The 72,089-nt window shown below is 31.4% G+C and overlaps 1 protein-coding gene and 2 pseudogenes across 1 annotated transcript; 1 reads left to right on the top strand and 2 right to left on the bottom strand.

The window, feature by feature from the left end:
* Positions 1–19,291: 19,291 nt before the first annotated feature.
* LOC123192542 (protein DMP3-like) lies at positions 19,292–20,221 on the bottom strand. The gene has a single exon (XM_044605126.1). It carries the CDS (start codon positions 20,134–20,136, stop codon positions 19,474–19,476), a length of 663 nt encoding a protein of 220 aa, XP_044461061.1. The 5' UTR covers positions 20,137–20,221; the 3' UTR covers positions 19,292–19,473.
* A 5,228-nt stretch (positions 20,222–25,449) lies between these two features.
* Positions 25,450–58,603, bottom strand: LOC123193104 (annotated as a pseudogene).
* A 1,533-nt stretch (positions 58,604–60,136) lies between these two features.
* Positions 60,137–61,496, top strand: LOC123193102 (annotated as a pseudogene).
* The last annotated feature ends 10,593 nt before the right edge of the window (positions 61,497–72,089 follow it).

Raw genomic sequence — 72,089 nt, 5'->3', positions numbered from 1 at the left:
AATGATTATTTTGAGAGATGTAATTTTAATTTCATCTAATAGAGCTTAGCATTCAAAATTTACTTCTTATACTCTTTAAGCACAACATCAATATATTAAATAATAAAATTAAAACCAACACATTATTTCAAATATCATATATTAACCATTTTAATATGCACAATAAAAATTTAAATAAATTTGAAAATTATAAATAATCTAAAATTATAAAAAAATATGTTAGTATTTTAAGTAAATATATTAATATAAATGAACGGGGGCTTCAGGGGGTAAGGAGGGGACATATGTATCCTTGACTCTGATTGCAGAGATTTTTTTCTCCCCATTTCTATTCTCATCCTCATTCCCATTTCTATTAGGGAATCCCCTCTCAGTTAGGGTTGGAGCACCTAAATTTGGATTGAAATTGCTATCTTTACCCATAATGATTAGTTGGGGGGAAAATATAATTTTGTCCACTAAAGCTTAACACTTAATTTTATGGACTAAAATATTTATGGATAATTTAAATTTTGTCCCAAATTGATCATTTTAGGGGAAAGACTTTAAAATCATCTAGCAAAACTCAGCATTTATAGCATTTATTTTTAGGGATGAATTCAATTTCGTCTTAGTATGAGCATTTTAGGGACAAAATGCTAATTTCATTCACAAAAACTTAGCACTCAAATTTAGGAACAAAATACTATAGGACAATTTCCGCTTCATACTAAAATGATTATTTTAGGGTACAAAAATTTAAATTTCATCTACCAAAGGTTATTACTCAAATTTGACAAATTTTATATTTTCTGGAGGTAAAAATTTATAACCATACAAATTTTATTTTGTAAAAAATTTCTTATCTTCAATTGAACATATTTTGGAAAAATTGTTAGTGATAAAATATTATTGTCTTCAATTTATATTTTCTAATAGTGAAATTTATAAAATATTAAGAATATATTGTAAAATGTGGAAATATAACATTGGGATGTATGTAGGACTGGATTCATGTATGAGTGGATTCAAGTAGAGTTAAGTTAGAACATGGGTTAGTTTAAGTTCAGTTCGAATCTATTATACAAAATTCAAAATAAATTGGAGATGAATTTAAGTTTATTGGAAATATTTTTAAAAGGCCATTGTTGAGATAAATAGTACTATCAATGGGATGAGTAATGCTACTGATGAAACGAATAATATCATTAGCTAGATCAATAGTATTGCCATAGGAGGATTTGAGATAAATTCAAGCCAAGTTGTTAAACTAAAACTTTTAAATGAATTCAACTCAAATGAAGCCGAACACTAATTCAAGCTAAGTTAGCTCAGTTCAAGTCTGATCCTATAGGTATATATAGACATTATTGAATATTAAATTATAATTTTAAGATATCAAGGACTCATTTAAATTTGTCTAAAAGGAAGATTTTCGACTACATTAATTAATAAAAACTCGGTTTTCTAAATGCAAAAAAATCTCGAATAAGTTAAAATTGAATATGCTACTCTTCCTCTTTAATGTGTTTGAGCTTTGGCTTCGACTGGACATATTTAAAAGGCTAAGCCTAGCAGAAATTTGCGTGGTCCACTGTGATATGGGCCACTATTTTGGCATCAAATTAACAAAGAAAATACAATTATTTTACTATTAATGAGTGACACATTCTATGTTTTTTGTTTATAAGTTTTCAGCCTATGATCGAATTGGGTAAATTATGCTGGGTCATGATTCATTCGAGATTGATTTGATCAAATCATCATGTTGACATATTAGGATGATATAAGCCAAATTATTTTGTAAAATTCTGTAATTGTTGAAATTCAAACTGAGTCTCTTTGGTAAGGAATATCTTCTAAGGATTTTGCGATATTTGGCATTGAAATAACAAATTAAAAATTTAATTTTATATTGAACAATCTGCAAAACCCCTTTTTAGATCATCCCCATAGTAAGATTAATTTATAGACATACAAAACAAACATAGGGTGTTTGTTAGATATACTTACGTGGGTGGTTCTTTCGTCTTTTGTTGATGGAGAAAGGTTACAAAAAAGTTGCTCTCAGAACCAAGGATAGACTCGTTTCTTGATATCCATATAAAACAGTAACTATGAAGACTCGACTATAGTCGTGGCTTGCTAGAACCAGACAACAACTTTAGGTGAGAGGGAAGGATATCTCTATGCTTGTGGCTAAGGTTGAAAAATATTATAAAATAATAATCATTCCTTTAAAGTGAGGAGGCACACACACACACATATAAGTACACATAATCATATGTGACACCTAGGACTTGAACATGTCCCATGCAACATCTTCATGCATGCTTAGGACAAAACAATGTCCCAAGTATGCACAACTTGGGTAGAAGTTGTCCCACTTATGTGCATAAATGAATAGCTCACAAGAGCTATACATTTAGTCGACGTCTCTTAAATGCATGTATACATTTTATTTAATTCCCATGATTCATGAGAATATTTAGTTAATAAAATTAAGATAAAATCACACATTATCCTAATTTGAATTTCAAATTAGATGATATGAATTTGAGTCAATCTAACTCAATTCTATCAATTCTCACATACACCCTAGTAACTTAAGATTATTACACTAAGGTCCTAAAATGTATTAAAAAAACTTTTTACTAAGTTAGTATATTGGATTCATGTTGGGCTTTTGACTTAATATCTGTTTAGACACAAACTAAAATTGGCCTCTAGCAAGACATTATAGCGACCTGATTAGTAGAGATCAACACATGACTTCTTTTAACCTATTAGTGATACGATTACTCATACAATTCGATCTTTTTGTCATATGATATCTCTTTGAGGCTGAGGTATAAATTAAATCTCCCTCAGATCACCTCAAATTACATAGATTAACTTTTGTCAATGACCAGATAATATTGAATTGAGAATCAACTCAATTCCACTGTGGCCACAGATTTAATTAGTCATTGACATCCATTAGTATACTGTAACTGAGATATCAATTCTTGTACTTAAGAGTGATAAATCCTTTATTGATCTACCATAACCTTCATATAGATCTCGATATGATCAATCACCACTATTTTGACAATCCTCTGATAAGACTACGTTGTGTTAGTGTCAAACAATACTAATCCTTGTACAAAATGGTGTAGTGATCTCAAGTCTAAAGATCACATGTACTTTCGTTCACTAAAAGGATATTTTTCATAGACACTAGAATAATCATTTATATGAAATCCTTTTAGCCAATCAGTTCAATAGACATGTCTATAATGTACACCAATGTGTTGCACCATCGTCAACAAATAACTTGACACATGAGAATCGTCATCATCTTTCAATAAAGTTGTTAAAAATTATGATAACTCTTTCACCATTACAGGTGCTTTTTATTATGGTAATATTAGAGTTACGAATATTTTAAAAACAACCACTTAATGTGCACATAAGGTTTTCATGATCAGATATTGAGCATTGATATCCTTATTATGGTTCAACTATTCTTAGGATAATTATCTATTTAATAACATATAAATAATACAAATGTCATTTTTATCAATTAAATACCAAAGATTACATTAACATTAATTGTGATGATTGGCTTTAGGATACTATCTTAACAATCTCCCACTTACACTATAGTCAATTAGACATATATCTAATATTATATGAGACTACATGCCTATCATTCTTCTGTTATCGATAGAGGCTTTATCAATGGGTTAACCAAATTGTCATTAGTATCTATTCTCCCTATTTACACATCTTCATGTTGAATGATTTCTCTAATAAGGTAGTATCTTTTGAGTATGTGTTTGGATTGTTGGTGAGACTGTGGCTCATTTTCTTACATTATCATTTCATTGTTATTGCAACAGAGTCTTATGTGATTTTCTATAGATAGAACCATGCCAAGTTTGTTGGAAAACTTATTAATCCATATTGCTTCTTTTATCGTATCTAACTAAACAATATACTTAGACTCGATTGTAGAACCAGTTACAGTGTTTTACTTGGAGCTTTTCTAACTGATTGCCTTACTACAAATCCTGATTAGTATTTGAAATCATCTTAATCTATTTGAAAACTGAAATCATTGTATTCGTGTACGATGAGCTTAGACTCTCCTCCATAAACTAAGAACATATCTTTAGTCCATAAACTACAAACACTTAGAGCATATGAGACATCAACCCTCATACATAACATGACATACATGATCGATCTAATCGTAGAAGTGCAAGAGATCAGTTTCATTTTATCTCTCTCTTTTTGTGTTTTAAGACACATATCACTAGAGAGATATATGTATAACTCATTAGAAGATAACCTCTCTTGGATTTTTCTGTGCTCAATCTTTTCAACACTTTGTCAATATATGTGCTTTGACTTAGTCTAAACTGTCTCCGTGATCTATCTCTGTAGATCTTTATTTCAAGGATGTAAACTATTTCTCCTAAGTCCTTCATGGAGAAACACTTGGATAAGCAAGTTCAGTATATCATTCTTAATAATTAATATGTCATCGACATATAATATCAAAAATATTATCTTGCTCCCATTAACTTTCTTGTACACACATGACTTATCTTCATTTTTTATGAATTTGAATCCTCTCATGACTTTGTCAAAACAAATGTTCCAACTCCTGGAAGCTTGTTTGAGTTCATAAATAGATATTTGCAATTTACATACCGTATTCACTTGTCCATAAAGAACCAAACCATCGAGTTACGCCATATACATATTTTCTCCTAGGTTTTGACATCTATTTGTCAAATTTCATAATTATGGTATGCAACCATTATGAGTATAATCTGAATAAACTTTAGCATCATAACTAGTGAAAAAGTTTCATCATAGTTTATGTTATGCTTTTACGTGAAACCTTTTGTAACCAGCCATGCCTTATAGGTATGCATACTACCTTCTATGTCAACCTTCTTTTTAAAGACCTATTTACAACTTATAGGTTTTACCCTTTAGGTGGATCTACTAGAGTCTATACTTGATTTTGATACATAGAGTTTGTTTCAAATTTCATGGCTTCAAGCCATTTAATAGAGTTGGGATCTAAGATAACGTCTTGGTAAGTCCTAGATTCATAATCTTGAATGACCAATATATCATCTTGCTAAGTCAAGAGATAACCAAACCTCTTTGACTTATGATGTACTCAACTAGACCTACACGACTCATGTGTATGTTGAGTTGGTTATGCAACAACCTTGCCACAACTTTTAACCTCTTAAGGTGGCATATCTTTTTGTCTTATGTCTGTGGTATCTTGTGGTTTTTGAACTTTATCAAGTTCGATCTTCCTTTTACTCATTCTTTTGAAAATGAGTTTTTTTTCTAGGAAAATTCCAATCCGAGTAATGAAGACCTCTTTCTTGTCTGGATGGTAAAAATAGTATCCCTTAATTTTCTTAGGATACTTCAAAAAGGTATATCTTTCAAATTTGGAACTTAGCTTGTTCAAAATCAACTTCTTGACATAAACTTCACTACCCCAAACTTTACATATTCTAAATTGGGCTTTCACCCAATCCATAACTTAAAGGGAGTTTTATCCATAGACTTGGGCGAACTCAATTCAATGTATATATAAGTATTTCTAGAGCATATCCCCAAAATGACATGGGTAAATTAGTAAAACTTATTATGGATCTAACCATGTCTATCAGAGTCATATCCCTTCATTTAGATACACCATTATATTATGGTGTACTACGAGGAGTGAGTTGTGACAATTTCCCATGTTCATTTGGGTAATCTCTAAACTCAATAGGCAAGTATTCAACTCTTCAATCACTTCGAAGGATTTTTATACTATTTCTAATCTGTTTTTCTACTTTGTTTTCGAATTCTTTGAATTTTTCAAAGTATTTAGACTTGTGTTCCATTAAATACACATAACCATATCTATTAAGATCATTAGTAAATCTGAGAAAGTAAGAATACCCATTCTTGGCTCACACTATTAGGGGTCCAAATACATTGCTATGAATTATGCCTAATAGTTTAGTTACTTTTTCATTATGTCTGCTGAAAGGCAACTTGGTCATCTTGTCTAAAAGGCATGATCCACATTCATCATAAGACTCTAGGTCAAATGATCGTAAAACCTTATCTTTGTAAAGTTTTGAAATATGTTTTGATCTTATATAACCAAGCCTGTAATGCCACAGATATGTGGTGTTCAGATCATAACATTTAGTTATCTTATTTTTAATACTATATATTTTATCATTTGAATCAAGAACATAAATACCATTTATTAAACAAGCAGTTTCATAATAAATATTATTCAAACTAATAGTTATAATATCACTAGTGATCAAAAAAGAATATCCAAGCTTGTCTAAGGCGGACATAGAAATTAAATTCCTAGAAATGCTAGAAACATAAAAACAATCTTTAAGTTCTAATCAAGCCCGAAGGGAAAATTAATAAAACAATTTCGTACGACTAATACAGTTATTTTGGCTCTATTTCCAATGTGTAGGTCTACTTCTCCTTTGATGAGTAGTTTACTTTTCCTTAGTTTTTGCGTATTAGAACATATGTGAGAACACATCTAGTATCCATAACCCAAGATATAGATGTTGAGAAGTTTATCTCAATAACAAATATATCTAAAGTTAAAGCAATTGACTTTTTCTTTTTACTTTCAAGGTATATCTTGTAATGTTTCCTCTAAGGTTCGACTTTGCCACAATGGAAGAAAACAACCTTACCCTTTCTAATGTCACTTATAGGCTGCACAGGGGTATAAGCCTATTTTTGGGCTTTGGGCTTGGGTTTGGACTTGAACTTGGCCTTGGCCTTACCTTTACCTTTGCCTTTTCATGTCTTGGCATCTACCAAAAGCATATTAGTAGACTTTTTCACCTCCTACTCAACAGTCCTAAGCAAACCTAAAAGCTTAGGGAGATTCTTTTCCTTTTCACTCATAAGATAGTTCGTACCGAATATCCCATATGAGTCAGTAAGGGACTATAAGACAAGGTCAATAGCTAAGTCATTGCCCACAATCATCCCTAGTGAAGCAATTACTCTATATAATCAATCATCTTGACTAAATAATGGCTTACTGGTTCTCTCTTAGACATCTTACACCTATAGAGTGCTCTTGATATCTTATAAATCTCATACCTTGTATAAGTTGCAAACATCTCGCGAAGGTGTCATAATAGCCAATATTAAACATTGGACATCATTGGAGTCATCCATATACTTATTATAAATATCTTTCTACTCTTAGGTGGCATCAGGATTAGGCTTAAGAGGCATTGCTCCTTCAAGAATGTATAGTTTCTTCTCTTGACGTAGTATGATCTGAAGGCTTTTATACAGTTATTGAAGTTACTGTCTTTAAGCTTGTTTTCTTTTTCCAAAATTGACCAAAGATTCATATTGTTTAATATGGTGGGTTTTTTATCTACATGTATAGAAAAGTAAATATCAGTAATCTTGATTTTAATTAATTATTTATTCAACATGGTCAATTATTGAATAAATCCTCCTACTATTTTATTTAAACCAATAACCTTCTCTATTAGACTTGGGAACTCCTGATGGACTTCTTAGTAGGTTGAGATCCTATTGCATTAACTCTCCCATTTTCCTTGGCAAACAAGTTTGAATTAATAAACAAGTAGGTTAATCAAACCAATCACAAAAATCCATAGTTTCTAATTCAACAATTAGAATGAATCAATTATGTGGTATCAATTATGACTCTCAGTTTGCAGTAGGGTGGATACTATATATTGCCTATGCAATGACAATTGCATGTCCATAACTTTGCCTCTAATGCACTTTCACCTTTGCTTTAACAAACAAGCTAGGTGTATTAGTTAAATTGGATTCAATATGAATAATCGTTCGCTTTTTTGCCTAGTAAAATTATACCCTTTACTTTGAAGAACAAATTCTAATAAACAAAGGCTTGTCTCGAAGTATTGTATTGGACAATATTAGTTATTTTCTACTTAATATGTTTAAGAGATTTATTACAGTCTCACCAATTTTAATTGTTTAACATGTCAGATGATTATTTTGAAAATTTGAATATGTTGCTATACAATTTCAACTAATGTCAACTCCTTGAGCCATGAGGAATTGACTGGTCAACCTAGTTCTTACTCTTCGAGTCTTTAATAGTCCTTCGTCTTTAATCTTCAAAAGTATATTACTTTATTTCCTAATTACAATTTATTTAATAAAGAAAAATAAAGTACATCAAAAATTGAGAGAAGACAGGACACACATATCCTATTTTTTAGTTACAAACCCAATAAAACATTCACAACATAGGTTGTCCAACTATATATTGGGCACCATGCATATTATCAAACATGCATACATACAATTCAGTCTCAGTTCATCAAAACAAGACTGAATTAAATTTTTTCTCAACCTTAGCCAAGCATGCAAGTAAGTTGCCAGCTATGCACGTCATGTTCCTAAAATTTACCAAAATTCCATAAGCGTGCATACCTTGCACAATGACTTGGTGCCCCCACACCAACCATGCACAACCATGCCAGTCTTGGGACAACATGGGCACGACTAGCATAAAGAGTGTCCAACCATATCATCCTTGGGACGGTTGGCACAAAGGGTGTCTAGCTTTACCATTCTTGGCACAACATGGGCATGGCTACCACAAGGAGTGTCTAGCCATGCCTTTCTTGGCATTGGCACAACTAGCACAATAAGTGTCCAACCATGCCATCCATGGCATAACATTGGCATGTCTAGCACAATGAGTGTCCAACAATGCCATACAGGAAAAACTCAATGCCAAGAGAAAGTGTCCCCTATTCCAACGTGTACCCACGCCAGGTGCCACTCGTGCATGGGCATTGTTGGGTGTTTCTCTATAGAGTTTCTGTGAAGTAGTTTAGGAAACAATATCTGAGTTTTGGCAGGCCACAATATCGAGATAAGGCAACATGACATGTAAATCATACTCAGGTAACAACCTTCGAAATGTGCAACAACATGCATCAAAGACGATTTCATACAACAACGTGAAACCAATTTAGCCTTCAACGAAAAATTTAATAACCTTCATATTGAATTCAAAAATATCTAGCCAAATTGAGAGAGAAAAACCTAATAAAATCAACACCAATTTACGTTCTCATTGCATCAATGATATAATATAACAACAATTTACAAATTACAAATTTTCGATGTCAACAAATATTAAGCAATCAAATAAAATAAATTTATAGGTATAATTTTTTGTGAATTTATCTCTCAAAGGTGGCTCTAATACCACTGGAGGGATTTTATGATCTTTGGTAGCAGAATAAAAAGTTAAAAATAAAATTTTATATCAAACAATCCATAAAATCCCTTTTTGGATCATCCCCGTAGTAAAATTAATTCTCAAAATGCAAAACAAACATAGGGTTTTTGTTAGTTATATCTGTATGGGCGACTCCATTATCTTTTTTTGATGGATAAAGGTCACAAAGAAGCCATTCTCAAAACTAAGCGTGGGCCTACACCTTGATATCCGCACGAAGCAATGACTATGAAGACTCGACTATACTTGTGGCTTTCTAAAACAAGAGAATAGCTTTAGGTAAGAAGGAAGGATATCTCTGTGTTGTTGCTAGGGTTAAAAAAAATTATAAAATAATATCAATTTCTTTAAAGCGAGGAGGCATATATATATATATATATATATATATATATAATTGTGTGTGCCTATTGGGACAAAATAATGTCCCACGTGTGCATAAATGTACAACTCACAAGAGTTGTACATTTAGTCAACGTCTCTTAAATGCGTATATATATTTTATTTAATTCCTATGATTCATAGGTTAAAATTGTATGTGTTGCCTAGGACAAAATAATGTCCCAAGTGTGCATGAGTGTACAACTTACAAAAGTTGTACATTTAGTCAACATCTGTTAAATGTGTATATATATTTTATTTAATTCCCATGATTCATGGGATTATTTACTTAATAAAATTAAGATAAACTCCCTCATCATCCTAATTTGAATTTCAAATTAGATGATGTGAATTTGAGTCAATCCTACTCAATCTTTTCAATTCTTGCATACACCTTAGCAATATAAGATTATTACACTAAGGTCTTAAAATATATTTTAGGTCTATAGACCTTTCTAAGTTTCTAGATTCTCAATCTAAAGTCCCAATTGAATCTAACTTGAATAATCCTCATGCTTCTAAAGTTCATCAACTCCGTTTGTGTATGACACATAGGCTCTCCACTAAGTCAATAGTGCTTGAATTCATATCAGGCTTTTCGAATTATACAGATTGACTTTTGTCAATGATCGGATAATATTGAATCGAACATTAACTCAATTCTATTGTGGCTATAAATTTAATTGGTTATTGACATACGTTAGTAGGCCTTAATGGAGATATTAGCACTTATGGTTGGAAATGATGAATCCTTTGTTGTACTAATCGCCACCTTTTTGACAATCTTCTGATCAGATTATATTGTGCTAGTGTTAAACCATACCGATCTTTGTACAAGACGGTCTGATAGCCTTAAGTCTAAGGATTACATAAATCTTCGTTCAATAAGAAGATATTTTCCATAGATACGGGAATAACTATTCATATAGAATCCTCTTGGTAAGTCAATTTGGTGGACACATGTACAACATGTGCCTATGTGTTACACTAAGTTGTTAATAAATAACTTTGATATACGAGAACTATCATAATCTTTTCATGAAGTTGTTAAACACTATGATAAATTTATCACTATTACCCGTGGCCTTTATCATGGTAATATCAAAGTTACAGGCATTTCAAGAATAACCATCTAATGTGTAGATAGGGTTCTTATGATTAGGTGTCAAACACTGATAAACTTGTCACGATTTGACTATTCTCATGGTTAGACTATTCTTAGGATAATTATCTATTTAATAATATACAGATAATATAAATGTCATTTTTATTAATTAAATATCAAAGATTACATTAACATTAATTGTGATGATTGGTTTTAGGGTACTACCCTAACATACGCATCACATATCACTATACCATGATTTTGTTAGTTGAATATTATTCTAATATTTATTTAATCTATCGTGAAGTAGGCCAGATTAGAGAGTGAAAGAGTTTGCATTTGCTGAAACTCAAATTGAATTCATCTAGTAAGGAGTATGCACTATAACACTATACCATAATTCTATTTAGTTGAATAATGTTATAATGTTCATTTAATCAATATGAAGTGGGCCAAGTTGAAGAGTGAAAATAGTTTGTAATTCTTGCCACTTAAACCGAATCTATCAAGTAGTTTGTAATAGTTTGTAATTCTTGCCACAATTCTATTTGGTTGAACATTATTCTAACATTTATATATATTGTTATCATTTCAATCATTGGTTGAATCAATCAAGATCATGATAGACCCTTTTGATCATATCAATATTTGATCTGAATTTAAAAACATTGATATAAATTGATATATGATGGTGAATATTTATCCAACTATTTAGTGTTTTCCTTGGTAATATGATTGGTATTGATATCTTTAATTGTGTCTAAGGGGTTGGGCAATGCTGACTCGACCTTTGAAAAAGCATGACTTACAATTTTGTAGGCTATGTCTAACTCTAAAAAAATATAAAATATATATATAATATTTGCAAGTTGGCCTTCATGCTTTGTAGGCCTACTTTTTAAAGGTTCAAACAGACACAATCCAAACCTTGTCATGTTATAGGTCGGAATGACACGACTTGTACACAACACAATTTGTAGACACTAGGGGCCACACCAAATATGGCCCGACACAACCTCAACAGTGTCTAGATATGTTGATATAAGAAAGGTTACTAGATATTAGATTCAGAGGCTCTTAAAGTTGGTTGGGGAGTTGCATAGGTAGCTAGATGCCACATTGTGTTCTTATAATTTATTGATATTCTTTATGTAATTTGTCTAAATATTCAAAACATGTGTAAAATTTTGTGGAAAATTACAATTGTAGAAATTAATATCAATAGGTCAAGTCAACAAAAAAATTATAATTTTCCAAGAAACAGAAAAATTTAAACTTTAATTTCATGTACCCGAAAAAATTTATGCATGTAAAGTTGTAAACATATACATAAATGTTATGTTGCTTAAATAAAAAGATTTATTTTTGAGAAAAAAATGTTTGAAATTTATTTTGTTTATAAAATTTTTATATAGAAATGAATTAATTTTGGTCAATTAAAGTGTAGTTATGTCTTATGATTACAAATGTAAGGTATAAAATTTAAATTTCACATCGAAAAGTATGCGTTTCTAGAGTAGAGTTTTGAGCTTTATCATCTCAATAGTTACTTTTGAATATAATTATTCCAAAATTCATATAATTTGATATTAGATCATTATCATGTCTCTTAGTTGTAGTCTTACAAAGCGGGTGGTGACATCAAGATTGCAATTTTGCTCGGGGCTATTACAATCTTAATGTAAGGTATGAGATTTGTTTTCCATATTGACAAGTATAAGTTTGTGGCATAGAATTTATATGACTTTGTTGGTGTTTCAGATGTGATTCTCTTAAGATTTGTATTACTATGTTCTTTTTAAACTATAAAAGAATTCTCTATAATTATTTATTAATCCACTTTGCAATTTGTAAACATTGTAAAATTATTAGGAGTGTATTTGAGAGAGTTGAATCTAAGTAAAGGTTAACTTGAATTCGATTTGTTTGTAATAATAGGAAAAAAAAAAGAATTGTTGAATAAGAAGAATAATCATTTGTAATGTGAACTTTGGTTTAAGCTAAATCAAACATCAATTTGAACTTGAGTAGTTTGGTCGAATCCACCCTACATAATTCTTATAGGCTAAAAGACTTGCTCCCACCTAAGGTATAGTGAAATCCAAAGATCTACCATTTAACTTTTAAAAACCCAAACACCCACCCATAAACTAAAATCTATTAAAATTTTTAGTTAGGGTTAAGTTTAAAATCATCATTTAACAATAATATTTTAAAAAAAATAAAAGTTCATATAATTTAACCTCTTAATTTAGAAAACTAACAATTCCCCCTACCTAGAGTTTAAAATTTCACTAGTGAATTTCTGTCTAATCTCTCTCCCTCCTGTTGTTAGTTTTGATTGGTTTTATATGTTGATTACATGTCATCAAATTAATCAAAACTGTTAAAACTGATAAAGATGATTTATAATTGTGTTGTTGCACTATTTATTGAGTATCATGTACAACGTAAACTGTGTTAAATTATTGAGTGATGATTTCTAAATTTTGTTTGAGTTTTGTTGATATTGCAAGTTTAATTTTTGGTCAAAAGCCATAAGTTTCGTGTTGTTGCATGAAATCACCTTCGAATTTTGTTGATTGCATGATTTGAGGGTTTTTGCCAATGTGAGTTTGGTTTACATGTCGTATTCCCTCACCCTGATGATAAACCTGCTAAAAACTGGGAGGTTTTCTAGATTTTCAATCATTAAAAACTTGGAAAACTAAGATCAAAATTTAAAGTATGATGCATGGCTAGACCAATTTTTGGTCCAATTGTGATTGTTTCATGGTGCCTCGGCACCATGAATGTGGCATGGTTAGACAAATTTGTGTCCAACCATGCCAATCTCTTGGTCCCTTGACACCATGTGATTTTATCCACTATACCTCTTTCTTAGTTCTTTGCATGATTAGACCAATTTTTGTCCAACTGTGATGTATCCTTGGTGCCAGCCACCTTAGTTTTTCCAACCGTGTCCAAGCTGTGACTCTAGCCATACACAAGCTATGACTCTAGCCATGCAACATTTTGAAATTTTGGTGAATTTCAAATGCACGACTGGATATCATACTTGCATGCCTGGTAAAGTTGAAAATTACGATTTAGTCTTATTTTGTCAAATTTGGAATGAATTGAGATTTTCTTGAGCTTTGAGGGTTGAATTATAATTTTGCAAAAATTTAGGAACTAAAAAAATTTGACACTTTGGATAATAATAATTAATATTGAAATTTTTAATTGGTATCCATATATATGGATGTATGTATGATGGTGTCCAATATTCAACCAAAAAACCTTGTGGATGTTTTATATTTTATTTTTGAGTTGTAATTCTTAAATAGGGTCTGCACGTCCTGCCTTTATCCCATTTTCTTCTTTTAGAATAGGTTGATTTTATTTTATTAGGATTTTAACCAGGAAACAAAGTCATGTAATAATTAAGGACTAGAAACGAAAGGAAAAACGTGAAGACTCGAAGATAAAGATTCACCTAGGTTGACTAGTCAAACTCCTCTTGGCCTGAGAGGTTTAACATTAGTTATGGTTGTGTTTTAGCATGCTTTTATTTTATATTGTAGAATGTATGTGTAGGTTTTACTTTACAAATATCACCTAACATGCAACTTAAAATTTGATGAGACTAAATAATAAAACTCTCAACTCAAATTTCAAGTTTAAGATTTAATTGGTGTCTTCCAACCTAACATCCTAATTAAGCCTTTATTCATTGTAACCTTGGTCACTAAAGTGAAGGGTACATTTTTACCAGGTGGAAACTTAGGTGATGATCATGTTGGGTTACCTTAACTGATATACTTTGCTTGTTTGCCAAAGCAAATATGAGGTATGTTAGAAGGCATAAGTAGGGAATGCATTTGTTGATGCAAGAGATATGTAATATCCATTTTACTAATATCGAGAGTCACATGATTTGTTGAGGTAACATTTTTTTAAGATCGTGGACTTTTAGTGATTAATTGAAATTTACCTATATTTGCCAAAGTGGAAAGGGAGAATTAATGTGATGGTATCTCAGTATACTAGAAAGTCCATAAAACTTCTTGAGTTCAATAGTAAGGGCTATTGGCTTGAGGAAAATAGTAAGAGTATTTTAATTATAAAATCCATAATTAAAGTAAATATTAATAATTAAATAAAATTACTAATTTTTTTATTTATAAATTATAGATCACATAATCACCATGTCACACCTAACACATTAATCGATTTTCGAAAAAGAAAATAGATCATTTCATGTAAGGATTGGTATGATTTGATGCTATCGAATGTGTCGTTGTAATTGAGATAGCTATAAAGGTAGTAATTAGCCATATCATGAAATGCATGGAAGCTATGATTGATCGATAATAGATTCGTCACTCTTGAGTATAAGAGAAGATATCTCACATAAGAATACTGAAAGACATCTATAACTACTTGAATTTGTAGCCGCAGTGGGATGAGGTTATAGTCTAATCCTTTTTAGTCATTAATGTATGTCAATTTAGATTGAAGAATCACTGAGATAGACACATTTCTATGTCTCAGCCTCGAGAGATATTAGTTAACAAAATGATTAAATTACACGTAACTATAATGTTATAAAAATTTAAAAAATGTCTACTGATACTCTGTCATCCAGCTAGCCGTGATGCTTTGCAAAAGGTTAATCTTGGTCTGTGTTTAGATTCACCTTGAATTCAGATACTACTAGTTCAATAGAGAGCTTATGGGTTACATGCATAAAAAAGTTGAATTAAACTCAAAGAAGTGGATTATTTGTTGATAGTCTTGGTGTTTAAAGTCAAAAGAGAGATTGTGAGAGGACTCAGGTTTGATTATGCCTTGGCCAAATGCATGATGTCAATTGGCACCATGAAATAAAGCTTGTTGATTGGCACACCTAACTGTGCAAGTGTCATAGCTTGTCGATTGGGATACTTAAATGTGTCATCTGTGCAAGTGTTGAAGCTTGTTGACCGACACACTTAAGTGTGCCAATCGTGCAAGCAATTAAGCTTGCCGTTTGACATACTTAAGTGTGCCAACCATGTAAGTGAAACATGCCGACTAGGCATTTTACATGCCAGCCTTGCATGTGTGTTGAGGGTGTCATGCGTGCTTGGAAGTCATGCCCGAACACCTACACATATAAAATAAAAGGCATAAAATCTTCAGAAAACATACCTAATATACACAGAGTGAAACCCAAACACCGTTCCTATGTTTTATCTCTTTCACATAAACACAGAAAGTCCAATCAAAAGCCTTAGCAACCTCTTCGTCTAAATTTCCTTTGCTTATGTTCATGCTCTGCGTGGATACAAAGGCGCCACTTCTCAAGGGTTGGATAATGTTTGATTTCAAACCATATGAACATTCAAGGGAACCATCAACATAGATATAAATCTAAAACACTATATGAGTGTTTTACATATTTATGAATATATGTTTTAAAATAGCTATCTTGATTGATTTTTAAATTTTGCTACACTGCTGCTTATTGGTGCCCTAAAAACCTTAGAATGACTTCATTATGACTAAGGCATGTTTATATTATCTTCAGTCCAATTCAATCTTATTTTTGCATTGCAAATTTCAAACTTTACCCATTTTGTAATCCTTAATACCTTCTTTAGATATGTTAGCATTTTTAACTTATGTTTTTATCATTATCAAAACACTAATGGTCCAACACTTTCAAAGACAGATTACACAAATATGAGTACAAAGATTCTTTCAATGGTTTGAGTTTAGCTTAATGAGAGAAAAAGGATAGAGTAAGCTTTTGAAGAGCACTACTTGAGAATGCATCAATATGATTTCTAACCTTTTTTCATTTCAAAATAACTCAATTTATAGGCTTTATGTGACTAGAAACACAATAGTTCTGTTGGGTTTGAAAAACTAGTTGTTGACTTTTGAAAATGACATTTTACTCTTTAAACTATGTCAAAAAGAGCAACACCTTTAGTTGACATGGTGGATACCGCATTTTATGGTTAAAGGTCAACCTCATCATAGTTTCCAATAATGAACTTTAAATGCTCTTGCCACTTGAAGAATGGTTAACATGGCTATAGAGTGATTAACATCTTTTTCAAGGCTTTAACTGCTGAAAATTCTAGACAAATGCATGACACTACAATCGAGACATTGCATGACTTCTTTAATGCCTGATTTTTGCATTGTGCACTCTCAGCTTGCCCATCAACATGGTCAAAATGATCTTCTTGACTTTTAGTCTCTTTGACTTTTAACTTTGATAAAAAAACGACATGCTTGGTCATGTATCAACCTTGGTACACTTCATAAGACTAAAGACACAAATGGCATAACTCTTTTGGAGTGGTCAATATGATATGGTTGACTTTTCCACACATTGACTAGACTTGAACCCCTTGGATGCTTACTCGGTACAGGGATGCTCTCTTCGTGCTTGTATTAGAAATGCTTTCGTATAAGCGGCTTGCATGAATGGAACATTTGTGCATAACCATATTGAATTTAGTTGAGATTCCAGAAGCTTGCATGACTAGGGAATGATATAAGGCACGACTTCATGAAAGAGTTATTTTTCTTCATGAGCCAGTTGTGCCACTTGATCACTTGATGTGTCGGTTGTTTTTGGGGTTTGTTCCTGCAATTTTCACACTTTGTATATTTCGTAATGATTTATACATTATTTGTACATGTTAGCCACTTTAACTTACGTTTCTATCATCATCAAAAGAGCCAAAAGGCTTATTCCCACCCAAGGTTTGGTCTATTCACAAAGTGATATTCATAACTTTTGAAAACCTAAATACCTAATTATCATCTAACTTTTGTTAAATTTTTTTGTTACTTACAAGGGTAAAAATGTCATTTAATCGGTATTATTAAAATAACTAAAATTTTATTTTATTTTTTTACCTTAGTTTTGAAAATTGACAATTTTTTCCTAGCCTCATATTTTCTAGTTTTGAAAAATGACTTTTTCCCCCCAATTGTATGGTTTTATATCTTTCATTTTTCTGTTTTTGTAGCCGCACCCCCAATTTTTTTCAAAATTTTGTTTTACCCCTAATAGACCACATCCTCTTCTAGTAAAAATATCTTCCGTCTCTGGCCACCTTTTCTATTGAGACTAAGTTAACGTTAGCCTTGCTTTCTTTTTGGCACTTGAGAAACTTTCTAGTGAAGAAAATCAGAGGAAATCATTGAGGAATGAGACGTGCATCACTAAACCATGAAATCACAAATGAAGACATGTATAACTCTTTATGTTGCATTGGACAATGAAGGATGCACGTCAAATGGAGACGTGCACGAACTCCCTATGATGTAACTTTCGTTCATGATTTCATGGTCCAACAACACATTTCTTCTTTCTTTGTAATTTTATTTGATCTTTTTCATTGAAAAGTTTGTTTATTAGAGAAAAAGCAAGGCCAAAGTAGACTCAGTCTTGGTCAAAGAAGTTGGTTAAAGACGGAGGAGTTTGTTTATTGAAAGAGGATGTTGTTTATTGGGGGTGAAATAAAATTTTCAAAAAATTTAAGGGGTGACTACAGGGCTAGATTCGAGCTGAGTCGAGCTCGAGTTCGGCTCAGTTTACATATAGTTGAGCTCGAGTTCAAGCTAAGCTCGAACTCGGTTTGAATTCGGTTCGACTTGTTTTTCGTTATTAAAATGACGTCGTTTTAATACATATTGATTAAAATGACATCATTTTTTATTAAAATTTTTAATTGAAAAATTTGACGAGTAGAGCTTGAGCTCAATCGAACTCATAAAGAGTTGACTAATTTCAGACTCGTTCAAGCTGAACTCAAACGAGCTCGGTTCGAGTCCAACCCTAGTGACTACAAAAATAAAGAACTGAAATTAGCGCTAAAGAAAAAATGTCACTTATCAAAACTGGAAAGTATGAGATAAGAAAGAAATTGTTGTTTTTTAAAACTAAAGTAGGAAAAAAAGATAAAATTTAGTTTTTTTAATATTACTAGTCAAATAACATTTTTACCCTTATAGATAATAGCAAAATTTAAGAGAAGGGATGTTAATGAAAATTTTTAGAAGGTTTTGGAAATTAAAAAAAGAAAGTTTGGAGGAGTTTTTGAACTTTTTGAAATTTAAATATCTCTTAATAATTAAAAAATGACAATTATACATCTAAAGAATAAAATAAAACGCAAAATTTTAAAATTAATTAGAGTCTTAATAAATTTAAAATTTGTAAGGATATATTACTAATTTAAAATTTATATTAAGTATTAATGAAAATCACATCAAATGTTAGTGATAAAAAGGGTGAACCATTCATTTCAAGGAAAGCCAAATATAATTTATTAATAAAATTGAACGCAGGTGGAGATTTAACTTATTTAAGAAAAATAAGAGTGAAAATTTGGCGTGAGAAATAATTATTTGGCCAAATAAATAATAAATCCTCTCCCCCATAGCTAGCCACGTTCTTAGAATACTAGTGGACATAATTAATTGTAATTAACAATAATTAATCAAGATTAAATATTAATATACAGAATAAAATAAATGTATAACCCTTACAAAATTAAACACATTAATTAATTTTCTTGATGACAAAGTCTTCCTTCTTCCGTCTATTAATCAACAAGGTTAAACAATCAACAATAATCACAACTCAAAAGAAAAATTACAGAAACTAAAATTCTAATTAATGAAATTATTATCTGCCTGGCGTAATCGGATACCCGATTCCATGTCTCCTCGTGGGGAAAACCATGAACAACAAGCTGCAAATTAGTCCCACTCCTACCGGAAGAATGTTCAGAACCTCCTGAATTTCACGATCCGGCGTCGGATAAAAGCAGGTCAACACATTCTTGTCCCTCAAAGCGAAGGCACCAAAAACAAGCACAGACAGAACAGCATGAACTCCATCAATGAACCTGATTTTATACTTGCTCAAATCCGGGAGTCCAACTCCTGAGGGGTCTGGATAATCGAACAAGAACAGCCCTTTGGTCGTCGCGAGTCCGTAGTAGACCTGCCCATCTGATGACTTGACACTGTCGGTAAAGGAGGCGAGGAAGCAAGACACGGCGAGGAGGAGGAGGAGGAAGAGCGTCATGGGGCGTGTGGCGTTATCGCAGGCGCCATTGTTGGTGAAAATAGGTGTGAGAAGCTGAAAGGCGAGTAGAGTGCCTGTGGGGAGAAGGTTGGCTAAATTTGCAGTGGTTGTTAGGGTTTGAGAGATTGCTCGTTGGGATAACGACGGCGGTCTTGAAGGCGATTTCGGGGTTTCCGGGGCGTTGTTTGTGGTGCCTCCTGTGGTTGTTAGGGATACGGACGGCTGCTGGGAGATTGAAGGCCTCTGTCTGACGGACATATTGGTTTTCCGGTGGGGTTGCGAACGAAAAGTTTGAATAGAAAGAATTTGATTGATTGATTGATGTAATTGGTGTATGTATATATATATATATATATATATAAATATGTGTGTATGTATGTATGTCTATTGGGTTGCTTGTGTTGAAAGGTGAGATATTTCCACGGAGTTTCATTGTGTTTCGTTGTTTTGACGTCTGTCATTCAATTTGGAGTAGGCATTACGTAGTCAAGGCCTCTTGCATTTCCGTAAAGTTATGAAGCCACCTAATTTTTGTTGTGTGTAAAAATGTCAACGAACACCAAAATTGACTGGAATCTATCCACACAACCAGAAGAGCCACGCATACTATACGTATTATCCTTACTTTAACATGAATAATGCTTGGATTATTAATTAAGACCTAATCCAACCATAATTAATAGCTCATATGAATGATAATGTTAACTAATCCAGCTCCTTGCCGAAATAGCATAATTTTTCTCACAACCCCACATTAGACCTGACATTATTCATGTAAGTCACGCCAAATTCAATACGACCTGTTATTGATACTATTTGCAAGCATGTTAACAACATCTTGTGGGTGTTAACTTGTGTTTGTGGTAAAAGAAACAATGATATTGACTTATTAGCTTGATTTAAGGATAAATTTGAGTTTCATATTTCTAATATTTAACTTGAGTATTAATTTGAATTCATTCAAATTAATATATAACATTATTGACAGACTATTGACAAAATAAATAATGTTATTAATGAGGTAAATAGTATTATCAAAAAAGTAAAAAATGTTATCACAAAGGCAAATAAATTAAACTTGAATCAAACTTAAACTCCAATAGAGTTTAATATCGTTCAAACTGAACATAAAAATGAACCTAAACTAATTTGTCTCGAATCCACCCTTATTTGATTTTATATATATATTAAAAAAAAAACATTATAAAGCCTTATATGTATTTGACAATCAATCGAATAACGTAATCAGGATTGATTGACTATTGAATTTTACATATTAAACCATAGTTTATAGTATTATTGTTTTAATGTTTTGTTAATAATCACATAAATGTTTTACATTTTACATGGAGGAAGAATAATATAGATAACGTGATAAATAAGTTGAAAATAAGACTAGTATTAATTGAAAGACTTTTCTGTTCATCGGGTCAAAACACAAAATCTCCGTTCTCTAGAACTAGGAAACCTGTCGGAAGGAAGTTTCTGCTGGCATGCGAAGAAGCTACAATTTCTTTATACGCCTTGTGGGAAGCAGGTGGGGTAGTTTTATTGCGTGTAACCCTTTATATTTGAAATTTCTCAATTTTATATTGGCCAGAAGACTGTTTTGCACCCAAGATTTGTTCCTTTTTTAAGATTGAAAAAGTCATATTTGTCATTAAATTTTGTTAGTGAATTCCGTGAAATGGAATAGTAAAAAAATTATTTTGCATAAACTTTTTTATTCTTTTCTCTTATTCTTTCTATATTTTTTTCTTTTTATTCTTTTTCCATTTTTTTTTCTATTTACTTTTTTTAAAAGTCTAGAGAGAAAATTAAAATTTGTAAAAATATTAGCGGTACCAATAACATTTTTAATGGTATTTTTAAAAATTTAAAAAAAAAATTAAAGGTACTTTGGAAATTTTTAAAATTTTAATATATAAAAAATATGATAGTCACATCCGCAAATACCCTAACAAAATACAATATTTTGAAATTAGTTAGAGCTTTGATATTTTTTAAAAATTTTGAGAATAAATTTTTAAAATTGATAAGAATATATTAGTAATTTGCTATTTATATTAAATATTCACCATAGTTTTACAATTTTAAAAAAACGGGAAACAATTATTTCCTAGAAAACATGACAGATTCAACAACACTGATGCAGAATAAACCCTTGATTTCATCTGGCAATATAACAAAAGTGTACGTATTTTTGTAGGAATCAATTAGTTTTTACTTCTATTTAAATTTATAACATGCAGCTAAGGTGAAAAAAATACTCTTCTATTGCCATCTCTACTTCTATTTTCTCTCTCATCTTCCTCCTTATTGACGGTGAAAATTCTATCAAACAGTTTTAATTTTATGCAAACAATAGCAAACTTAACAAAATTTGACAGGCGAATAACAGTATAAGATGCAAAATATCTATTGTTCAAAAGTTTACGTTCATTAATATATTTGAAAAAGATTGGCAGCAATGAATTTACAGAATTAGAGGTGTAATTTTATTGCTCAGAAATCTAAGTCCATTATTATATTATTGATGTTTCAAAGCAAAATTGACAGATTAAATTATAGTATGACTAAGGCTGGACTTGAGCCGAGCTAGCTCGAGCTCGGCTTGGTCGAGTCTGAAACGAGCCGGCCTTAGCCGAGTTCGAGCTCGAGCTACTAGTCAGATTTTCTAATTAAAATTTTTAATACAAAATGACATTATTTTGACCAATATATATTAAAAATGATATCGTTTTGATAACAAAAAATGGGCCGAGCCAAGCCAAACCGAATTCGAGCTCGAAACGAGCCGGCCTTAGCCGAGCTCGGTCGAGCTCATCCAGCCTTAAGTATGACATGAATATCATCCTTGATTTTTCACCTTTTGAAAGTGTCAAAACATCAAATATATTTTTCGACAAATAAACCCAATATCTTTTTGCCCACTTCATCAATAAACGCCATGTATTGCTTTGAGCCTTCATTGTATAACATAACAATAGATCCCCACACGTTCGTGTGAACCAACTCTAACTTCTTTGCTTTTGGTTCATTTGCTGCTTCGTAAAAACTCACTTCTTTTATTTGTTTGTTTAAGATGCAACTTTCACAAGACCTGTGATTAAGTGACTTGAACACTAGTAGTGTTTTCTTTATTTGAAGCTTTTACATTCCTTTCACATAAAAGGCACCATTTTAGGATTGCAATGAACTTTGGGTGGGATAAAGTTCTTTGGCCTTTTTTTGTTCATCACATTATTACTAATTTTATGTGAAAACCCTAAAAACAATAATGATTAGTGAAGTGAATAATAAGAATAATGTTCATGAAAAAAATGATATAGTCTGACCAATATGTCAAACAACAAATATTGGTCCTAATAGAAAGATTGGTACTAACAAGAATAGGAGAAGTGATGACAACTTCTCAGAATTGATTGAGGTAATTGGTAAGTTTGGGAAAACTTATAAAGGAGACAAATAAGAGAGATAACAACTTTATAAAAAAGAAAGGTCGAAGTAAAAAACACATTAATGATGTTGTTCAATCCATTAATGGAATTAAATGATTTCGACCAATAAAAGTTGTTTAATTTTTTTTATTATTAGGGAATCCTATCCAATCAATTGGATAGTTAAAGAGTTGTTTGATATTAAAGAACATATCTTTAAGATAAGAGCATAAGATTAATTTCTTTTTTGTTTTGCGTATGAATTTTAGGAGGGACTATATGGTTAAGCAACTTTCTAATTGTAATGTGTATCGTCGCTCATTTTCTCTGTGAAACTAACATGTCTATGGTTTAAAATTACCTAACAATTTTTTTATGTGTTATTAATTGAAATTGTAGTGTCATTGGGTTATTTCTTTGCATTTTTAGTTTTGTTGGCTGTTTTGCCTTGTACTTAATTACATAGGATTCCTTTATATGAAATATTATCATGTCTTTTGATTTCTCTGGATTATTTTAACTTGTTCAGAAATGATGAAAAAGTAGTGACTTATACACCCATCCTAATATTTGAATAAGTTTATTTTATTTCTACATTATTATGAAAAATGCTTTGATGTGGATTTTTCACATGTTTATCTGATTTTGGTAGAAAAACAAGTTTCTCTATCGTTTTGTTTTTAATTTTTGCATTGGAGTCTAAGGAGATATAATACATGAAACACTTCTATATTACTTTTTATTTATTTATTTATTTTTGCTTTTAAAACATAAATACGACAACAATATACAAAATATGTTTTTTTTTTAAATTAACAAAACTATGTTGCTACTAATCAAGATTTAAAATTTGTTCATTATATACATTTACAAGTAGTTTGATTAGAATTCCCAAGTCCTGGTCGTTTCATTTGCTTAAGTGTAATAAGGATCAAACCATTGAGTCATGTACCATGTTACCACATACTCTTACACTTAATACAGTTTAGATCACAACCTTATTTTTTAGATTAATTTGGTGTGGTATTTTGCTGCTGAAGGGAACTGCATTCATTCAAATTAAGGCCAAAAGACTTATTCCCACTTAAGGTTTGTTGAATCCCCAAACTGGTATCCGTTAAGTATTGAACATCCAAATTTTTACCTGTGAATTGTTAAAATTAAAGGAATAAGTTAGTTATAAGGGTAAACTAATCATTTAACCTTTAATATTAAAAAATATAAAACTTTATTTTATTTTTCCCCATTAACCCTAAAATACTATTCTTTCCCCCCATTAATAATTTTGAAATGCAATCTTTGAAAATTAAACTTTTCCCCCTACTAGGTTTAAAATTTTTAGATGACCTTCCTTCTCCGGCTGGCTGTCTCTGGTTGCTTTCTCTTCCTACTCTTTGTCATCTTTGGGTATAGATGAAGTGTTCGAGACCTTCATCTAGACTATAGATGAAGTGTTGAAGAAGATGAAGCGTCTTCAAGAAGACACTTAATTTTCGTCTAGATTCAAATGAAGACGACATTTTTGTCAACATTGATGAAAACGCTTCGTCTTTGTCTTTGTCTAGATGACGAAGACAAGCCAGAGACAACCAAGAGCAGGAAGAGAAGACAGTCAAAGATGGATTGCGTTGGTCTTGGGATGAGAAGGGTGCCATCAGAGAAGGAAGGTCGCTTAAAAATTTTAAACTTAGCGGGGGAAAAGTTTACCTTTCAAAATTATTAGTAGAAGAAAATTGTTAGTTTTTAAAATTAAGCAGGGAAAACATGATAAAATTTAATTTTTTTAATATTTCAAATTAAATGACAAATTTACCCTTACCGCTAAGTGATTAGATTAATTTTAACAACCCACAAGTGGGAATTTGAGTTTTCAATACTTTGCTGGTACCAATTTCAACAAACCTTGGGTGGGAATAAGTCTTCTGGCCTTAAATTAATACAATATCTGAATCACTTTCAATTACAATGGTCTATTAGCACTCAATCTATTGATGTTCTAGAGCGACTATAAGAAAACAAAATCAAGTCATATATGCTAACTGAAAGTAATTTTCTAAATACAATGAGAATATTAAGCCATAATATTAACCAACAATGAGAATATTAAGCTACAATATTAACCAAATAGGCACTACAAATATATATTTTTTTGTGATGAACAGTTGGTTAAGAGTGGTTGGGCGTCAATTGATAGACTTATGCCATCAAAAGTAGTACTTATTGATGTAGAATCAAAATCCCAAGCCTCAAATACTTGGGTTCTGTCATAGGCTTCCTCATGATAATTCACTTGATTGTTCCCATCTTTTATTGAAGATCTAATTCTTTCTAACTCCATTGTAACTTCTTTCATTGTTGGCCTTTTCTTCGCCTTCATATCTAAACACCTTTTGGCAAGATTAGCCATTGCCATGATCTCTTCTTTCTTGCCTTGCTTTTTTACTTGAGCATCAAAGAATATCATCAAGATGATTCTCCTCCATATAATGAACAAAATATGCTACCAAACCTTTGAATTCTTCTAACCTTGTGAAAGATATTGGCTTTTTCCCTATCAAAAGTTCAATGAGAATGACTCCATAACTATAGACATCACTTTTATTAGTGAATTGGCTTAAAAGAAAATATTCTGGATCCAAATACTCGAAGGTTCCTAATACTTTAGTTGTGACATGAGTTTGATCGATAATGATTGATTTTGAAGTCCCAATGCTACTTTTGCTTTATACTTGTCATCCAAAAGTATATTAATAGACTTGATATCTTGGCGATAGATTGGCATGGAGGCTGAAAAGTGCAAGTAACAAAGTGCTTCTGCAATTTCTCCTACTATCCTTAAACACATATCCTGTGTTAGTGAAAGCTCTTCAAGTTGATCATGAAGATAATTGAAAAATGTTCCATTAGGAATGAATTCATAAACTATTAAAGGGACCTCAGATTCCAAACAAGAACCCAAAAGCTTAACTATGTTCCTATGATTAATCTGTGAAAGAATAACAACCTCTTTGATAAACTCGTCAACTTTACCAACTTCATCAACTATTTTTGATTTTTTTACAACAACTATTCTTCCATCTGTCAACATTCCCTTGTAAACAGTTCCTTGACCACCTTAACCAAGTATTCGATTCATGTTAAAATGATTAGTAGCCTTCTCTAAATCCTTTAAATCAAACAGTTTGCTTTTATCCATACTACCATCAGATGAAGTACATTGTTGTTGTGACAGCAAACCACCATTCTGCTTGAAGTACTTCTCCTTGAGTTTGATCTCTTTTTTTCTCTGTATATTTTGTGCAACCTCTATATCCCAAGAATTAGTAACATCAAACTTACAAGGCTTCCAATTATACCTGTATGATGCAATGAGAAATCAGGAGAAATAATTTTTTTTTTTTTGGCTTTTCAAATGACGGGGTTTTGAAAAGTGTTAATGGGTCTCTTTTATGTCTCATAAGATCACTACTAGATTTTCTCATGTGATTAGGGTGTCCTAGTTAACTAGCCTAACAGATTGTATGACATGTGCGTAAGACACGATAGATAATGACAAGCAAGGTGTCTTATGCTTTCACTAGGGTATTAGAGATGCCAATTTTAGCTTAGGCTTTAGTAACCTTTATGGATGTTCTATTTTAGGGCACAAGGGTGTTAAGTTGTGACCATATTCAAATCACAAATCAAACATCAGGTTTATTAGTTTTATATAGGTGTCAAGAGGTTACCAACTTATTGAGTGTTTTCACTTACATGTTCCTTTTTGTTTTTTTGTAAGTAGAGGTGCATAGTAGGGCATGTGGGTGAACCACCGGTCTTGCGAACAGTTAACATGGGTGAGGGGCATGAATGTTATTTTTAGTCTTTCTTTTTTACGTATTTGTTTATGCATAATAACCATTCAGATTGAGTCTTAAGACATTTCTTACATTTTTGAGTTTTAATAAATGAGGTATTAATTCAGATTTCACCTTTTTGCAAGCTTGAATACTTATGATCATGTATTAAATTACAAGGTTTTGAATTAAATAGTCCAATAATGCATGTCTCTAAGGTTATATTCTAAGTAAAAACATGTAACTAGAGGGGGTGTTACATTTATGGTACCACAACATGGTCTTGGTACCCAAAAAAGTGATAAGTTCTTATGTGTGTGAAAGTGCATAATAGAGTTAAGTAAGGAAAGTAGCCTTTTATGTAGCATTGACCACCCCCGTCTGCCCATCGCTATAAGTATAATTATTGGATTTTAATGTTTTGATGATGATAAAGCGTAAGTTTAATACACTAACATGTCCAAAGAATGAATGAAAGCATTACAAGATGGACAAAATATGAAATTTACAAAGTAATCTTTGTTAGGGTAATACCCTAAAGCTAATTGATTTGATATTTGTAATTGTAATTTACCTTATTAATTAATAAAAAGATTTATAGTTATTTAGTTCATATTTTTGTCTATTATATGATTATGCGAATAACATGCCCTTATAATGGTAGAACTGTGACAAGGGGATCAGACAACTGATCGTGGAAACTCTATACACATATTAAGTGACCATTTTAAAAACGTTCATAATCTTGACATTACAATGACTAAGGGCATATGTAATGGTGAAAAGATTATCATCGTATTGAGCAATCCCATTGAAAAGTGGTAATAGTTCTCATATATTAAAGCTGTTTACTAACGGCTTGATGTAACACATAAGTGCATATTATAGACATATTTATTAGATTCCCACTAGAGGATATCCATATTGATGCTTGCTCTAGTGTATGGAACAAATCTTCTAAAAACCTCAGGTGCATGTGATCCTTTAACTTAAGGTTGCCAGACTGCTCATATAAGAATCAGTATGGTTTGACACTATCCAACATATCATAGTAATAGGAGTATTATAAAGGTAGTGATTAGCCATATCGTGAGATGTATAGAAACTATGGTTGATCAATAAAGGATTCGTCACTCCTAAGCATAAGAGAAGGTATCTCATATGTGAATGGTAAAAGACATTCATGACTGCTTGAATCTATAGCCACAGTGGGATGAGATTATAGCCTAATCTGTATAAGTCATTATAATATCCCTCTTTAGAAGTATTACCCACTAAAGGAGAAATATTACGAATTAATATCCAGAGCGTTTATTATTATTAATTTTTTTCTTTTAAAATACTTTAACATGAATGCATCACTAAAAGTGTTTAGAAATTATTCTAAGAAAACTGAAAATCTGGAAGTGAACAAAAGATGTATATACTCATATGAAAACTCATCTGATAGCATTTGAAAACATGGAGTAATCTTATATAACTATACAATCATTTCAAAAAGGTAAACAATCAACAAGAACATGCGATTGTATGTATGTAATATAAACCAGAGATAGCCTGCACCAACCAAATCTATCTTCGCTGACCTGACCCTACCTCGTAATTACCTCGATTACCTGTACCTGTAATCATGAAAGAAAAGGAAGTGAGAGATACGAACGCTCAGAAAGGGGAAAGAATTAAGTAAACTATCTCCTTTCCTGTTCTAACTCACTCTTGGGACTCAATCTTACATCATAACCTTCATAAGAAATCGAGGGGATAATCTAATTCATTCTTTACTATTTGAGTCATACTTTATCCCATTTGGTGTTTATTTGATACTTTTTGGAAGCTGACTATAGGGATTTGACACTTTTTTAAGCTCGAGCACTCTTCTTTTCTTTCACTACACTATTTTTGAATCTCAATTGAGCTCTACTACGAGCATGCTCTATTGTGAGTGGACACTACTAGGGGTCTATGTCATATTATGGATGTGCCTTACTACAGACGTGCCCTACTGCGAGCGATATAGTATAAAGTGCCCCCTCATAGTCCATAGCATGCATGCGTGTCTTATATCTTATTAATCTTGCTTCCATCTAAATCTATTCATAACTCACCAGACCATACTCTTGGGATAACCCCTAAATCTTAAACCCCAAATTTCTTTTCTTGCTTTTCTTTTCTTATTCTTTTCTTTTTCTCTCTTTTCTTTCCTTTCCTTTCCTTTCTTTGTTTCTTCCTTTCCTTTTTCTCCTCTTTTTATTTCTTTCTAAAAACTGTGAAACACTATTTACAAAACCATTCATTTGGTAGGACAACCTTCTTTTTTCATATAATTTCACAGTCTAAACGGTCTTTAATTCATTCAAGATATATATCGTTAAGAATCGGATTCAAAGAGGTTTCCAATAAGCTATAATAGCACTTATAATTCATTAGACAAAGCAGTCAAAACGTGAGATGAAGTCAGTGGCAAAAACCTATATTTCCTGTTTATTTGGGTAAAGCAGTCTTTTTGGTTCATACCATATTTAACGGTCCAAACGATCTCTAATTCATACAAGCTATATATCATTCAAAAGAGAATTCAAAGAGCTTTCCAACAAGCTGTAATAGAACTCATGATTCATTAGATAAGGCAGCCAAAATGTGGGATGAACTCAATGGCAAAAAACTGTCTTTACTGTTTATTTGGTAAGACAGGTTTTTTGTTTATGCAATTTAACAGTCCAAATGGTCTCTAATTCATACAAGCTATATATCATTGAAAAGAGAATTCAAAGAGTGTTCCAAAAAGCTATAATAGCACTCCTGATACATCAAATAAGATAGTCAAAATGTGGGATAAAATCAGTGGCAAAATTATAAATATTAACCAACTCTTTGCCATCAACAAAATCACACACATAGATACCCCAAATGGCAAAACAACATTACTCAACTTCAAAATCATCATTTATAACATAGATCTAAGGAACCAAAAGCATACAACATGAAACATATTAAAAATAATACCCCTTACCTTGTTTCAAGCTAATCCTCGCAAGTTGACTTTCTCCTCGTTGTCTTGCTTCCTTTATCACCAAAACCATCTTAAATCAACACCAAAACACACTAACATATTCATATAACATGCATCGAATATATATATAAACATAGGTAAAAGGTAAAGGAATGAGATTTTTTGGTTACCAAGGCTTCCAAAGTGTTTCCTTTTCTTTTCCTTCCTTATTTATCATCCAAAACCCTTATAAATCACCCACTTTTCTTCAAAAATACAACAAGGAAAGGAAGAAAACTGCCTTCTTCTAGAAGAGACGGAAGAATGATGGAAAAAGGATAAAAGTTACCTTTTTTGTCTTTTCCCTCTCTCTATATATATTTACATACTTTTTAATATATTAATATGTATATATATATATATATATATATATATATATATATATATATATATATATATATATCTTTATTTTTTTCTTTGTAATTCCTTTGTATATAACACACACATATACATTTCAACATATAAATTTAAAATTGGAAATGTCTCAAAGTATGATCAAAAGACACAAATACCCTTGGAACGTACCTGAGGGTATTACAGTCATTAATGTGTATCAACCCATATTGAGAAACTACTAAGATGATACACTTCTATGTCTTAGCTCCAAAAGATATCAGTTGAGAAAAAGATTGAATTGCACATAACTGTGATATTGTAAAAGCTTATAGAAATGTTTGTTGATACTTTGTTGTTTAAGTGGTCATAATGCTTTGCTATAGGCCAATCCTAGTATGTGTCTAAAATTGACCTTAATTTAGGCACCATCAATTTGATAGAGAGCTTATGGGTCACATGTAGTAAAGGGTTAATACAAACCAAGAGGCAAACATTGTTTGATAACAATCCTAAGATCATGGAAAAAGAGAAGAGTATAAATGTGTTTTGACTGAAATCATTTGGTGTGTATAATATCATATTGCATGATGCAAATGCATGACATAGTTTTGATTGGACTCACTTAGGAGTCCAATCGAAAAGGTGAAATGATGGATACGAGTCAACTGGCTGAGTTAACTCATAAGTGTTTTAATTAAATAATGATTTTTTAAAGCCCTTGTTTGATAGAAAGTTTAGGTTGAGTTGGAGTCCTAATTTCATTAGGATTTTTATGCATTAAAACTTTCAATAAATTAAGAGTCTTCATTCAATAAGAACTCTTGCACACCTTATAAATAAAAGTGTTTAGATTGAGTCAAAATTTTGACAAAAAGCCAACACATTCATCCTAAACACACATCTTCATGTCTAGAACCTTGTTGATGCAAGCTTTCATTGTCATGACCTTCTTCTCACTTTGTCGTGATCTAATTTCCAAGATCCAGTTGACAGAAGCCCTAACAACCTTCTTTTTGGATTGCCTTCTATTCATGCTCTGCATAGATACCAAGGCGCTACCTTAAGAGGGTTGGATAACGATCTTTACATAGCTACGTGAAGTCTCGGAGAAGCCAATAACAAAGGTATAATTTCTAAACACCTTATGTATGTATGAATCTAAGCATTAAAATTGGTATCCTAGATGGGTTTTATGATCTTTAATAGATTTTAAAATTTTTAATTTCAATGTGTAGCCGGTTAACGGTGCCTTAAAAACCAATAATGGTATCAGAGCTAGGTTTAGACATATTTTTATAAAAATATACCTACAAATTTTGATTATATTTATATGTTGTTACATGTAATTGATAAATAGTCAAAACTCTAAAATTGGTAAAGTTAATTTGCAATCGTGTTGCCACATGATTTGTTGAGTTCAAGAACAATGTAAAGATGTGTTAAATTTATTGAGTGATTATTCTTAAAATTTTCTTGAGCTTAATTGTTGATGCAAGATTAAATTTCAGGTTTATAGTTAGTTTGTCACATAAGCATGGTTTACACGCCACCGTTGCTCATAAGATGGTTGGCTTGCCTTTGCACGATGACTCTAGATTTCCCATCATTAGAAAGTCCAAAAACCAAGGTTAGAAACACCACTCTACACTGTTGAAATAAAAACCAAATAGAGTGGTATGACACATAGCAAGGCTGCTCTATGCTGTAATGCACACTTGTATAGAAACTATCTTGCGAGTCAATTGGGTTATGGTAGGGTAGTCTTTTCCCTATCCTATTCCTAAGGTATGGGCTAGTGCATTACTAGATGACACATTTTTAGGCATTTTTGTCCAGGTTGCACTTTATTGCTGGTGCACTTGCTGCACCTTGAACATACTCATGGCTAGGCAGTTTTTATGCCTAAGTCATGATTGTTTTTGGTACAAACTATGGATGATGGTCTTCTATCATGCCCTTGACATGCCTCGTAAGATGCCTATATGCCCTTCAAGATTAAAAATCAGATTTTGGTTCGAGTTTTGTTGAATTAGAATCAAAACTAAAATTTCCTTTAGTCTTGCAATTGAATGATTATTTTGTAAAGTTTTAGGCATAAAAATGTATTTTAACACTTGGCTAATTAATAATTAAAATTTAGTTTTAATTGGATGTGTATGTATAGATGTATGTATACATGGTGCTTAGGTAGTTATTTTGTTTTCTTAGAATTATGTAACTAGGAAACAAAACTATGTAATTATTGAAGACTAGAGGTGAAAAGGACAAGCGCAAAAATAAAAACCCGAAGACAAAATATTCACCTAGGTTGACTAGTTAGACTTTTCCTGGCTCGAGAGGTTTGATATTAGTTATGGATGTGTACTAACACATTTTAATTTTACATTGTTGGATAAATGTGAATGGTTATATTTTTTTAGATATCACCTAACATCTGACATAAAATCTGATAAAACCAATTAATTAAAAATCCTCAATTTAAATATTAAGTTTGAGATTAAATTGGTGTCTTCCCATATGATACCCTAATTAAACTCTTGTTCATTGGAACCTTGTTTGTTAAAGCAAATGGTACACTTCTACTAGGTGAAAAATTAGATATTCATATTGGATTTGACTTAACTAGTGTACTTTGCTTGTTCATCAAAGCAAAGGTAAAGTATATTAAATGTATGAGTAGGGAATGCATTTGTCGATGCAAGGTGATATGTAGTATCCACCCTATTGATACCGAAAGTTACTTTTGAGGCTATATTATTTGTTAGATCAAAACCTAACTTGCGATCATGGGCTTTTGGTGATTAATTTGAAATTTATCTATTCGATTATTTGAACTTGTTTGCTAAAGTGAAGGGGAGAATTAATGCGATGGGTTTTAGTTCACTAGAAAGTTCATCAGAACTTTTTGAGTACAATAATGAAGGCTATTGATTTAAGGAAAATAGTGGGAGTATTTTAATTAATTAAATCCATAATTAAAATGAATATTAATTATGAATAAAATTATTAATTATCTTTTTATGTAAGTTATAGATCAAATAATCATTATTTCAAACCCAACGTATCAATCAATTCTCGAAAAAGAAAATAAACTCGATTGAAGTAACTTCATTGATTAGTATAAAAATCTTTGAATTATTCTTCGTTAGGAACCAAGGTTGTATATCCTTGAAAGGTTGTTATCTAAAGGGCCTGCTCTCGATGTCACCTAAGTAGATAAAGATATTTTCAACAAATATCTTGATGACTCTATGGAAGTTAAGTGCCTTATGTTGACTTTCATGACACTTAAACTTAAAAAACAACATGATGAAATGGATGTTCCATCCATACTTGCTCACCTTCGAGAGTTATATGAGACTTATGCGAGGGCTGACTATTATAAGGTGACAAATGCTTTTTTTGATTACGAACTCTCTTAGAGATGATAAGTTAGCCCTTATGTAATTAAGATGATTGGCTATATTGAGAGGTTAGCAAGCTTGTGCTTCATCATAGACAATAAGCTTGCCATTAACTTGGTGTTAAAATCTCTTCCTAAATCGTAAGCTAATTTCATTATGAATTTTAACCTACATAAGAAGGGAAAATCCTTGGAAAAGTTGTTGTACATGTTCAGGTAGACTAAATAAAAGGTATGAATGGTAGCTTCGAATAACGTGCTTATGGTTGAAGCCAAACACCTAAAACTTAAGCTAACGACAAACACAAGGCTAATGCTAAAGTTGAACCCAATGCAAAGAAGCAACTTGATACTACTACTCAACAAATAAAGGGTATAGGAAAAGGGAAAGTTGTCTGCTTCTATTGTGATAAAACTAGTTACTGGAAGAGACATTGTAAGATCTTTCTAGAAAACAAGAAAAAGAATATAGTTGAAGCCTCTACTTTAGGTATGTTTGCCATTGAGATAATCTATTCTCCTTTTTCATCCTGAGTTGTAGGCGCAGAATGTGGTTCTCATATTTGTTCTAATATGTAGAAACTATGACATAGTAGATTGCTTGCCAAAGGAAAGGTTAACCTACAATTTAAGAATGGAGCACACGTTGATGCATTACTCATAGAAATTTGTTATCTTAGATTGCCCAGGGCTTGTTTTAGAATTAAATAATTACTGTTATGTTTCCCCTGTTTTTAGAAATTTAATTTTTGTGTCTATTTTAGACAAAGAAAAATATTCATTTTTTATTGTTGGTGATACTATAACCATTAGCTTTAATAATATTTTTTATAGAACGGTTGATTTGCATAATAGTTTGTACATTCTAAAACTGGATAACAAAATTTTGAATGTGTAAAATAATAAAAATTTGAAAACAAATGAACTGAACACCATATATCTATGATATTCCAGGCTAGACCACATAGGACCAAAGCATATCAAAACTTCTTCAATAAAGAGTCTTACAATCATATCACTTTCAATCTTATAATGAATACGAATTATACCTATTGGGTAAGATGACCAAAACACCCTTCACTAGATATAGTGAAAAGGTAATTGAACTATTAAGGATCATTTAGAATGATGTGTGTAGGCCCATGACAATGCATACTAGATATAGGGAAACCTACTTCGTCATATTTACTAATGACCTCGGTGGATATGGCTATGTGTTTTTGTTAAAATACAAGTCTGAATGCTTTAACAAATTCAAAGAATTCTAGGCCAAAGTAGAAAAGCATCTTAGGAAATAAATCAAAATCTTTCAAAGTGATAGAGGAGGTAAATACCTAAGTGTTGAATTTAGAGGATACCTAAAAGAGCATGGGATAATCTCTTAACTCACTCTCATGGTATATCATAACATAATGGTATACCTGAATGGAGGAATAAGACATTTATGGAAATGTTCAGGTCTATGATGAGTTTCATTGGTCTATCCATTTCTTTTTAGAGATATGCCCTATAGACTATTACCTATACATTGAACTATGTCCTATCTAAATCTATGAATAAAACTCTATATGAGTTATGGATTAGGTGAAGGCCCAATCTAAAATACTTGAGGATTTGAGACTATAAAGCTTATGTCAAAAAATTGGCTTCGAACAAGCTAAATGCTAAACTTAAAAAGTGTATCTTTGTGGGCTACCTGAAGAAAACTAAAGGATGCTACTTTTACTGCCCAGAGAAGTGAAAAAGTCTTTGTTGCTCATATTTATATGTTCCTTGAGAAAAAAATTTATTCTCAAGAAGACCAATAAGAAGAGTATAGAACTTATTAAAGTTCTTGTACTATAAGATACCACAGATGTTAGATAGGACAATATGTCATCACAGATAGTTAATCATAAGGAAGTTCCTTAACCTCAAGAGGAACAACCTTAGAGCATATAAAAGCTACATAGATCTAAACAAGTACGTTGTGAGCCAAAAACATTTGGTTTTATCACACTCAAAATGATGACATATTAGTCATCTCTAATGATGAACCTAAGGCTTATGATGATACTATTTCAAGTTTCGAATTTGATAAATGGTGGATGTCATGAAATCTAAAATAGACTCTATATACTAGAACTATGTATGGACTCTAGTGGATACATCTGAAAGAGTAAAACCCATATGATACAAATGGGTTTTCAAAAAGAAAACTAACATGGCAGGTAATGTGCATACATATAAAGCATGACTAGTTACCAAAGGTTTCATACAAAAATATGGCACTGACTATGATGAAAATTATTCGCTAGTCATTATGTTTAAGTCTATTAGGATTATGCTTGCTATTGTTGCATACCATGACTATGAAATATTTCAAATGGATGTCAAAACTGCCTTCCTGAATGGTAACCTTGTAAAGGACGTTTATATGGCACAACTCAATGGTTTCGTTCTTACTCGATAGACTAATAAGTTATGCAAGCTGCCAAAGTCTATTTATAGGCTTAAGTAGGCTTCCAAAAGCTAGAACCTTTGTTTTGATGAAGCTGTACGAGATTTTGAATTTGTAAAAAATGAAGACAAGTCGTGTGTATAAAAAGGTTAGTAAGAGCATAGTTACATTTCTAGTATTGTATGTCTGATGATATATTGATTTTTGGAAATAACATACTGAACCTGTAATCAATAAAGGTTTGGTTATCCAAGTGTTTCTTCGTGAAAGACTTAGGAGAAGTAACCTACATTCATAAGATTAAAATTTATCGAGATAAAAAGCATAGATTGTTTGGCTTAAGTCAAAACATGTATATAGACAAGATATTAAAGAGATTTTATATGGAAGAATCAAAAACAGGATTTCTTCCTATGTTTTATGGTGTATATCTTTCAAAAGAGATATGCCTATCTTCATAATCTAAGAGAGATAAGATAAGTGGGATTCTATATGCCTCAGTTATAAGATCCATCACGTATGTCATGCTATATACAAGGATTGGTGTCTCATATGCCTTGCATGTTTATAGTTGATATCGACATAATCCAGGTGAAAGATACTAGATGGTTGTCAAGAACATCCTAGAGCACCTAAGAATGACTAAGGATGTTTTCTTGGTTTATGAAAGGGGATTTTGAACTCACTATTAGAGGCTACAGTGATGCCAATTTCCAAATTGATAAAGATGCATTTAAATCACAATTTAGGTTTGTGTTTTGTTTAAATGGTGGTGCAATAAACTAACAAAGCTCTATAGTGGTTGATTCCACAATAGAGTCTAAGTACATTACCTTTTTAGAAGCAACAAAAGAGGTTGTATAGATGAAAACATTCATGACAGAACTTGGAGTGGTTCCAAGCACAGCTGAGCTAATTTAGCTCTATTACGACAACAATAAAGTGATTGCTCAAGCAAAGTAGCCATGGTCTCATTAGAGGTCCAAACATATACTCAGATGATATCATCTAATTTGAGAGATTATTTAGCGAGGTGACATACAAATAGAAAAGATTGATACAAATGACAATTTGGCCGATCCATTAACAAAGCCTATGTTGCAACAAAAGCATGACAGGTAGGTAACAAGATTAGGCATAAGATACATAACCGATTGGCTATAGTGCAAGTGAGAGATTATTATGGTATATGCCCTAGAGCCAATTGATTTGACATTTGTAATTGTAATTTATCTCATTAATTAATGAAAAGATTTATAGTTATTTAGTTTATATGCTTGTTTATTATATGATTGCGCAAACAACATGCCTTTAGAATGGTAGAACTATGACAAAGAAATTAGACGATTAATCATATGTGCATATATTAAGTGGTCATTTTAGAAATATCTATATTTTAGAAATATCTATAATCTTGATATTACAATGACTAAAGGCGTATGTAATGGTGATAAGATTATTATAATGTTGAGTGATCCTACCAAAAAGTAGAGATAGTTTTTGCGAGTTAAAGCTATTTATTGACTGCTTGGTATAACACATAGGTGCATATTGTAGATGTGTTCATCAGACTAACCCCATGATGGTTGTCAAATACACAAAAAAATAATTACTCTATTTTAATTTTCTATAAGACAATAGTTAGGGCAAATAGAGGTCGATCCCATAGAGAAGTGTAGTTAATTATAATTCTATTGTTAATTTCTAAATTGATTAAAAACAGTCCTAAAACCCGTAGGGGAGGGGAGGGGGGAGAAAGGGGAAAAGGGCACTTGAATTCCAAATTGATTTAATAATAACTCTGAACACTAAAATTAAGTTAAACAAAATCAATCTATTAAAATTCAACTCTTGGTTCAATCTCACCCTCACAACTCATGGATTAAATCAATAGCAACATTATTTCATCTTTCTCATAAATTGTCAATCCTAGGTAATAACAAGCTTTATTACCTAAATTCCTCTTAATTCCCTTTCTAATGAATAAACTGTTATTAAAATCTAACCATTGGACAACCTAAAACAAGATCTTTAGATTTAATAAAATGGTAGCAATAGCAACTAAGGAATTGGATTGATTTCGACAACAATCTTACAAGTTCGGATGTTTAACTTAAATCAAATTATTCATAGTAATAAAAAGAAAGCTTGTCTATAATCTTGTATTACTATTTTCCACCTAATGATTGGGAAAAAAACCAATTATGTAACCCCTTTCTTAATTCTAGCAATTGATGTTGATATAATTGATTTAATAGGCCTTATTCAAATCAAACAAACCAAACATCAAATATCATTAAAATAGAATAACATGAATTAATTTCTTAAGAGGATTGAAGAAGTAATGTTACTGAATTGATTGCACTATTAACTTGTGTTTTGGGTTTGAAATCTCTTCGAGCTGAAGAGAAAAACTTAGTTGGACATGCTAACTCGCAAAAAAAAAAAAAAAAACTAATTCTTTTTCTTGTCTTTCCACTAGGTTTTTTAGGACATGAAAGCCGTAAAAAAAGTTTCCTCTCATGCACAACTCCACTTCCTAATTTGTAGGCATTTAAATCTCTTCTTTTTTTAAAGGTGAAATTTTTTTTGCAAGAATTTATAAGTAAATTTTGGATCAAATATAAACTTAATTTGAGTTTGGGTGCCTCACGAAAGTAGTACCCTTAGATTTGAACTTTTCAATTCAACTTAAACTCAAGTTATGACTTGATTATTGAACCATGCCTAAACAATAGTGAGCTTATATCTAACTCTAATCCAAAGTTTGACAACACAAATGAACTTGGATTTGAACATGTAAGCCCAATTCAAAAAGCTCAGGAGATCTAATTCAAATGCCAAGAAGTCCTCTTTCTTGTTTTGAAACACTAAGGACATCAAAACCTCTACTAAACCTCTACAGGTCGAATTTGCCAAAGTCAAAAAACTGCATATTATGTTCCACTTTCAATTTGATGCCTCTAATCCACTCCTAATTCACAAAATAAATTAATCATCTCATTTAATCATAAAACATACCACAAAACTAAATATAAAGGAATAAAAAAATATTCAATATTTAGCACCTATCACCTTACTAGAGAATATCTATATAGATGGTTGCTCCAACGTCTATGGAACAAATCTTCTAAACACTAGGGTGTATGTAATCTTTTGATTTAAGGTTTCCAAACCATCTCATATAAGAATTGGTATGGTTTAACACTATCTAACGTATCATTGTAATAAGGGTATCATGAAAGTAGTGATTGACCATATTATGGAACACATAGAGGATATGGTTGATCAATAAAAGATTCGTCACTCTTGAGTATAGGAGAAGATATCTCATATGCAAATGTTGAAAGACATTCATGATTGTTTGAATTTATGGGCTAATATGTGTAATTCATTAATATGTATTAATATATCGAGGAACTACTAAGATCACACTTGTATGTCTTAGCCTCGAGAGATACTATTAAGGAAATGATTGAATTATACGTAATTATGATATTGTAAAAGCTTATAAAGATGTTCGCTAATAATTCTAAAGCAAAGAAAATATAATTGTGCCTTTTTTGTGTTTAAGCTATGCTCTAACCATATAATATTCTGGAAAAGTAATCAAGAAGATGTGTTATCCTGTCTAGTCATGCCATATGGAATGTTCTAATTATGACCTCATAAAAGTGTCTAGTCATGCCATGTGTAAACTATCCCAACCTTGCCACATGTAAAATCATTTAAATCATGACCTCTAAAAATGTCTTAACTATGGCATATCAAAATATCATTTCATTCCATTTGTAAAACATCCCAGTCATGACACATTAAAGTGTCCTAACTATGACACATCAAAGCATCAGTTCATACCATATGTAAAATTGTCCAACCATGCCACATGTAAAATCATCCCAATTGTGACACATCAGAGCATTTGTTCACACCATATGTGAAATCCTTGAGTCGTGCCACATGTTAAACCGTCCATTTGTGCACTTTATAAAATCATCCCAGTTGTACCTTATATAAAACGTCCTAACTATGTACTTCTTTATTTTGCGTAAAATCAAACCGTGCATAAGTCAGCATGCACCTGTTTAAGCTTTTAATTTTTTTTAAATAGGGAAATGTAACATGTATCTGTGATAAGGATTTACTGCCCATGCTGAGTGCATTTAAAAGTTATCTGTTACAACTCTAATCAAGGTCATCTTTGTCAAATTTTTTAGTTCCCTTTTAATAGTAACTCAATCCCAATGAAATGTTGCATAACCATGTAACCTAGCTCTATTAATTGAGCTTCAATTGAAAATTACACAAAAAAATAAAAAGAAAAGAAAAACTAAACATATTCTACATTCCCTACTTTCTATAACTCTAGCCAAGCTTTCACTTTATTCATTAAGAGTTCAAGTGCACTTATCTTACATTTAAAGCTTTAGAGAGGCATTCAATGTTCTTATCTCTTTTTAATCAAACATTTTAGGTGCAATCCTATATCAACTAGTGTTATGGATGCAATCCTAAACATACTATGTGTAAAATGTTTTCCAAGAGATAGTGGGACTGCAAGGCAATTTGTTTAGAGAAATGAACATAAGAGGCTTGCAAGAGAAAACTCCGAACCACTCTAAATTGAGCTTTTCTAAAACTAATATCTTTAATTCTTCTCCAGTGTTTATTAATTAATTGCTTAAGTTATTTATTTGTTCTGCATTGATTATTCACACTTAAGTTATCTATTTGTTCTGCATTGATTATTCACACTTACTTTCTATTAAATATTGCTATGTTATTTATTGTTGCTATAAATTTTGTTACTGAGAAAGGTTTTATTTGATTTTTTTAAAAGAACCTATTCACACCCCTCTTTAGGTTTATATTAGCCATTTCAAAAGGGTTTCTCAATTGGAATTAGAGTTTGGATTCCAATTTTACTAAAATCTAATGATTTTTAGGGTAAACGATCTCTTTTCTTAATAACCAATACATCTACTCCCATTTTCATTGATGGACAATGCACCACTAGACCATCCTTGTTTTGTGGAACTAATTATACCTAATGAAAAATTAGAATAAGGTTTGATGTTAGATCTATTGACTTTAAATTATGGAAATGATTGAATATGTTGATTTAGTACCAATAAACCTTAGGACCAATGAACTAAGAAATGAAATGGACTTTAAAGATGAGGACAAAAAGATAATGAACTTGAATGTTAAAGCTATTAGCATCTTGTTTTATGCTCTTGATGGTATAAGATTTAATAAGGTATCAACTTATGAGTCTACTAAAGAAGTTTAGACCTTATTCAAAACCACACATGAAGAAACAAGCCAAGTTTAAGAATCAAAGATTGAGCTTTTCTTTTAGGAATACAAGTTATTTGAAATGAAGTCTAGAGAGAACATAACTAACATGTACAAGCAGTTCTTTAATTTAATGAGTGATCTTAAAAGGCTTAGAAAGAGAATTGAGATGATTAAATTGGTAAAGAAGAATTTAAGATCATTAGCAGATTCGTGGACCATGAAGGTAACGACTATTAAGGAGTCTAAGGATTTTAGCAAGATGAGAATAGATAAGCTCATAAAAAGTTTACTTACCTATGAGATGAAGAGGAAACCAAAAGAAAAAAAGTTAAGGCTAAGAAAGATATTACATTGAAGGTTATGGTTGAAAAGGAAGAGGAAGGAAACATTTCTTTGGATGAAGATGATATGAGTCTCCTAGCTAGAAAGTTTAGCGAATTCTTATCAAGATAAAAAGGAACAAAGGAAAAGATTTTGCTAGACAAAAAAGAACAAAAGAAGATGTCAAAAAGAGCAACCATAACATAATTTGTTATGACTATAAGAAACCAAGATATATTCATCAAGACTGCCCTTTGAGAAAGAAGAACAAGGGTAAGAAGGAACAAAGATTCAAGAAGAAAGTGTTTGCCACTACTTGGAGTAGAAGCGATGACTTAAGTGATAAAAGTGAGTCAGAGGAAGAAAAGGCCAACATATGCTTCATGGGCAAGAGTGATTTTAATGATAAGGTAAATGATTCAAACTCATATTTTTTGGATAAATTACAAAATGCATTTAAAACCTCGATGGATGAGTATGAAAAAATGAATGCAAAATATAAATCATCAAAGAAACAATTAATTTGCATTAAAAAGGAACATGATATACTCTTGCATGATCGTGATGAGTTGGCCAAAAAGTATGATGTTATTAGAAATGAAAAAGATTCGTGACTAAAATAATTAACATGCATTAAAGAGGAATATGAAGAATTAAAGAAAAAGGTATCTAGCTCAAATGAATTATTTGAAAAATTCAAAATAGGCACTAAGAAAGTGGATGAGATGCTTACATCCTAAAGATATGGTCTTAATAAAGAAAGATTAGGCTATAATGGAAGTAACCTTTTTTCAAACTCAGATAGACCTCTAAAGAAAGATTAGGCACAAGAAATGTAAATTTTGTTCATTCATTGGGCATAACATTAAGACATTGTCTAATTATGAACGGTAAACCTTTTGAAGCAAAGAAGGTTTGGGTTCCTTAAAAGACATTTAAAACTAATATTGTTAGACCTAAGACCATTTAGGTACCAAAAAGTGAATAGATGAATTTATCTTGTAAGCATGCTTGTAATCTTTCTTGAGGTTCTCTAGCAAGTGGTACTTGGATAATAGATGCTTAAAACACACGACAGGAGATAAAATACTATTTTCCTTATTTAAGGCCAAAGAATAAGGTATTTTGGAGACAACTCTAAAGGAAAGGAAATTAGCATTGACGCCGTAAGTAACTCTTTATTCTCTATTAATGATGTTTTGTTTGTTGAAGGTCTTAAACATAATTTACTTAGTATAAGTCAATTGTGTGATAAGGGCTTCAAGATTAGTTTTTATTCTTTTTGTTGAAAAATTGTTAATGTTAGCACAAATACAATTGCATTCATTGGTTATGGGGATTCAAATGTGTACATTATAGACTTACATGACATTGCATTTATAAAGTTATTTCTCATGTTAACCAAAGAGGAGATATGGTTATGGCATAAAAGATTAGGACATGCAAGCATTGATGTTCTTAAAAAGCTTTCAAAAAGAAACTTGGTAAAAGGTTTGCCAAAATTAGTTTTAAAAAGGATCATATGTGTGATGCTTGCAAAAAAGGAAAACAAACAAGAATTTGTTTTAAATCTAAAAATTGTGTTTCAACATTAAGACTCTTTCAACTTTTACATATGGATTTGTATGGACCATCTAAAACTACAAGCCTAGGTGGAAAACATTATTGTTTTGTAATTGTTGATGATTTTTCAAGATTTACTTGGGTCTTGCTTCTTGCAAATAAAAACGATGTATTCCATGCATTTATTCTATTTGTTAGGAAATTGTAAAACCATGTAGGTTATGCTATTACATGTATTAGAAGTGACTATGGAAAAGAGTTTTAAAATTCAGATTTTAAATTATTTTGTAATGATCATGGTATTGAACATAATTTTTTGACACTTAAAACCCTTAAGCAAAATGAAGTTTTTGAGAGAAGATATAGAACACTTGTAAAAATAGCTAAAACCATGTTGTGTGAAAATGATTTGCCTAAATATTTTTGGGGCGAACCCATTAATACTTCATGTTATATCATAAATAAGGTCATGATTAGGTCAATCCTTAAAAAACTCCTTATGAGTTATCAAAGAGAGAAAACCCAATATTGCATATTTTCATCCTTTTGGGTGCAAATGTTTTATGGTAAATAATGGTATTGATAACCTAGAAAAATTTGATGTCAAGTTAGATAAAACAATTTTCCTAGGTTACTCTTCTTCATCCAAAACATTTAGAGTCTTTAACAAGAGAACTTTCTTAGTTGAAGAATCTATTCATATGGTATTTGATGAATCTTTCAAGTGTATAGAAAATATAAATGAAGATGAAGTCATTAAGCTCATAAAGGATCTACAAATCAATGGCGCATCTCAACCAAAAAAAGAGAAACAAGACCATCAAGTTGAGGTTAAAGATAAAAAGAATGAACTCATATAGCCTCAAGAACCACAAAAAGAAATCTCATATCCAAGGGTGAAAGGTAAAGTGAAAGAAGTAAGGATTATTGGAAACCTTACCTAAAAAGTAAAAACTAGAGCTTTATTAAGGAACACATGCCAATTTGTGGCATTCTTGTCACAAATTAAGCCCAAGAAGGTCGAAGAAGTTTTTGAAGATGAAAGTTAGGTGGTTGCAATGCAAGAAGAGTTGAATAAATTTAAGAGCAGTATTATTTGGGAACTAACCAATTTAGGAGCAATAATGTTTGGGAACTATCCAATTTAAGAGTAGTAATGTTTGGGAATTAGGATGTTTCTTGCATATGCGAATCATTTTGATTTCAACTATTTCAAATGGATGTCAAAAGTGTTTTTTAAATGGTTTTATTCAAGAAGAGGTTTATGTTGAACAACCTCTCATTTTCAAAAACCATGAATTTCCAAATCATATGTTTAGATTGAGAAAAACTTTGTATGGTTTAAAACAAGCTCCTAGAGCTTAGTACAAAATATTAAGTATTTTATTAATTGAAAATGGTTTTTCACAAGGGAAGGTGGATACCACCTTATTTGTAACACCCGGATTCAGGTGTGCCAGTGAACTCTACTTCCAAAATTATCCCTAGAGTTGATTTTATAACTTGCTATTTAAAGAAATTGCAAAAGAATTATAGAAAACTACTAAATGAGCAATAATTTTCAAAGGGGGTAAAATGCTCATTTTAGAAGGATTTAAGAGACAAAGTGGGAATAAAAATTAAATGGCACACTTGAAATTATATAATGGTGCTAAGGGTTTTTGGTAATTGGTTAAGGATAAAAGAGTCATTTTAAGGAAAGGTTAAGGGTAAATTTGTCCAAAAAGCTTATAAAACCAACCAACTATTCATTTTCTTTTTCCGTAGCCGAGAATCTCGATAATTTTAACTAAAGTTTTTCCTTCAAACAAAATTCATCAAAAGACTTAGTTAAACCACCTAATTTCCAGAACCTCTAGTTATAAAAAATATAGATCTATCAATTCTAGTAAGTTTTAAGATAGAAAATTTAATTTTTAAGAGATGTGAAGTTTAGAGTTTTGATGGATGATTATATTTTTGGTTGATTAAGGTTGTTAAGAAGAAGAAAAGAAGGAGAATAGACTTAAATCACCTAATTAGCAAAGAAAAGTTAAGAATTTCATGCTTTACATACTTAAAGTAATATGAGTTAGGTTATTTAAATAACCTTTACTTTTATAAGTGTGTAAGGTAATAGAATTAAAGTGATTTATGTTTAAAAGGATAAAGAAATTCGTTAGGATTCATGATGTAATTTTTGGCCATAAGGGTATTTTAGACATTTCATATTCCTAGGGTTAGCTTTATGGATTTTGTGTGTTGAATATATGAGAAATGATGAATTGATGAAAGAATTTACATTAAGGGTAAGCATGTAATTTTATCCATAAGGTTAAGTTTTGTTTAATTATGTGCATGATATGTGGAATAACCCTTATATCCATAAGGGCAAAAGTGTCATTTTATATGATATAGGTTAATTTTGCTTAATTATGTGCATGATATGTGTAATAACCCTTATATTAAGCTTATATTATATATTTTAAAATTAATTCGATGCATGAGATATATATAAATGCATGAGAAAATAATATGATGTTTGATAAAGAGTGAAACGAATAAGGGAAAATAATGAATGAACATATTTCATATTATGGTTATACAATTTATACATGAGGAATCATAGCATATGCATGATTTCAGAAAAATAAAGAAAGGGGAAAAACATTTTCTAAGTTATGCATGTTTTCAGAAAATGGAAAACAAGTGTTTTTGGTTTTATAATGACTCATATGATATAGGAAAGTAGAAAGCATGCTTAAAATTCTTACACGCGAACTATACTGTGTGTACAACAAAGAAAAATATCGGTTATACTGTGTGGACAACCAATTGTATTGTGTGGACAACAAAGAAAAATATTAGCTGTACTGTATGGATAGTAAAAAAAAATATATATATATATACATGTAAAAGAGGATTATACCTTGTATAGTGACTGCGAGTACTATCTATGTAGTTTAGACCGGTCAATGAAAATAAATTAAAAAAAAAAGAGAGAAAGAATTAGAAAATATTTTATGAAAGACATTTGCATTAAAATCATGCATGCAAGCCTATGTGGCTGATAAAGAGTTGAGAAAAATGTACGATCAGAAAATAGAAAAGTCATGACACTCATACATGCATAAATCATAACAAGTGAATCATATTTGTATAGTAAGGAAATGAATAAATGGTTGAAAAAAGAGAATTATGGTATGTGTTTAATGCATGTTCCGTGTCGATTATTTTGTATGTGAATAGCTCAGATACGCTGAGTATGGAAAAGATTAGTACTGGTATAAAATGCTTTGAGTATTGAATATGATTTTCTTACTGAGCCATGGTCGCTCACTCCATTTAATTTAATATTTTACAAGAAAAGAGTTGCAGCAAAGATTCCCGAGGTGTACTAGTGAGACATGAGACTAAAGGAGAAAGACATTATATTTTTGTTGATTTCTATGTCTTGATGTATATGTGAATATATGTATAAATATATACTTGATATAAATATTGGTAGATATGTATATATTTTATTTCCTATATGTATATATGTGATTGTGTATATATATATATATATATATATATCTATATATGTGTATATATATGGGTAATCATGAAAATTGGTTACAAAGTTTCTGTGGGTGGTAATTTTTATGATAGTTATTATTATGTACTTATTTTGTTAATTATGATTAAGTTGATGAAAATCTAGTCGGTTGGTAGGACTGGTTTGTATAAATTGCCAATTAGGAGTGTTATAGGGCATAGTTAAAAAAACAATTTCCCCAACCTTTTAAAATAGGTGAACTCTTGCCGTTTTTCTGTAACACACCTATTAGTTAGAAGAGTTTACATTATTTATTAAAAGACATATGTAAGATATTTTAATTTTTCAAATTTATGTTAATGACATCATCTTCAATGCTAATAATGAATCTTTTTATAGAGATTTTTCAAAGATGATGTAAGGTAAGTTTGAAATGAACATGATGGGGGAGCTAAATTACTTCCTAAGACTTCAAATCAAATAAACAAAGGAAAAGATTTTGCTTAACCAAGCTAATTATGTCAAAGATCTTCTTAAGGGTTTCAACATGCAAAATGCCAAGGAGCAACCCACTCTTATGAGTATTTCTCTAAAATTGGACGCAAATAAGGGAAGTAAAAGTGTCGAAATCATAACATATAGAAGCATGATAGATGCATTATTGTATTTAACTACATCTAGACCCGATATCATGTTTACTGTATATAAGTGTTCATGTTTTCAAGCGACTCCTAAGGAATCACATCTAAATGTCATGAAATGAATCTTGAAATACATTAAGGGAACCCTAAACATTGGTTTATGGTAACCTAAAGGATCCGCGTTCAAATTATGAGCATTTTTGGATGTCAATTTCAAAAGATGTTGAATAGATATGAAAAAAACTAGTGGCACTTGTCAATTTTTAGATAACATGCTTGTTTCATGGTTTTCAATGGAACAAAATTTGGTGGCAACATCTATTACAAAAGTTGAATATGTTTTCGCAACTAGCTGTTGTGCATAACTCTTATAAATGAGACAACAACTTATGGATTTTGGTTTTGAAATGAAAAACATCCTAATCTTTTGTGATGATACTAGTGTCATTCAACTTTTCAAAAATTTTATCTTGCATTCAAGGACAAAGCACATAAACATTAGAGATCACTTTTTGTATGATCATATTAGTAAGAGTGATATTTAAATTGAATTTATTGATTCTAGCTATCAATTTCCTGACATTTTTACTAAGCCTTTTGATAAGGATTGCTTTTGCTTTATTTGAAGAGAGTTTGATATGATTAATGCAAATCAAGTAAGTGCTTAATGCTCTCATTGATATAAGCCTTGATTGTGTTAACTTTGCAAGTTATTTTGATTGATTATGTTATCTTGATTGATTGTGTGATATTTATACTTGTTAATTTGAATATGAATATTTGTGATTATGTGAAAATGCATTTACATTTACATAGCATAAATGTTTAATGTGAATTCAAATTGAATCAATTCAAACTTGTGTTTAAAGTTGATTAAATCCCGAATTATATCAATTGTCCTTGATTTGTTCAAAATATCAAGATCCATAATTTTTAGATATTTTGATTTGGGTTGACCTGAACCTATCACTACTAAATTTGATCTCTGTAAAAACTTCATTCATTGCAAAGGTATGTTTTGTGAATTTCTAAAAAATCCTGACCTGGAAAACTTTTTAGAAAACTTTTTCTTGAAAATTTCTTTTGCCCTACACAGTCGTGTTATTTATGGTCCAAGTGTAACGAAAATTGGCTCGGTCAAATTTTTGAAAAATATAGTTGAATTATCATCCAAACTAACTAGTGAACATCTAGTAAAAATAATTTTTGGCACAGCTGGCAGTGTATGTTCTCCCACTTAGCATTTAAAAAGTTTATGATTCAGTTATTTTATATATATATATATATAATCTTATTATTTTAAAGTATATTATCCTATTATATGTATGTGTGAATGTATACACATATAACAGAATAGTATAATTTAAAATAATAAAATAATATATATATGTTTGTCTTTTGGTGTCACATGTGGAACTTTCCCCTTTCTTCTTCAAACTAAATCCCTAAGCTTTATTTTTTTCTTTTTGTTGACCACTTTTCTCCTAAAATTTCCTGGAAGTTTTGCTCAAAATCTTACAAAGATAAAATTCAAATCATATTCACACCATCTTGCATCTACTCACCAAAACTGTTTGCTAACAAGTTCATCAAGTTCTTACATAGTTTGTTCATGGTTTATCACAATTTCCTTATAATTTTCTTGAGTTTGTGCTGACGAGATTTCAAGTTTTTGTTTTGTTTCAACTTCATGACTCTAAGAACTAAGCACCTTTAGTCAACAAAAGATATAGGTACTTCCTAAACATATTATGTTATTGTTATAGAAAATGGTGAATAGAACAATATTTGAATAAAATTAGAAATAGAAAAATTCTTGTGGGAAGTAATGTGTACTTGCCTATCTTAGCGAAGATTAGTATTGCAAATAAATTTATGGAAATAGTAAATAGGACGAAACAAATTATCCTGTTTTTCATGCAACTTGAAGTCTATAAAAATCTATTATATAAGTTTTACAATTCTTTAAAATTGGGAATGGATATCGAACATCATATTATGGATTTTACCATGAAATTTAGACTGCATTACTTCACAAATGCTCGTTTAATAGTTAGAATGTGATGATGATGTGATGTTGAATACTCAATCACTCTACTACTTGGATTGAACTAAAAAGATGAGAAACTCATAATTTACATCTTTCTAAGTGAAGAAAGTTAGATAATCTAGTCTACTAGGTACTCTATACAATGATTACCTACACTTTGAATGTCGAACCAATTCGAATAGATTTGTTTTGATTCAAGACTTAAAGTTGATGTTTGTTACTTAACATGGAATTCAAGTTGTTATTGCTAGTTGGCTCATCCATAGATTATACCTCATTAAGACTAATGATCACGCTATTAAATTTGGTATCATCGTATCATTCATTACTCAGAAACTTGGATTAAACTTAGTAGTAGAAGATGAGTATTGTATTACATTCAAAGATCTAAACCTTTTCTCTGCTTAATCCTTAATCAAGATGACATTAATTGAAAGAATTGATCAAGGAGGTTATAGATTCAAAACTTATTGTCATATACATTAAAGAATTATTAATGGTGAAGAAGAACAAGTTCCTCCTAAGTATTAAGTTCACGCTCTTCCTACACCAAGGTATCATCCGGATCAAGCTCTTGTTCTCGTTTTACCAAAGATCCAAGAAGGGAGGATGAAGTTATTGTAAATCAATTTCAAGTGCAATTAGATCACATAATGAAGTTCATGAGAAAAGGTCTTCAAGATATCCAACTCAATATTCATGAACTTCATGAATGCCAAGATAAAATTATAGAAGAGCAATAGAGCTTTTATCAAGAATTCCACGATTGGATCGATTGTCCCTGAGCATGCATTTCATATCATGACTTTTTGCATTTCATAAACTTTATTCTTCATTTATTTTTTTGTTATGTTCTAATAATGCACTCTTGATTATTATATAACTTTAATATTAACTGTTCATAATTCTACTTGATTATTATATAAGTATATTGCTTGCTTGGTATTGTTGTTTTATACTGGTATTTGTTCACTAACACAAAATGGGAGAAATAAGTAAAAGAATATAAGGGAAAGTTTGTCAAATTTTTTTACTATCAAAGTGAAGAGAAGTAACTGTGATACAAAATTAAATTTCTCACTTTATACTATTCTTTTTTTCTGAACTTAGTTTTTGCCATTAATCGAAAAAGTGGAGATTGTTGGGCTTTAATGTTTTAATGATAATAAAAACATAAGTTTAATATACTAACATGTCTAAGGAATGCATTAGCTCTTATCTAATGCCTATGAGTAAGGTTTTCATGAGTTAAAGAGGAGGTTAACATTAGCTCCTATCTTAGCCTTGCCAATAGAAGGTGAAAAATATGATCTCTTTGTAGATGTTTGACATTAGGGTTTGGGAGTAATTCTAATACAAAACGGTAAGTAATACAATATATCTCCTATTAGTTTAAGGATTATGAGACTCAATAACTGACACATGACTTTAAGTTGGCAACCATTATGTTTGCTCTTAAGATATGGCGACATTATTTATATGTGGGCAAGAGTAATATATACGTGGATCATAAAAGCTTTAAGTATTTCTTTACCCAGAAGAAACTTAATATATGGCAAAAACGATAGTTGGAGTTGGTGAAAGATTATTAGTGTAAGATCATATACCATTTGGACAAAGCTAACATAATTGTAAATGCTTTGAGCAAAAAGTAGTTCTATCACAGATTATCACTCACTAAGAGTTACAACAAGAGTGAGTGAGAAAGCAGATAGAGGTAATTACAAAACAGTTGGTGGACCTATAGGTTCAGTCAACCTTTCATGATAAGATTCGTATGACCCAAATATTAGATGATTGTTATGTTTAGTTAAGTTAGAGAGTCATTAAAGATATTAAACCATATTTAAGTATTATAAAAGGTATGATGAGATTCAGATATCGAATATGTATTCCATGAGATTAGAGATTGAGAGATAAAATCCTTAGCGCAGTGTATAGTTTCCTTTACACTACTTACCCAAAAAGTGTAAAGGTGTATTAGGATCTGATGAGATCTTTCCGATGATCAGGTATGAAGAAAGTTATAGTAGATTTTATGGCCAAGTGTTTAGTATATCAATTAGTTAAGGCTGAATATTAGAGACCATCAAGATTGTTGTAGCCTCTCAATATTCCAGAGTGGAAATAAGAGCATATCTTAATATATTTTATAGTTGGATTATCAAGGGCTAGAGAAAGATAAAACATTTTATGGGTCATAATTGATTGATTGACCAAGAAAGTGCACTTTATTGCAGTGAAAAATATCACGAGTACATGTCAGCTAGGTTATATGTGTGTTAAGGAGACAATCAAGCTTCATAGGGTACCAAGGATGATAGTTTCAAATCGAGGCACCACTTCTATCTCAACTTTTTGGTAGAGTATGCATAAGTTCTTGGATATAGGATTAGCATTCAATACGTCCTATCATCTCTAAAGAAATAGTCAAACTAAGATAAATGAGTTAGATAAATATGTTGTCATTGATAGAGTTTGTGTATGATAACTACCAAACAAATATAAAGATGGCTTTGTATAAGGCTTTATATGATAGAAGATGTAGATCACTATTGCAATAGGATGAGATAAAAGGGAGAGATGCCTTGACTTAAACATTAGGACTAAAGATAACCTAAAAGATGATTGAGGATTTCAAATTAATAAAGAAAATGATAAGACAGGCTCAAAACTGTAAGAAGTGTTGTTTAGACCAGAGGAGATATGATCTTGAGTTTAATATAGGTGATAAGGTGTTTATTAAAGTAGCCCTCTAAAAGCATGTTGTAAGATTCAATAAGAAAGACAAGTTAACATCAAAGTTTGTAGGACTATTTGAGTTATTGGAATGTACAGGTAAGGTTGCCTATCGACTTGTGCTTCCAACAAGTATGGATCGCATTCATAACATGTTTTATCTATCATTGTTGTGCAAGAATATCAATGACTAAACTAATGTGCTCAGAGTTAAAGATGTCAAGCTTATAGATAATTTGGCATATAAAGAGTGCCCAATTCAAATCTTAGATAAACAAGTTAATGACCACAGATGTAGGCAGATTCTTTTGGTCAAAGTTATATTTAAGAATCACAAAGTTAAGGAGGTTACATAGAGGTCGAGTAAAACATAAGGCATTGGTGCTTATAGCTTTCGTATACCCTTTAGTAATCTATTCTGTCGTAAAGTGAACTAGGTACTCCATAGTCATATATTGTTCTACAGTAGTTGTTGAAAGCTGATAACTGCTAAAAAAGGTGTTTTACATATATTCTTTAATTTTTACAGTTGAGGGGTTGATCAAAGTATTGATAGTTCGTCAAAAAGAAGTAAGAGGCTTAAGATAATTAGGATAAAGTTTAAGAAAAGTGAGGTTTGTAATAAGAAGATGAGATTCATTATTGAGATACTTAATCTCGTAAAAACTATCTATTTTTTAAGAAAAGTGTTTGATACGGGTGAAAGTAGTAGGGGCAGAGATAATATAGTTTTGCTCTTAGAAGGAGTAGTGTAGGCCATAAGAAAAAGAGATTTATCTGAGTCAAGGCAAAAAACTTAATGTCAAAATAAAAAATCTTCAGAAGTAATGGCTCTGATACTAAACTTAGAGGGGTTAACCCTTTGGTTGGTTTTGGGATATATGTGGCATGTAGTAAGCCTTAAGGTTACAAGTTCAAAGGTATGTTAAGGAGGATAGTAGTGAAACAAGAACGCGATGACCCAACGTATGACTTGGGTTAACCAAACTCATATTTAGGCAAAAAAAAAAGTTCTTTTATGGGTTACGGGTTGCTCAACTCAACCTTTTATGGACATGTGTTTGGACTACTCTGTTTTAAAATCAACCAACCAGAACGAGTTTTGATGTCTAAGATCCTTAGAGAGAAGGCAAAGACAAAGCATAATATCGTAATGGTAGAGAAGGTATAACTGAAAATTTCTCATAAGGATAAGAAGAGTTTACCCTTGACTTAGATAGAATTACTCAGAGAGGGGAGTCATAATGAAAGATTTTGAGAGAGATATTTGGAGAAGATGATCCCTTTGTGAAAAAGGGAGGTTTAATTTATAAAGCTTAGAGAAATAATTACAAAGTGATGAGGTGGTTATGATAGTTGGAAAGTAGCTCACCTGATTCACATGGACGATAATTATACAAGGGCACATAGCCATTATAAAGGTATGCATAACAGACATTATGATACATAAGGCATATAGCCAGTACGTAATATGACAATAAATGGCACGTGGCCATTATGTTACATAAAAAGTATCAAAGTGATAAATGAGGGGATGTGGCAATAGTAGAACCTTTCATATGGGAAGTAGAAGGTAGTCTGTCTTTTTCTTTGTAAATCAAAGCATCAATGACATCAAAATCAATATCCTCGAGAGATTTTTCTTGAATTGGGCTAAAAATTTTGCTCATAGCTTTTAGAATAGTGATAGGGTTATTTTAAGCCTAAAAGGCATGACAGTCCATTGGTAATGATGGCCAAATAGAGTGAAAGTAGTTTTGGGCCTATCCTCGGATTGGATTCCAAGTTGCTAAAATCTACCTTTAGATAAGAACTTGGATAAGAATTTGGCATGGGCTAGTCTAGCAAAGAAATGTTGTTTGTTAGGTATAGGAAACTTGTTATCCTGAAAAAATCATTGAGAGGCTGATAATTAATTACAAGCCTTAGACTTGTTTAGCTGGTTTGTTGACATAAATGGCAGTACAAGCCCATGGGGAATGAATGGGCTCAATAAGGCTTTCTTACTTTAATTAGGCAAGTTCTTGTTCGACTTGTTGGGGCAGGTTAGGATTTAACCCATTATGACTTGCTTTAGTGGGATTAAAGTCTTCGTTCTTCTTAAATGGGAGAGTAATAAAGAATTTAGATCGTTTCCATAAGGTCTATCATATTTAAGGAGAAATTCTAAATGACTAATGGCACAAGTTTCTTTAACAATCTATTGTTGTAGAGCATCCAAGGGAGCAATGGTAAAGTAATTTGGAATTTTACTCCATGGGAGAAATTGTTAGGAATATTGTAATCCATCAGATCGAATGTAGATATGTTTATGCAAAATTTTTTTGATAATGTCTAATCCAATGATTGCATTTTTGCCAAGAAGGTATGAGGTTAGGAACTTGTAAGAAATATTGATAAAGGGGAATGGCTGTAAGATAATTGACTTGTTGATAGCTTCAGTAACAAAACACTTCACTATTAGTAGCTTGGAAGTATTGTTTGAAAGGTTTCCAATAAGAAAAAAGAATTACCTTAAGCTTCAAGATTGAAGAAATTGCTCCTATGTCAATAAGAACAATAATCTTTATAGGTTTTTTATATTTGTGAAGCAACAGTTTGAGCTCAACAAGAGGTTGTTAATGTTGTAGGTTGTGGGAAGGCATTATCACACCATAAGAATCAAAGGGATCTATTTCATGAGAAATATCTAAATCAGAGTCAGAGTCATACAGAATGAAGTCTAAATTTGAGTGCTCTGAATTAGTCTTAGAATAAAGAGATTCAACATCATGGTCTTTAAGACTAGTAATATGAGAGAGTTGCTATATCATTTTTTTGGCCTTTTCGTAAAGGACAATTTTCAGAGAAGTGTCATTTCTTCTTGCAAATGAAACAGTGATCATGTTTTTTTAAAGTCTTTTTCTTGTGAAAAAATTTGTGTTTGTGTCGTTATGGGGTCAAGTATTCTGACTTGCATCGATACTTAGGATTGTAGCATCTGTGGTGCGTTTTTTGGAAATAGGGCAACTGTAATGTTTTTCTATAGAAGAACACTTGATTTTTAAATCTATACAATTATAAGTCTTTCTCAAGGATTTAACAAGTTTATCAACATTGGTGAGAAATTTGGACTTATTGTAAAGTAATTGGAGTTGATTTAGAACTATATGATATAGGTCTCTGAGTATGGTTTAGGCTAGAGTTTCGTATTAGAATTCGAGGAATTTGAGTGTCTCATTGCCTAATGGTTCAGGTAGTTGATTGAGATAAACTTGTTTCAAGTTAGGATCGTTAACTCCTTTAAGAATATAAAATTGAGCACGAGCTTTTTTGAAATGCTTTTCTAGATTTTTGGAGTTGAAAGAACAACACTTGAGTTTAAAAAACTCTTCTCGAGCCTGGTCAACAATATGAGCAAGACTTCCCAAAAATTCAACATAACAAATATAAGTAAATTGATCAACATCTAGAAGTCAGATGAGTTGAGTCTGTCGATACTGTGCCAAAACAATACATCATTCTTTTAAATTGCCAATAAGGACTTGCACAAGATTAGCTCCAGGCTTTAACATTTCAATATTGAGCCAACCAGTCATCTCATGGATTCAGTTTCGATATTGTGAGACTAGAATATTATCAAAGGTAAAAGTCTAAAACTTGGAATTATGATTAGGCATATATTGAGAGGACTTAGAAGCGAGCTCTGTATCAGGAGGGTCTGGAGTCAGTGCTCCATTGTAGATTGTTCCTCATCATAGGGATTTGACGTCTGGCCATAATCATAGACATAAATTTTTGGTAGACTAGGAAGAGGATCAGTATGATCAACATGAAAGGAGCATTAGTCAAAAGTAGAACAGGTGGATGTAGTTTCGAAGATGGCATTGTCTAGGATAGGTTGAGTTTGTTGTGTCATGAGATAGTCACTGATAGGGTTGGGAAAAATGGCTTATTGTGAGGGATAAGTTTCTAAGGAGATAAGTTCTGAAATTCATTCTTTTGATATTGCCACTCCGAAAAATACTCATGATGATATTTTCCCCACTGTTGATATAGACAGAAAGTCATACTGTACTTTTATCCTAAAGCAGATGCCTAAAGAGCAACTCGAAAAACTTATCCTAAATAAATGGTATACTGCTTATGAACAGATTCACACTGCCACAACTGATATTGCTCTGTTATAATATACAGATCCAAAGTTTTTACGGTCTTCTAGTAGCCAATTATCAATCTCTCATGAGCCCTCTACTTCATCCTCTTCGTCATCAGGAAAACCATTTTTGTGTTTTCCTACTCAATTTTCATATGAGGAAGATCCCTAAGAAGGAATTTATAGTTTTACCCTTCAATGTGAAATTATTTATTTACTCCAACCAAATGATCTAGATAATCCAAATTGTCAATGTGTCTCTTGTATTGAACAAGTTGATCCTTTTTCTGTCTGAAATCGCATATTCAAAATTTGGGAATCTTATATCAAAGAGTGTGATCCAAGAAGTAGTAGGTAATCCTTTCCTGCTATGAAAAGTAAGAGCAAATTGAATAAAGCCAAAATGGTGGTGAGTATACTCTTTAGCAATCCATTCTTACGTAAAGTAAACTGGGTATTTTAGAGTCACATATTGTTTTGTAATAATTACTGGAAGTTGATAACTACTAAAAGAGGTGTTCTACACATATTCTTTAATTTGTACAGTCGAGAGGTTGATTAGAGTATTGATAGTTTGTCGAAAAAAGGTAAGAAGCTTAAGATAATTGTGATAAGGGTTAAGAAAAGTAAGGTTTGTATTAGGAAGATGAGATTCATTATCGAGATACTTGATCTCGTAAAGACTATCCATTGTATAAGAAAAATGTTTGGTAAGGGTAGAAGTAGTAGGGGGAGATATAATATGTGTTTCGCTCTAAGGAGTAGAAGTAGTGCAGGCCACAGAAAAAAAGATTCGTCTAAGTCAAGGCCAAAGACTTAATACCAAAATGAAAAATCTTTAGAGGTAATAGCTCTAATAATAAGCTTAGATGGGGTTAACCCTTTGGTTGGTTTTAGGAGATATGTGGCATATAGTAAGCACTAAGGTTACAAGTTCCAAGGTATGTCAAGGAGAATGGTAGTGAAACAAGAACCTGGTGACCCAACTTATGACCTGGGTTAGCCAAACTCAAACTTAAGCAAAAAAAAAAAAAAAAAGTCCTTTTATGGTTTACGGGTCTGCTCAACTCAACATTTTATGAACCTGTGTTTAGACTACTCTATTTTAGAATCAACCAACCAAAACTAGTTCTGATGTCTAAGATCCTTAAAGAGAAGGCAAAGATAGAGCATACTACAGTAATGGTAAAGAGGGTCTAACTAAAAATTTCTTATAAGGATAAGAATAGTTTTGTCCTGACTCAAATAGAATTACTCAAAGAGGGGAATCATAATGAAAGATTTTGAGAGAGATATTTGGAAAAGATGATCCTTTCATGAAGAAGGAAGGTTTAATTTATAGTGCTTAGAGCAATAATTACAAAGTGATAAAGTAGCTATGACAGTTGGAAAGTAGCTCACCTAATTCACTTGGATGATAATTATACAAAGGCACATAGCCATTATAGGGGCACACATAACAGACATAATGATACATGGGCATATAACCAGTATATAATATAACAATAAAGTGGCACGTGGCCAGTATGTTACATAAAAAGTATGAAAGTGATAATTGAGGGGAAGTGGCAACAGTAAAACCTTTCGTATAGGAAGTGGAAGGTAATCTATCTTTTTCTTTGTCAATCAAAGCATCGATGGCATCAAAATCATTATCCTTGAGAGATTCTTCTTGTTGGGAAAAGAAATGATACAACATAGGATTGTCAACATATAGAACACGATGCCTTAGATTGTGCGTGCAAGTTTCCTTAAAGCAAAAAGTAAGATACGAATCCACTTGAAGATATTTGTAGACGGAAGAATCCTGATCGTAATAAGGATAAGTGGATAGTGGGGCATTTGGATAAACAGGAATATATGGAAAATCTCCATTGATGATAGGAATCTGCCCGGTGGAAAGGGATAACTCAAAAGAGATGTGTGATGAAGAATCATGAGGGGAGATATCCATGTCGTGTGAAGAACGTAGTGTTTTTGCCTGTGCATTGAGTTTTTTTTTTTTTAAAAGATTCTTTGGTTCGGTCAATTGGGTTGTATAAGGGATAAGATACAATTCCCAAGAGGCGCCATCTGTAAGAGTAGGCCAGACTTGAGGTGGAATAATAAAGTTTGCTTCAGTGATAGATCTTTCAAAATTTTGATATTTTTGAGCATAATCCATTTTGTACTTATGGAGACTGTATGGCAAATGAGCATACTTGCGAACCGTAGTGTCAAATAGAACTTTCTTATGGAATTTAAGTGCTTGAGCCTTGTATGTAAAGAAAAGGATAAAATATTGGGCTTCAACCAGTCTATTGAAGCTCTAATGTTTAAGTTGACATTGGAAAAAAGTACATATCCACCAGGGGAGATAGTAAAACCATTGTAAGAAAATTGTGAATAGAGTAAATTTTGGATCAAATGGTCCATGTTCTAACTTATAGAGCCAGTCCAACATCGAATTTACTAGAAATTCAACTGTAATAGTATATTTTGCCAGGAGGTACCACAAAAACCAGAGAGAATTCCAAATAAAGTCTCTGGAGATGTTTTTAACAGAGAAAAGGTTTATGTAAGGAAATCAGGATGGACTGCAAGAGTGCCAAAGGTAGATGATCCTATATCTTGGATGGCGAGGTTTTGATAATGAAACATGAGTTGCTTAAAGGTTTCAATTTCATCAATAGGAAGGGTGTGAAAAATGGAAGGAAATTATGGAGGTAAATCGGATATACTGAGTGGTAAAATGAGGGTATTTTGGGTGTCCATGGGTGAGAAATTGAAAATGTGGATTAGGGATGTGAGGAGTTTCACAGGCGTTTTATAGGATAGTCTAGAAAGAAAATCAGGGACGATGTTGTCTTAATAATGCAGCCAAAGAAATTTTCAAAAGGTATTGTTCTAAAGAATGATTCTGCAACTGCTGTTTCAAATCATATTCCTTTCTTGGCCTATAATAACATCGGCACAACCATCAACAAAGCGGAATTATTAACCAAGTTGCGACGATTTCAACATTCCATTTCCATCTAGAATTGGATCCAATTGTTACATCGACCAGTGGTTTGAAATCATTTGCAATTCAGGTATTCTAATCCTCAACAGTGTCAACCTCGAAGTCTTTGAAATTTCTCTAAACAGCACAATTTGCACAAATCATCCAGGGTTTTATTCCTATAAAGATACACTAGCCAGTGTAAATGTTAACTTGGCTGAAAACCCTTTCTTCTTCTTCAAAACCAGCAACAGATTCACAAGCGTTGGCTACAACAACTTCACCTTCATATCTTCTACTGTTTCAGTCATTGTCACCTGTTTATCCATCTGCGGTGACAACAGTACTATGGTGAGAGAAAATAGTTGCTATGGCATCAAATGTTGCTAGACGCCAATCCTTTCACCTCTCCAAATATTTAATGAGTCCATTCGTAGGATAAATGTAGAAGTAGAAGACTAGTAAGTTCGCAAATATGCCTTTTTCGTGGAATAATAATGGTCTGAAATGAAGTTGAAGAACCCTCAAAATATTGAGAATTTTAAGCACGTTCCTGTGGTAGTGGAGTGGGGATTCAGGATTTCACTTTTGATCTGTATGTGAGCAATAAATCGATGAGCTATAATTCGATAATCAATATGACTAATGGCCAACCTGTCAATAGAATTAAATAAATAATCAATATGAAATGGACCCTATCCAACTACAAATTAATCAGAAACTTTCGTTTCATTTTGTTATTATTATTATTTTTTTTATCAAGTTCATTTCATAGTTATACTTTTCTGTTCTAGTTGGTAGACTTTTTAACAATCTTTAATTTGTACCTTAACATGTTAACTATTAGTAAACTAATTCTATCTTTCTTTCTACATCAGATATTAATGAATGTAATACACCAGTTTGCGAGACAATGGATTGCCAAAACATTGAGTGTAGCTTCATTTGCTCCACACCTATTTCCAACTCCAAGGATAACATGGTTCTGACAGGCAAGTGTCTCTGTGTGTGTGTATCTATATGAAATGCATATAGATATATTATTGCTAATTTAAATTAAATCGTCCCGGTCTTGCAATTGGCGTAGCCGGCTTGGGATGTTTATTTTTGCTTGTTGGGGCATGGTGGATTTGCACCCTAGTAAAGAAAAGAAAGGAAATAAAGCACAAGAAGAAGTACTTTCAGAGGAACGGTGGTCAACTTCTACAACAACAATTTGACATCTGGCAATATTGATGGAAACAAATTCTTCAATTGTGAGGACTTGGAAAAGGCAACTAACCATTTTAATCCAAACAGAATTCTTGGTCAAAGGAGGCCAAGGTACAATTTATAAGGGCATGTTAGTCAACGGAAGAATTGTTACTATAAAGAAGTCTAAAGTAACAGACAGAGGGAAGATCCAAGAATTCATTAATGAGGTTGTTGTTCTTTCACAAATCAATCATAGAAATGTGGTTAAGTTATTACGGTGTTGTCTAGAGACTGAGATTCCCTTGTTTATGAATTTGTTCCTAATGGGACCCTTTCTCAATATCTTTATGACCCAAATGAAGAGCTTTCACTTACGTGGGATATACGGTTAAGGATTGCCATAGAAGTTACAGGTGCTCTTTCTTACTTACACTCAGCTGTTTCTATACCTATTTATCATCGAGACATTAAGTCTACAAATATACTCTTGGATGAAAAGTATACAACAATAGTTACAAATTTTGGGACTTCAAAATCTATTGCAGTCAATCAAACGCATGTCAACATAAAAGTATTAGGAACCTTTGGAAACTTAGACCTAGAATACTTTCAATCAAGTCAGTTTACTGATAAAAGTGACATTTATAGTTTTGGGGTCGTTCTTGTCCAATAATTAATTAAGCTAAAACCAATATTTGCAGCAAGATCTTAAGAAGGTAAAAGTTTGGCCATACATTTCATTCTTTATACAGAGAAAAATCATCTGTATGATATTCTCGATACTCAAGTGATAAATCATGGAAAAGAAGAAGAAATTAAGGAAATTGCTAACATTGCAAAAAGGTGTTTAAGCCTAAGTGGGAAGAACAGACCTTCAATGATTGAAGTTGCCATGGAATTAGAGGGAGTTTGAGTTTCACGAAAAGATGTTGAGCTTCAGCAATATTGTGAAAAGGTATGAGTACGTGAGATCTGAAGTGATTGAACCTTAGGATGTAGGGTCTACTTTAATTTCTACATTTTACAATAATTAAACTTCCTTTGACATCCAACCATTGTTAATTAAAACTGAGGAATCATCATAAACTAGTCTTGGGTTAATAATTGTAAGTACTATTCAGTAACAGTTAAGTTTGGCCAACTGGTCAACCTTTATACAACTTCTAAACACCTGCTTTTTATCGTATTTCGTTGCCTTTTTCAATTATAAAGTTATTATGTTGATCACGATTAAACTCCTTAATTAAACTCATAGAATGACACTTAAAAGGTGACTAATTTTAAGAACTACATGTCACAACTAGATACAACATTTATATAAAGATTAATGTAAAGTGGATAAAAGCTCTTTCACCCAACAACAATAACGGGAATGTTGAATCTTAACAATTTTGTGATCCACTTAATCACATTTCATCTTTATCTTCTATAGATTCAAGATAACGTCATGATAACATTATCTTTCATTCCATAGGTTAAACATGATCAACTTTCTTTTAGACAACTTCCTTATCTTATGTAGAATGGTGCATGACCGTTCATATAATAAAAAGATGAAATAACCTTAAAGATCTATGTATTGTTATGAACGCAAAGTTGAAGTGTTGTAATGATGTAGGAATATATGGTTGCTCAAGAACATATGTTCAAGAAGTTAGGGTATGAATGATTGTGAAAGGAAGATTATGAATGTTCATGTAAAATCAGGACAAGCGTCTGTTCATAGTTAACACAAGGTTGTGAATAAGAAAGAACATTGATGTTTGTTCATGGTATATGAACAACCATGCATAGAGTTATCCTATGATAATTTAAGGGACAATAGATGCACATTAAAATATCAAAATGTGTCTAAAAGAGAGAATATGATAAGATCAAAGAATTATAAGTATGATATGTGAATGATAAATAAAGCCTGAAATGAGATTTATATAGGCTTGAAAGCATGATTTTGAAAGCATATCTTTGATTGATCTTTTTGAGAAAAAGTTTTGATAAATTGATTTATGCATATTTTCTAAGAGTAAGGTGATGAGTTTGGATGTATAAATCTCATAAAACACATGTGTGACCTAAAAACTCTTGAGTACATATATGAGACACAGAGTTCTTGTAGATAGAGAGATTTAATGCCACTTATGAAAACATGATTTTCTCACATTATTTTGAGATATGTGTTCAAGGAGATTATTGCAACGGTATTCGTGATATATGATATGCACCCACAAAAAGTATCGTACCTATATATTGTTCACTGTATACACCCACAAAAAGATGTGCATTTAGAAAAAAGAGTTATGAGAGAGTTTATCAATTAGAGCTCATGGAAAGGTAGAAGGACAAGTTCATACATATTGTGAACTATAATAATCTAAGAGATTAGGTCATATGGTAAGGGTTTTCAATCTCTGCCTCAACCTAGTTTTATTGACATAAAAATTGATTTTGAAAGTGTTTTCACCATAGATTTTGATAAAATGATTTTACATGCATTGTGTTTCATCTCATCTAAGTTAAGGTCTAGAAAAGCACCCAAAAAGATGAGAAGGAATATGAATAACAATGCAGGAATGGAATAAAGGAAAGGAAAGATGATTATAGGATTAGATGATTCTACTTACTGAGTATTTACCACTCATTTCTTTCCATTTGTGTTTTGCAAGTTAGATTGCGTGACATGTTAATTATAGAGATGACATGAATGGACTACCTATGTATGTATTGTTGTTTTTATGTTTAATGATGTTGGATATTGATGATGTTTATTTATTACTTTTGATGTTGAAAAGACACATTTATTTATATTATGGTATTTATGACATCTCAGGTTATTTCCGCATTTTGATTTATGTTGAAGGCATTTATAGAATTTTAAAAGCTTGAATGTGTTGGAATTAATTTTACTACCTTATCATGTATAAATTGTCAAGAGAAACTAGCACCTCCTCATAGAGTGTAGACTTTTGGATATAAGTGTTACAAAAAGTTACCAAGGAATCATTGAAAATGAAGAATAATTATCAGAGAAGAAGAACTCTTATAAAAAATCACTGGTAAGCCCTCAAATTCAAGTTAAACTATACAATGAGAGCTTTAACTTGAATTTAGCTCAATTGAGTAGAATATAGATTCAAAGTCGAGCTAATTTGATTTGAATATACTTTAGAAAAGGATTAGTCATTTCGGTAATACCTTAAGGGGTATGGAAAGGTAGTAGCTTGTAGAATAGGCTAGATCATAACAACTAAATATCTCTTTTTCATAACTTCATATGGAAGAATATCAGGTTGGTATCTCTCAATAATAAGGTTTTGAATGTAGCTATATATGATCAATTCGAAAAAAAAAAAAGACTTTAACTTGATAAGTCCAGGAGAAAAATCTAATTAAGACATTGTTATGATTGGTACCTTAGAGTCAATCCCCATAACAATACAAGTTCATTAATAAATATCATATTTGTAATTTCCTATAATATTCTTTGTCCATGAAAACATATCTTCATGTTTATACAAATGTCCTTAGAACGGTTAAACTATGATAAAGAGATCAGTGCGTTGCACTTGATAGTGAAAACCTTATGTGGATATTAGATGATTGCACTTAAAACATTCCTAACTCTAATATTACTATAACCAATATGTCTATAACATGTATCCAATCTTGGTTTATGTTTGGACAAATCTCAGGTCAAAAGCCCAACATAAATTTGGTCATTAATGACTTAGTAGAAAGCCTATAAGTCACATAAGAAAGAAGTTGATGAGCTTTAAAGAGATAGGATTGTCCAAGTTTGATCTAATCTATATTTTGCATAAAGTACTAAGACTTGGAAAGGTTTAAAGGCTTGAAAGTATATTTTATAATACTTAAAGACTTTAGCATAGTAATCCTAAATGCCTAGGGGTGTTTGCAAGAATAAATAGGATTAGACTTATCTAACTCGATAAATCCAAACCTAATCCAATTGATTTGAATTTAAAAATTTTAATGTTAGGATTATGATGGTTTATGGTTTGTACACCTGATCCAAACACCATGGATTGAGCGTAGCAAATATGCTTGAACATGATTAAAATCAGCCCTAAGTGTGAATGAGAGATAAAAACAAAGGTAGACACCCAATCTTGAAGAATGTACCGGGTGTACATGGTGAAGTACACCAAATTTTTGCATCTAGACCAAGTATACAATGTAATGTACATTAGGCCTTATAGTTAGATCGAGTGTATTTGTTTGTATATTATAAATACGTTTTTCTCTCACTTTTTCTCACTAATTCAAATAACATACGTAAACCCCAACTACTGAGAGAGATTTTCACCCTTTTCTCACAAACCATAACCCATCCTTAGGTTCTAGCAAGTCTTGAGCACGATTTAGGCCTCCATTTAAGTTGTTGCCTTATGGATACTAATAAGTAGACCTACGCTTGGTTCTGAGAATGTGTTTCACAACCTCTCACTATCAACGAAAGACGAAAGAGCCACTTATGTAGGTATATTCAATAAACATCTTATGTGTGTATTCTTGTATATTGTGAATTAATTATCTTATGAGGAGGATTCGAAGTAGGATTTGTGGTGATATTTGTTGGGCTAGATTCAAAGTGAACTTGTTTGAGCTCAAAACAAACGTTGCTCAAATAGGTTTGAATATTAACATGAGGTTAACGAACATAAACCCAAATATAAGTTGGGGAGTAGTGGGAAAAACAAATTTGAGCCCAAACTCAAACAAAGGTCATGTTCAACCGTAAGTTGAATATGACTTGCATCATTAAGAAAAACTTAAAGGAACGACATCTTTTAAAGAAAATTTAGAAAGATTAAATTTATCCCCTAAATGCATTCCAAGCCTCCAACAATCTAACTCCAACTCTAACCTTCATCACTTTAATTTCCTCACTACCACTTCCTCGAGTTTCCTCACCTAACGTGACCTATTAGCTCTGCCTCCTTTCTTATTCTTCTAGCATGATTCCACATAATTTTGTTTAATATCTCTTCTTTGTTTCTTTCTTTCATCTTCCATGGAGGCTTATTTGCTTCCTTTCTCTGTCTTATTGTACATTTGCTTAGTGCTTTGGTAGGAAAACGTAGGAAGAGTAATAGGCATTTTCATGGTTGATAGTTTGAGGTTTTCTTAGCTACTTGACTGACTTTTTTATGTTTTTGATAGTACTGACAGAGAAATCATAGTCCTTTGTGCTATTCAACAACTTCATATAAGTTCATTTGGTGGATCATTGTTTAAAGCCTTCAAGGTAGAAAATTCTTAAATCATGAACCTAAGCCAGGTATGAACCAATCACGAACTCTTAAATTATAAAGTGAGCCGAACACAAACTAGTATTTCTTTACACTTGGTGAGCCAAAGCCAAAAATAAGTTGAAAATGAGCGTCACCCAGTTTGGCTCAAATCTAACCCTAGATGGTTATTGAATTGTTTTCTTATTAATTTTGCTACCAAATGCTACAAATCCCTACAATAGTATCAGAGTCATCCTCAAGGGATTAATTCACAAATTATATGCCTATGAATTATTTATGTTTCAATTGCAGTTCTTGTTGACGTCGATATATTGTTTAAAAATTTAAATTGATGAAAAAAATTGTCAAAACAATTTTTCGATTGATACTTTGTTCAAACATAAATTGTTTGTTCATTATGTTGATATTTAATTTTTAATTTTATGTTGATAAATTACAGTTCCTATTAGTTTTTTTGTTCTAGCTCCTCTCAAATGTAACTCGAGGTTTCTATTTTACAAATGTAAAATTAGAATAAGATTTAAGTTTTGTTAGAAAAATGTAACTAGGAAATGAAGTTATGCGAAATTGAAGATTGAAAAGAAGAAATTATAAAATACCTGAACAGCCAAACCTAGGTTTATCAGTTAACCCTTCATGACTCGAAGGGATTAACATTAGTTAATGTTGTATACTGAAACACTTAAATATATGTTATAGAGTGCATCCTAGGTTTTATTTTTCAAATAATCACCTCACATACTAAATAACTAAAATTGGTGAAACCATAATAAATCTCTTAAATATATTTAGTCAAAAATAACCAAAGTCTTCCAATATGATGCCCTAGGACAAGCTCCTGTTCATCAGAACATTGTTCGCTAAAATGAATAGTACACTTTTACTAAAAGGAAGATTGAGTGATGATTCTTATTTTGTCCAACTTAACTAGAATGGATAACTTGTTTGCCAAAACAAAGGTGAAAGTGTATTAGAGACAAAGTTAGGGAAATGCAATTGTGTTGCATAGGTGATATGTAATATGTATCTTACTGAAATTGATAATTACAATTGATATCACATAATCGGTTCATTCATAACTATTGAATTAGAGATTGTGGATCAGTTTGATTGACCTACATAATTGTTTAATTCAAACTTATTTGCCAAAGCTAAGGGGAGAATTAATGTAATAGAATGTCAACACATTAGGAGGTCCATCGAGACTTCTTGAGACCAACAGAGAGGGTTTTCATCTTGAAATTAATGGGAATGTTTATTTGATGAAAGACATGTTAAATAAATATAAAATTAAAACATGATTTTATTTTTTGTTTTTGTAAAATGGATTTAACACACAACCTAACTTTTGGAAAGATATTTGAAAATGAGTTTGTGTTGAATGTTAGATATCTCAACTAGTATTAAAGTTTACATACTATATTAGAAGAAAAGAAAATCTTGTATGTTGTCTTACAAGACTTACTACTATGTCCAAATGTGGCGTTGAAATAAAGGAATTTAATGCTTTTAAGAAACACAAAAATGATGTAAACGTTGCATCAAGCATTATATCATCTTCATTGACTCCTGATAAGCAAACTAATGATTTATCTAATAAAGATATAATTGACAATTCGCATAAAATCTTTCAAGGTCATGTTCATTCAGACTGAAATTAGGAAATGATGAAGATCCTTGATCATAAAGTGGATGACAAAGAAGAGATTAATACTAACGTGTTTGATAAAATTAAATTGATCGAAATGACCAAATCTCTAGGTTCATGTATGATGGATAACCTCTCATTCAACCTTGTATATACAAAGTTTGTTATAGATTTTTTGAAGGATAATAAAGAAGAATCCACTAAAAGTTTGATCTAAGGATGATAGTGGATACTGATGTACACATAAGAATGGTTGAACATGTCAAAGTCAGTTTGAAAAGAGAAGAAAAAAGAAGTAAGGTTAAGGCTAAACTGAATTTTGAATCTCATCCAATGCCTCAGGTCATATAAAACTTTCGTAAAAGCGTAGTTCGCAAAAATAAGATAATTTGCTTTCGATGTGCTAAGTCTAACCATTAGAGCAAATGTTGCAAAACTTTACTAGCTAACAAAAGAAGAAAAACTAGGTCTTTACCTTATAGTATGATTGAGAATTGAACCTTTTCTCAAAATCTCGTGTTATTTAAAATAGGGTTTAAATTCTCACATTTGTTTGATGTGTATTAACTAAAGCATAGTGGATACTTGCTAAAATAAGAGGCCACCTAAGAGTTGAAAATGCAGCACATATACACCACATTAGCTGTAAGATCCATGTATTCATTCTAACCTATGGGTAAGAAGAAAAGGAAATAAATCTAGCTGTAATATTTTTCAGAAATAAAACTTATATGAGATTTATGGTTATGATTGTTTCAAAATTCTCAATTGTATAGATTAATTTTAACTGGACCAATAATTTGACATACCAAGGACTTAGTCTTGACTAGTATTTCGAGTTTGTTGATTTTTGTTGAGTAATGAATACCAGATATGTTTGTCAAGATAAAGATGACTATACTGATATCTTACCAGCTTTAGTAAAAGTATTGCTCAATTGTTTAACATTGTCATAATGACAATTATTAAACAATGTTGCATCAAATGGCATAGAAGATGAAGTCACGACTAGAATTTTGACTCAGCTGGTTATGTCTTTTAGACAAAGGTGACTATGTCAACCTTTAATTGTTTTTGGTTAAAGCATTATTCGACTATTGAATTTCATTTAAACAATGAAAATTTATAGTTTGTGTTTAACACAATGAATTCCAAATTTCATTTGATTAATTGGAAATTTTAGTGAATATAATTTGTATATCTTCGAAAATATAAACTTGAATACCTTAAAGAAATTCAAGAATAAAATAAAAAAATTTGTTAATGCATGTATTCAATCACTTGAGCTAAACCAAGTAGGTGAATACATAAGGCAAATAGTCTAATTTAATACTTGAGGAGTAATGGGAGTTTTAATACCCACTAAATATTTTAAGGCGATGTCTTAGAGATTGTAACCCACATTTATGTCTATGAGTATAACACATTTCATATGTGTTATATGCATTGTATTAAAGTCCAATGATTTATTTAACAATGGTCGTGACACAAATGTTAAGCAATTAATTTAAGTTAGTTAAACCATATGTTAAATAGATTGTCATGTATAATATTCTAAAGGAAACTTAAAAATATCGTCCTTACAATACCAAATAGGTTTTAAAATATGTTTTGGAAGATTCTTTTGGACATCATTTTCTAAAAGAACAAGTGAGAGGATAATAGAACTCAACTGATTTCTAACTCACAAGAAATATAGATATAAAACAAAAAATATGTCATCGAATGATGGTTGAACAACATAACAAAAGATTACTCAAATTTAAAAAGGAAATAGTTAATCAATTTATGTATACAAAATAATGTTGGAATTATGAGGTGTGTTATGGGCTTATAAGAATTAAAATTCTTATAACTTTTGATAAATATACTAGTCATTTATAACGTTAAAATCTGAGACTTAAAAGTGACACTAAAATTTGGATGCATTCATAGTTCTTGCATACCATTAAAAGTTTGATAATTAGTCAAGAACGGCTCAAATGGATAAAAACTACCAATAGTATTAACCTTGAAAAAGAGTTAGTTTGGTATACAAGTTAGTGAATTCTATTTAAAAACTCACATGAACATTGGAATCTAGCAATGTTCATATAAATAAAACCATAAAATCTTTTGGTTTCACTAAGATGATATAAATTCTGTGTATAAAAGTTAGTGGGAGTACAATGGCAATTCTAACATTGTATATTTGTACGACAATAAACATATTAAAATTAAATGCTATATTTGTACCGGGCATAAGATTTGGGTAACCAAGTAATCTTTTGTTAAAGAACTAAAACCAAGTAATCCATATTCTTACTTGATTTGTTATTGTAGATCATATAAAACTACTAAATTTAAGTTAGAGTATTTATATCAGATGAAAGCTGAAAGAATTTAGTAAATAAGAATCCAAAAAGACTTTGTTTCATCATGATGATACATGTCTTTCTTGGATAACTTATTGCATGAATTGAGAGACAAAGCTGATTAGATTTCTTTTAGCAACAACTATAAGAATGATCGTGAATATCATGATATAAACCTAAAGTTGGTATCTAAAATTTTTAAAAATATCAACTAAGTCTAAATAAGCATCATTGGATGACACACTAGAGAATATCCCTAAATTCCTGAAAGGAATATGAATAATTCTTAGGTGGTTCGTGAAGTATGAAGTTATTGTAAGGATTTTGCAGTTTTCAAAAGCGGAAAAATAACTTAAAATTTTAATTAAACAATACAGTCACTTTACAAAACTCATTTTTAGATCATCCTTATAGTGTGATTAATTCACAAACATGCTATAACACACATAAGGTGTTAATAAGATATACCTACATAGGCAATTCCTTTGTCTTTCTTTTTTGAGAGAAGTCATGCTTTCAGATTCAAGTGTAGACTTACTACTTAGTATCCACACGATGTAGTAATAATAGAGGCTTTATCATAAGAGTTGTTAAAACTCAAGAATAGTTTTGTGGTGAGACGAAAGGATAATTTTTCTCATCGACTAGGATTACGTATATATAATGTATTGTCTATATTTTAAAGTCCCACTCATACTTGCGCATATAACACTTATAGGATAAAATCTTATCATCATTCTAATTTGAATTTCAAATTAGATGATGTGGATTTGAGTTAATCCAACTCAATGTTGTCAATTCTAGCATATACTCTAGTAACTCAAGATTATTACACTAAAGCCCCAAAGTACAATAAAATATACTTCAGCTCTATAAATTTTTCTAAGTCTCTAAATTCTCCATCCAAAATCCCAAACGAATCTAACTTGGACAATCCTAACTCTTTCAAAGTTTATTAACTCCTTTTGTATACGACCTATAGGTTTTTTACTAGATCGATCATGACTAGATTTGTGTCAGACTTTCAACTTGACATTGTTTAGATACAAACAAAGATTGGCCTCTAGTAGTGTATCATGGCCACCTGATTAATAGAGGTTAGCATGTGATTTCTTTAACCTATCAATGATATGGTTACTTTTACAATTTGATATTTTTATTATACGATATCTCTTCGAGGTTAAGGTATACATTGAGTGTCTCCTTTAAGGCTCCTCGATTGGCATATATTGATTTCTATCAATGATCAGATAATGTTAAATCAAACATTAACTCAATCCTATTATAGTCACAGGTTTAATTAGTTATTAACATCTGTTAATAGGTCTTAACTAAGATATCAACTCTCATGCTCAGGAGTGATAAATTCTTTATTGATCCACCATAGCCTTTTACAGAGCTCAATATAGTCAATCACCACTTTTCTGGCAATTCTCTAACTAGATTACATTAAACTAGTGTTAAACTATATCGATCATTGTATAAAATAGTCTAGTGACCTCAAATATAAGGACACATGTACCAACATTTACTAAAAGAATATTTTCATAAACACTAGAATAATCATCTATATGAAATTTTCTTGACGGCTCAGTCTAGTGGACATATTTATAATGTGCACCATGTATTGCACCAAGTCATTAATGAATAACTTTGATATATGAGAACTATCATCATCCTTTGATGAGGTTGTTCAATACTATGATAACTTTATCATTATTATTCGTGCCCTTGGTCATGATAATATTAGAGTTATGGACGTTTTAAGAAGAACCATCTAATGTGCATATAAGGTTCTTACAATCAAGTGTTATGCATTGATCCCTTTGTCATGATTAAACTATTATTAGGACATTTGTCTGAACATATATTAATATGTTTTAATAGAAAAAGAAGTCATAGGAAATTACAAATATAACCTTTATTAATGAATTTGTATCATTATAAGGATTGGCTTTAAGGTGCCAATCTCAACAATCTTTTACTTGCAC

This window comes from Mangifera indica, chromosome 12 (assembly GCF_011075055.1).
Source record: "Mangifera indica cultivar Alphonso chromosome 12, CATAS_Mindica_2.1, whole genome shotgun sequence".
Classification (NCBI taxonomy): Eukaryota; Viridiplantae; Streptophyta; class Magnoliopsida; order Sapindales; family Anacardiaceae; genus Mangifera; species Mangifera indica.
The sequence above is the reverse complement of the archived record's forward strand: the minus strand, read 5'-3'. Positions and strand labels throughout refer to the sequence as shown.

What these genes read in the sequence shown, in the direction of transcription:
- LOC123192542 (XM_044605126.1), bottom strand. Translation starts at nt 20,136, where the DNA reads ATGTCCGTCAGACAGAGGCCTTCAATCTCCCAGCAGCCGTCCGTATCC.